Genomic DNA, 72,089 nt, shown 5'->3' on the forward strand with positions numbered 1-72,089 from the left:
TGAAAATATTCACTGGTCGATCTATTTTTGTTATGTCTCGCTTTGATACCATAATCTTCCTTTTTAGCTTGAATCTATTCATTTTAATCAGTCACTTCCCTAGTCAAGTTCCATAGACTGAATCATCCATAGTTATAGGTTTACATGCTAAAGTAGCAGATCTTGATTAAAATTTTAAGTAAACAGCTAAATAGTCAATTAATTGGAAACAAAGATTACAGCAACAAATCTGTCAGAATCAAATCATAGCAAAGATATATTAGAATCAAATCATAGCAAAGAAAGTAACCAGCTGCTGGTGCTTGAGGTAAATCCTCAGACTGATATGAGTAATCAAACCTATGCCAACAGTCAACAGCACTATGATTATCTTTTCCACAGATTTGACAAGTGATTTTACCAGTATTTTTGTTCGATGATGGTTGTTGTTGCTCGGCACCATAACTTCTTTTTGGATGATGTGGTTGTCGATCAATCATCATTGAAGAGTTGTTGACTGCTCGATTTTTGGTGTTGTAGTGACCAGCTGGAGTAAAACCTCGTCCTTTAGAATTGAATGATCCCCTTCCTCCTCGATTATTTCGACCGCGGCCTCGTTGACCAAAGAAGGCTTGTGCATGCTCTACGTATACTCGTTCCTCATCTCTTTGAATTTGGAGAATTTGCTCATGCCCTTGCAAAGCAAGCACAAATTGGTTGAAGGTGGGATATGGTGGTTTTGTCACCATAGCAAGGCGAAAAGTTTCATATTTTGGTCCTAGCCCACGTGCAAATTGGAAAACTTTATCAAGATCTGGAACCGGCTTTTTAATTGCTGCAAGATTGTCACAAATTGATTTGAAATCCTTCAAATATTCATCTATAGATCGTGATCCTTTCTTGATGGTCATCAACATGTTCTTCAGCAGTCCTTCCTTTTCAATTGTTGTAGGAAGTAGTTGCTCTTCAAGAGAAGTCCAGAGAGAGCAGGCGGATCCAATCTCTTCAATAGATCCTTGCATATCTTCTCTCATAGTGCTAAGAAGCCAAGAAGTGATCAACCCATCGTTGATACTCCAACTTGCATAAGTTGTATTGGAGATTTTTTTGCCGTCTTTCTCTATTTCTGCAAGAGGTTTCCACCCATCTTTCTCTAGATGGTGGAGTACACCCAAACTACGAGCAAGAGAAAGAATCTGAGATCTCCACATCAGGTAATTTGTGGTGCTTAGCTTAACAGAAATAAGGCTAGCACCTTGATGAAAGGATTGGATGCTGAGATTTGGTTCCTCCATTGATCAAGAGAGAAAAAAAGAAAGGGGTAGACTGTGTATGATGCTAAAATGAGGTTTCTCATCTCCAAATATGTCCAAATGTTGAGATATTCGTGTCCTGTTAACATGACATGCAAAAGACTAGGCTCCAGAACCAAAAGGAAGAAAATGAATGAAAACATTAGAAGTTAATGCAAATATACTCATGTAATGTGTTGAATGAATGTAAATAGGACAAAAAATATATGATGAATCACACACATCACTACTCTAGACTTAGCTCCTTGAATCGGGTATCCATGGTCTCCTTGAACTTGTGGTACTGTGACTCAAGGAGTGCCAATTGATCAGATAAGCTCATCAGTGGCTCATCCTTGAGAAAAAGAGCCTCGACCTCCACACATCCACCTCCTACGTCCTCTTCAACCTAATGACCATCCTCCTATTCCTTGGTGTGAAATCGAACACCATGGAATGGAAGGATGGTCATTAGGGTCATGTGTGCAGGTCACTTAACATGAAAAGTTCTATTGGGTCAAGAAGATTGGACATTAGGCATCAGAAGTCTTAGTGGATCAGAAGGACTAGACTAGACATTAGGTAAAAAAATCTTAAGTGGACCAAAAGGACCAAACACCAGATAGAAGGCTAGAAAAGCTTATCTACTAGAGCACTTGATGGGTCAGCTGGATGAGACATCAAGTAAGAAAAGTTCTAGTGGATCAATCGGACACTGAGCAAAAGAAGAAGTTTAAATAGGTCATCTAGACTAGATGTTTGACAGGTAAGTTAGGTAAGTCTCGAAGAGGCCTTTCATTTTGGAAGACAGTGAGGACGTGCCCGAGTTGGAAAAACCTTAGACGTTGATCCGACTAAAGAATAAACCAATGGAGGCTTCTAAGTCGAGATGAAACAATCCTAACTGTCAGATTAACTCATGTATAATTATATATTTCTAACCCTATTTTATAGGTCTATTATTGTTTCTTATTGTGCTAACTTTATTTTGCAGAAAAATAAAGTTTGGGTTGACCGAAGGGTTTAATCGATCGAATAGAGATGTTTAATTAACCGGTCCTAAAAGATAAGCACAACCTAGATTGTGATTAAGTTAATAATGGAAAGAAAGGTTCAGTTAGGAGGATCAATCGATCGAACAAGTATTAGGGGTTTTCGCAGGATATGAACGTAATTTTTTGAAAACCACGCAATGGAAGGGAAACAAATTTTCTTAAAAGTTTTGTAGATCCTGAAAAATAATATCATACATGTGCAAGACATAAATGTAGATAAAAAAGAGTTATTTAAAAGTCATACCTTTTTGACGATGTTAGATGAAAAGAAATCACCTAGCAAGCCTTACAAGACTTGCCTCTATTAGTATCTATGTCAAAATGTCTTCAAGATGACTTCACAAGCTATAAGTTGCCTCTCTATTTGGTACTAAACAAATCAGGACTGGGAGACGACACGAGAGAAGAGAGAAGCTGATGACTCTAAGGAGAAAAATCAACAGCTCTAGGAGTTCTTCCTTTCGAGGATGATCCAAGTGAGGATCGAAGAGAAGAGAGGGAAGAGCTTGTAGGCGGCACAAGAGGGGGAAGACCCTCTTGATGGGTTGCAGTAACAAAAGCAAAAGAAGAAAAATAAAAATTATTCTTTTCTTTGTTCCATGGAGAGGTATTTATATACCTCTTTATTAAGACTTAAGGGATAAGCTCAAGCCCATATCACATATGTAAACCAGACTTACCTACGAGAGGTGTGAACAAAAATCCAAGCTCATGTCGCATGAGTAGACCTAACTTGCTTGTATGAGGCGTGGCCCATAAGCACTTTGATAAGCCCAAAACTAGTGTCACAATTGAGCATCAAATTAGAATTTATAATCGAAAACCCTTAGCTTACAAACCAAATGAAGTATAGGGGCCACGAGTCGTATTTTTCCAAGGACTAATAAAGACTTGTATGAATCAAGTTAAGGTGTCGTTCTTTTTGGGTTTTTTATATGAAATGTGGTTTTGGTGTTTTTCAGCAGAAAAGAAAAGAGACATGAAATAAAAGAAACAAGAAACAATGTAGTAATTAAAGGAAGAAACTTAAGCAACAATCAAAAACAAGATCATGGAATCAAACTAAGGTTTAACAAGCAATTGCAACATTAAAACTTTCAAAAGTAAAAATTCAGAAATATGGACTCAATCTAAGACACAATGCAAGAAATAGAACTTAGAAGCTAAGGCATAAACTCATCAAACACTTTAAACTAATGACACATTACTTAACTTCATGATCCATGTAATCAAGAAACAAACAATGTGAGAAAATTAAGCTAAATGTAATGCATTCACATGAACCATGACAATCTACAATTACTGCTTAAGCCAACTAACATTAAACTGATACGCAACAGTAAACTCAAAACTGGACTGTTTGTGCCAAAATTTGAATTCAACAATTCAAGAACCAAATGCTAAATTGAATCAAATTTATGCTAACGTCTGAGTATAACAAAGTAAAAATCAAAGCTAAAGCAATCACTATATTAACAGGATCAAAGAAATTCAATTGAATCATGAAGACAGTTATCAGAAACAAATTCCAAAACAGAATAGAAAGTTCAACTAAGCTTCGGATCTTCCCTTTCAAAACCAAATCCAATCTAGCCGTCACACTAGATCTGATATAAGATCAGAAATCCAGAAAAATGACGCCAATTCTCAGCTCAAATTGATCTAAACTGCATCTAATCAGCCACAGGGAACGCCCTTGAAATGCATAACAGAGGCAATCTAAAATCTGATGATCAAGCTGTGATTCTTCAAATCTCTGGTGAGTTAAAGCTCAGGAAGCTTCAATAGCCTTCGACGAACGCCATCTGATGACCATAGTAGCTCCGATCGGCCTGGATTTGAAGATCACAGCCGGAATTTGATCGCGGATCAGCATGCTCTGAAGAAACCCTCTCCAGCGATTCCGATCGCTATTAACACCGAACTCAGCTTGTAGTTGTTCTCTGGAAGCTGGAGATGGACTTTGAAAGAAAGAAATCCGAAGACCCTACGCTAACCCTAAGAAAAACAGTGAAGAAAATGCAGCAGGGACGAAGATGAACAGTGGAAAATCGCGAACGCCTTGCTACAGTGAAGTTCCTCGTTATAACGTGAATTCGAAATCAGCCGGTTCTCAACTGTTTGGACCGGGTTAATTGATGGTTCAGCGTCGGTTCAGCCCTTATTAAGTCTTGGTTCAGCTCAATTCAAGCCGGTTTAAATCCATTTCGACTCCGATTCACATAGGTTCAGTCCAAATCAAACTTGGGTCTTGATTCATGAAGTTGGATCCATCAAATTGGTCAAACTTAGCTCAATTTAATTCGATCTCAATTTGGGTTCCATCTTGGTTCAACTCGAATCCTACAAAAATCAAATCCAATTAATGTAAAATTAACCATCAAATTGTAGAAATTATAATTGACCATCAAATTGTGCAACATATTACCAATATACTCAAATCAATTCATTAAACCATTTATTTTCCATGCAAAATCCCAAAATGAAGTAATAAAATGTATAACAAACTCAACTCATCACACTTCCCTTAATATCTTTTTCTTTGAGAATCTTATTCTCTAACTTATTTTTAAGTATTTAAGATATACTCATGGTGTGTGTGGCCTAATAGATTTTTGATTATGTTGGCTAATCATAATTAATCATTAATTATGAATAGATCATGAGTGACACCTAGTAGTATATCATAACCCCCAATTGATCGAAAAATCACGATTGATTTCATAACATTTTCTGAACCATTCAGTAGTTACATTTATTAGTGTCTCTGCTTCTTTTACCCATCTTATACCCACTTGATTTAGGACATGGTCTATGTGTTAGTCTCTACTAGGTTGACTACTTCACACCTAACACAAGTAGTAGTTCTTTATCCTGTATGTTCAAATTACTCAAAAACACATACCCAAGAAGCTAGACCATTCTCTTGACATGTTTATTTTGGCTAAAGACTTATGAGTAATAATCCTAACAAAAGGTCAAAAGATATACGTCTCCTTATAAAAAAAAGTAATGAATTCTTTGTGGGCTATTCAAACACCTTCGGACATATTGGCATATACCCATTCATCCCAGACTTACACCTCCTAGGAGATGTTTTGCTAAGATGTCAAACTATAAGTATCCATGATCAAGATGAATTACATACCTTAAGGCTAAGAAAACTTGCACTCGAGCTGCAATGAGATCTTTATTGACATATAAAAAATCACATGGAGTCTCATAGCATATCACATCGATGAACTAGTTATCCTTAACTAGCATCCACATACTAACTCTCAACATCTCTATATTTCCATCTAGCGAGGATCGACTGCTTGGATAAACCAAGGAGTATAATATGTGCTAGTCTCACATAATTGATGATGCCCACTCTTATCAATTTATTGACAAGGAAAGATTTCAATACGTACATAATTACACATGATGAGATACTCACTAATTATAATCCAATCATAATTTCTCTCATGCATGTTTTGTACTATGGACTTTATTAACTGAGTTATTTTATAAATAATATAATATTTAAAGTGATTACCTTTAGGACACCTCTGAAAGATAATATACTCCCACATGGCCTAAAGTCAATCGCCGTGGTATCTAATATCATAGGCCTCAACATGTCTCTCAAACTTATTTTATGGTAGAGGTTTTATCAAAGGATCTGTTAGATTTCTTTTAATGAAAATTTCTCAATTTATATTTCTTTCCTACTTATGATCTCTCTGATCAAGTGATAGTGATGAAGTACATGTTTAGATCATTGATGAGACCTGACTTCTTTGGCCTGTGCAATAGCCCCATTATTATCGTAGTAAATCGATAATGCTTCAACAATGCTTGGAACTACTTTAAGTTCAGTGATGAACTTCTTCATCCAAACTGCTTCCTTGGCCACCCCTGAAGTCATAATATAGTATGCGTAAGTGGTAGAATAGGCAACGGTTTCTTATTTGAAGCTTTTCCAACTTATTGAGCCTCAGGTTGACCAAGCTTGAGTTAACTCAAGTTGGATTTTGATGTCTGATCAATATGTTAGTTGAATGCCAAGTAGATTAAGGTTGACCAAATACTTGACAGTGGATCAATATGTTACTTGGTTGAGCAAAGAGTCCAAGTGGATCATGATTGACCGGACACTTGGCTGTCGAAAGTCCAACAGAGAGTTGTCAAAAGGAAAATCTAAATGGATCATGGTTAACAAACACTTGATGATTAGAGATGACAAAAATCTAAGTAGGTTATGAAGGATCGGACACTTGGCATGAGAAGTGAAATCCAAGTGGATCATGGATGATTAGACACTTTGCATGTGGTTATAAGTCCTAATAGATCATGAAGCACTGATGTTAGGTGAGAATGGTAAAGTCATAATAGGTTAAGGTTGAATGGATGCTAGGTAATGGAAAGTCCTAACAGGTCAAGGTCAACAGGATGCTAAACAAAGGAAGTTATAATAAATTGAGGTCAACCAAATATTAGACAAGATAAGAATACAACTTTGGTAAAGTTGAAATATGATTATTAATCAATTGATAAGGTGTATCAATCGATTGATGGACTTGAAACCCCAAAAATTAAGGTTTGAGGTGTTTCTATGGTTTGCTATAGTAATTTCAAGATTTGTTATAATAATTAGGGTTTGCTACAATATTGGTTGATTGATGAACAATAATAGTTGGTTGTTATTATAGCAAATAGAAAGTTGGTTAGAAACTTGATTGGTCAACTTGATTGATCGTAATAAATCGACTGATATCGATATTTAAGCGAACAGAAAGTTAAGAACGCGACTATAGGATTTGACTAATTAGGCAACAGTCAATTGATGGTAACAGATAGTCAACTGATGTCATTATTCAAGCAAATAGAATGCTCAAAACTTGATTGTGGGATTCGACTAATTAGATAATAGTCGACTGATGGTAATAGACAATCGACTAATGCTGAGGTGGATGAAGTCATTGAGCTGACCAATCAGAGCAACGTTTGAATCTATAGTTGATTAATCGACTAATGGATAAGTTTATTCGACTGCTAGGCAAAAATTAGCTTGAATAACAACCCTACAAAAGAAGGTTTTAAAGTATTTTAAGGCAGTTAGTTTTTGAGGGTTTGGAGATGAAGTGCTGCTAAATTTCCTACCATCAAGAGGGAATCCAAAGTAGCAAGAAAGCATCCAAAGTAAAGAATTCACTTTACTCTTCATTTGTATTCATAACTTTGTATTGCTTGTTTTTGTTGCAAAAAAGATTGTAAGAGGTTTTTTCACCTCTAGAAGGTATCCAATAAGGAGAAAGATAGTGGTGGTAGTCGTTAGGACTAGGCCTTGGACTTAGTCACCTTGGGAGGTGGTGAATCAAGTATATCGACCTTGTTTGCATTGTGTTATCAAGTATTCTTCACATTTTTGCTACGTAATCAACTCAATGTGATCGAAGCTATTCACCCCCTCTAGCTCACACGAGTCCTAACAACTCTCAATCAAGTGTTAAATTGACTTAACAAAAGGATTTAATGACAAAAATATTTTTATTTAGGCTCTGACTGACTATAAACTAAACCTAGATCGGATGTGGAGCAGTAGACTAGACATGAACTTTAATTGATTACCCAATTAGTCATTGGTTGTGTAATGACTATTTGTGCTTGATGAGTGACTAGAGATTTTTGTTAGTACAGATGGAATTAACACATCTCTATGATTGTATATATTGTCCACTTTAGGTCTAAACCCTCATGATTTTATTTTTGGGCTCTACCCAAAAGGCTTCATATCAATAAAGATATCTTCCATCTTAGAACTCATGATCTTTTCCATATATTTTCTATGGGACTTTGATTATATCCCAACAATCCTTCCCTCAAATAAAGGACCACTACGAGTCCCCCTACCATTATCCCCATGGTCTAGGTCCGGGTCTCTCCTACTTTCTTCATTTTTCCTGAGGGTCCCCACATGACTCTACATAGACTATGACTCTGATACCAATTGTTAATACCGATAAAATTAACATATTTCTATAATAGTATAATATTATCTACTTTGGGTTTAAACTCTCATAATTTTATTTTTAGACTCTACCTAAAATGTCTCGTACCAAGAGAGATATCTTCCATCTTATAAACTCATGATCTTTTTCATATATTTCCAATGTAGGACTTTGATTGTATCTCAACAATTTTTTCAATCAACTAAAGGGGGGAAATGGATTTGTTGGATCCTTTTCCCATATGATCCATGAAGGTTGTGACTCATAGGTTGCACAAAATAATTATGATTTTGTTGTAACTTGGTGCTCGAGATAAACAACATCTAAGGGCTTGCAATTTGATGAGAAGGATTTCTATTACAAGCTCTTGATAGTTCTTCTCTTTTTACTCACATTGTCAATTTTAATTTAGAGAAGAATCCATTTGTATGAAATTTTCTCTACCTCTAGTAAAGGAGATTTTAGTAGTGGATTTGTCAGAGTGAATCACCAAATAAATTATTAAAACATGAAATATATAACATGTTAGCATTGCTTAGGTTTTTTTTTATTGTTTATATTACAATAAACACCCCTTTTAAAGTCTGTTGCTTGGGTTAATTTTTGTAGGGTCCCCAAGGATGTCTGTATCTCCACAATGGCATGATATTGTCCACTTTGGTCCTAAGCCCTCATGGTTTTGTTCTTAGGCTCTCCCCAAAATGCCTCATTCCAATGGAGATATATTCTATCCTTTTAAACCCATGATCTTTCCATGTGTTTTAGATGTGGGACTATGTTTGCACCTTTGCAACCCAACAATCCCCCCCTCAAACAAAGGACCACAGGCCCCCCCTCAAACGGAAAGCCTCCGTTTGATGTCTGAATCCTCGACCCACCAGGACTTCCTGCCCCTCGGTCCACCCTGACCTACTAGGACTTTCTGCCCAGCCGCAACCAGGACTTCCTGCCCCTCGGTCCACCCGACCTACTAGGACTTCCTGCCCAGCCGCAACCAGGACTTCATGCCCCTCGGTCTACCTGACCTACTAGGACTTCCTGCCCATCCGCAACCAGGACTTCATGCCCTTCGGTCTACCCGACTTACTAGGACTTCCTGCCCGGTGTCTGGTCCTCTTGATTCAAATACGGGAGCCCCTACTTCCTTTGTTTTTTTAAGGTTCAACCCACATGGTTAGATCCGGATCATGGCTCATCCGACGATTAGTCCGGTGAAGAGCGGCCTCGCTCTGATACCAATTGTAGGGTCCCCAAGGATGTCTGTATCTCCATAATGGCATGATATTGTCCACTTTGGGCCTAAGCCCTCATGGTTTTGTTCTTGGGCTCTCCCCAAAAGGCCTCATTCCAATGGAGATATATTCTATCCTTTTAAACCCATGATCTTTCCATGTGTTTTAGATGTGGGACTATGTTTGCACCTTTGCAACCCAACAATTTTCACCTACCAGTCGATTGATAGACTTCACCAATCGACTATTATGTTGAATCTGACCATTTAAACCTACAAAACTGCTCTTTTTTACCTTAACAATTGACTGCCAATGTCAATCGAACTAGCGATTTTGTAGCATTCTGTTCACTGCTATATTACAAATCAATTGGTAGCAGTTCACTAGCCAACCTTCTTTTACACCTCAACCCCTGAATTTGGGGTTTAGGGTAAGTAATCGATTGCTACCTCTATTTTTGCCTTTTAAAGACTAAACTCTCGTCTCACTTGGTATCTGATTAACTTCAACTCACTAAGACTTCTTTTACTCAACATCTAGTTACCTTTGACCCGTTGAGACTTTCCATTTTCCAATATCCAATCATCTTGACCTATTAGAACATCATCATTACCTAGTATCGGGTTAACCTCAACCTATCAAGACTTCATCCATCTCACGCCAAGTGTCCGGTCAACATTGAACGACTTGGACTTCACTTGTCATGTCAAGTGTTTGGTCCTTCATGATCAACTTTGACTTCCCTCTTGCCAACTCCCTATTGGACTTTTGATTATCAAGTATCTGACTAATTGTGACCCACTTGAACTTTCCTCTTGCCAACTCTCTATTGCACTTTCAATCACCAAGTGTTTGGTCAATTGTGATACACTTAGATTTTTCTTTCATGTCAAGTGTCTAGTTAACGTGATGCATTTGAATTTTTCTTTCACATGATAAGTGTTCGGTCAACTGTGACCCACTTGGACTTTCGTCATCTCTAATCACTAAGTGTCCAGTCAATCTTAACCAACTTCAATTTTCCTCTTCTTGTCAAGTATCCAATCAACTTAATCTACTTGATTCTTTACTTAAACATACATCATTTTCTCAATTATGCTCATCAAATAAAGTACCCGATCAACCTTGACTTACTTGACGTCTTATTTGACCACTTAACATATTGATCAAATATCAAAATTTAGCTTGAATTAACTCAAGCTTGGTCAACCTTGGCCAAGGATCAATTGCACCGACATATATTGCAAAAAAAAAAAGTATTTGTTGACCATTGTCTACTAACCCTTCTAATTAATCTAAGCCTACACTACAATGATCTTACAAATCCTTCCTCGATCTACTTGTGTTGTATGCTTAGACATCATGTTATATGTGTATGACTGCATAATCTCTTTGATCTCACATAAATACTATCATTAGATTGGTTACAACACTTGATTGGCCTCTAGCAAGGAATCAAAACCCCTCAACATTTATAGAAGTGGTAGTTTCCACAAAAACCTTTCCACAACCTAGATATATATCATGAAATATGTTCCCTTATCAACTCGTATTGACCTCTATATGTGTATGGCTAATCCAAGTTGACTAATCAAATTAATTGTGTGATATATTATCCCTTTTACTAGTCATATGTCTTATGTTGATTACTCTCTCATATCTATATGATTAGCTACACACCCATTAGAAACTATATACACAACTCTTTAAAGTGTCCAACGCATAAGCATCAAAGTATGTTGATATATCCTCTTGTAAATGAGTAATAACCTCAAGTCTAAGAACTAATTGCACCTACTCACCCGGGAAGGCCGTCCGAAAAATTTCGGCAGCATCTCCCCAGTAACTATGACAATTCCCTAATACAAACAATGATACTCAGCCACAGGCGGCTGGAATAAGGACTACACGTCCATCAACTCACAACATATACAACAAATGCAATTATAAAAGGCCCACACGGCCACACAATCATACTACATGCACAGATAATCAAAATGCAACAACGTAAATATGAACGAAGCGGAAAACACAACTACGAAAACATATATCTCTCGTAACAAATCCGGAAACTCCGAATACAATCCAAAACCATGAATAAGTGTCTACAACCATATCGAATACTATAAAGTCCATAAAACTCTAAAAACAACTGACACATATACCCTCTGTCGTGAGATGTATCCAGCCGGCTAGCTCTCCAAGCTCCACGTATCAACCACCTAATGGCTACCTGGGGAGAAAACATAACAACCCCAGGGTCTGGGTAGTGAGCATTAGATGCTCAGTGGGTACAGGAAGAAGTGCATGTCAGGTACAACAGTAGGAATAATATAAGAATCAAACTGAAAGGAGCAGGAATAGACTGAGTAAGAAATAAACTACAAGCTAACAGGTATCAGCATGGATCAGGGTATATCAACAGAACAGAATAGGAATAATCCTACTATACAACAGGTATAGAATAATCAACAGGTATCATGAATCAAAGGTATATCATGGTATATCAAGAATAAGTCATACTGTGCAACAGATAAAGAAATCTACATGTATCATGTATGTAATGTCATACAAGTGCAACAGTCATAGCAAACAAGTGCAACAATCCACAAACACATGGATAAGGTAAGCTATGTAATAATCCTACCAACAAATGCATGTAATATGCATCAACCAACACAATCAAAATATCCGTCACTGTCCGCACTCGTCGTCCCAGTCACTCTCCCAGAGCTCAGTGAAATGGGGGCAAGACAGGACATACTGCCAGCTCCAACAACTGACCACTATAGATAAGTGGGGAGGGGCAGTGTGGCAGGAGGGCATGTAGCCAGTCCTGGTGCACCCAACTGTAGTGCAACATCTTACCTATATGGCACCACAACGCGATGCAGGTAAGATCCAACAACAACAACAACTACAACTATCATGGATGTAATGATAATCATCCCAACATGTAATAACTACTGTAAATCAGCATGTACAACAGGAATCCCTAAAGGAGACAGGTCAAAGTCACAACAGTTAGGATTTGTTCCAACAATAGATAGGAAATCCTAAGGTCAACCAGCATGTGTAAACCAACAAGGGTATAAGATAACAACTAGGTATCCAACATGTGAATAGGATAGAACAATATCCGATCATCATAAAGGTCAACAGCATGGTATCAAGCAACGAGTATCAACGATATCAACAGAATAAATATCATAAGGATCAACAGTATCAACGTGGTAAAGAACAACAGCAATAGATCATGCACTATAGAAAACCTGTATTGACCAAGTACAGGGTACCCACCTGGTCAGATGCTCGTCAACAACTAGAACCCCCAGAAAATATATACTCCGTATATAATAGGACCAATAAAGATCAAGGTCCTGCAAATAAACACACAATACAACAGTTTACTACAATGATATACATATTAAAGCTTTATCAGTAATTTAATTAATTCAAACTTAGAAACCTACCAAACCCCTAGATCTAAGCTTTGATTCTTACCGATTAGCCTTTCCCCTTCGGTTCGCCGCTGCTTGAACCTCCGCCGCCGTCCGCTTCCACCCGACTCCCAGCGACAACCAAGCTCCGATCGCTTCCTCCTTGGCACCGATGGCGAAGAGAGCGACCACGCGTGCGTCGGAGACGAAGCACAGAGACGGAGCAGAGGCGCGGCCACGCGGATGCGAGAAAGGGAGATCGCAATCGAGCTTGAGGAAGAAATCGCGATCTTTAAGCCTTTCTTAACGGGTCGGTTGGTTAGCGGGTTTGAATCCAAAACCTATTACCCTTTAACCCATTAGTTTATTTACAAATAAACCCTAAAGTTTAGGTATTCAGTGAAAGTTTTAATACTCTCACTGTAAGTTAAAGTCTGCTTCATAGTTTTTCAAGAGTCTGGAAGGGATCGAATAACTGCCTGAACTTGTTGTTCATCGGTCAACTCATGACCAGCAGTTTTAAGCTACCGAATCATGTTCGATATTTCCCTGAGATGTTGAACCATTGATACATTCGGGCGCTTCTTATAGCTGTCAAACTTGATTGTCAGCTGCCGAAGCTTGCTCAGACTAACTCCACTGTACTTATCCCTAAGGGCTACCCAGACTGCATGAGCCGAAGAATATGATTCATACTCAAATGTTAGGTCATCCATCATTGAACTAATCAAAATGCCTTTAGCAGTGGAGTCCTTTTTCTTCCATGCCTTATAGGCATCAAGATCTCACCTGTTTTGTGCAGTAGGACCATCTACAGGTTCAACCATGACCTGATTTACAGCCTCCAGAACTTCTTGTTCCTCTAGGACATACTGTATCCTGAGGTGCCAGATTTTGTAGTTGTCCCCATTAAAATTTTCACCCTTATTTAGTTCAGCTATGATGTTCTTTGTTGCCATAACCTATCATAAAATAAATAAATTATTCAGATATTCAGTGTATGTCTTTTATGTATGTAATTCTCTAGATTGACTCAATATAAATTTGATTTGGTTTACAAAATTAAGTGAGAATTACATTCTCACTCATCATTTGTATGTTCCAATCTAACTTACATTGATCTATTTTATTATATATATCTCATCTTAATGAACTTAATCATTAATCATGATATTTATCATTAAATGAACTTATCATTTAAAATTAATTATACTCATAATGAACCAATCAAGAGTACAAATAAATATCATGCATCATGTAGAGTAAACAACATAAAATGAACATATCATTAAAGTAAACATGTTTTACATTGTTAACAAATAATAAGAACTCTATTTTAAATGTTACCTATAACATTTATACTCATAACTGACTAGAAAACAACTCTAGTAAACTAGATAGGCAACTATCACTCACACTAGGACAAACACTAGCGCAGTAATAATCCAAACATAATATATCTTTTTAGGCTGAACTAAAACATCTTCAGCTGCAATGCTATCTAGATGATGCCAAGATACAGAATCCTATAACGAACCCAAATATCTCACAGAAGTGTCATCTACAGAGTCTTTTTTTAGATCTTCATCTGGATCCTCTTCACAATCTACATAGTGAAGCAACTCTGTGCACAACTGAGTATATGAAATGTGTCCCTCATAGCGCCCGCATACCTGATGTGTTACATCATGCAGGTTTTCAGACAATGAACGAATCAAAACTTAAATCGTGTGATTGTCCAAAATTGAAAAATCCTGCATCTCTAGATGCTAAAACAGTCTGTCCAATCTCCTCATGTGTCCACTAACTCCATAAGCTGGATCATATTCTATCTACTAGATAGCTTCCCTCAGCTTATTACGCATCACATCGTGATGAGTCATAGTAGTAATCGTTCGTACCATCTAAAAAAATTAAAATTAATGAAGCCAGTATAAAACTGATAAACCAGTACATATACCAAGTTAATTCAATTTATACAGGCATAGAATTAACACAATAAATAAAAAAAATAAATCTTCTTGATTCTCGGGGGCTTTTGTCAACTGATTCTTTGACCAGTCATTTGACACTTTGAATACTCAACATGACAATGTTACATAAGAACTAAAATACCACATCATTAGCTCCAAGTACCCCAGATACCTGAGCACCATGCATAATATTTAGTTTTCTCATCATCTTCAGTCATGTTGACTAAGTCTATTATTAAATTGTTTCTCGAGTATAAGTTGTTCAAACAACTTCTCACAATTATAAGTATGTGGTTGGTCAATGTCAACTCTAACCAAGTCCAATTTATACTTGGTTGTCTCTACTCAAGTGTTGTCACCGTATCAGAACACTTGACATTTCACTTGTTTGAGCCAATTGGGCACATGACTTCCAAAATTGAGTCTTTCTAATTGAAAGCCTAAAATTGGCCCAATTAGAATGATGACCCAATTAGATTAATTGATCTTCCTATGAAATCCAATTAATTCATGAACAGTCTAATGAATTTGATTTCAGTCCAATAACTGATCACTGCACAATTACAAAAAATTTAGAAGCCCAATGGACTTAATCGAGCATAATTGAATAGCCCAATTAATTGGATCAATATGTAAATGAAACAGATCAGTTTATATATAATGGTTGAGATTTGGTGGTTAACTTACAGATTTTGGCTATGCATACCTGGGTTCAAATTCCCGCAGCCACAAACCCAATCTTTTTTTTATTACTGTGCCCAAAATTTTAATTGGGCTGACCCAATAAATTAGTTCTGTCCCAAATTAAAAGTATTAATTTGAAAGCTAATTAATTTAACATAAGCTTTCATTAGACCTTGGCCCAAAATCTAATTAATTGGGCTTCAATGAAATCTAGCTCAATACCAATTAATTGGGCTTCATGCTTCAAAGAAACCTTTGTCCTGATTGTGCATACCTGGGTTCGAATCCCAGCAGCCACAAATCCAATCCCTTTTTTTATTACTGTGTCTAAAATTTTAATTGTGTTGACCCAATAGATCTGACCCAATTAATTAGTTTACCCCAAATTAAAAGCATTAATTTGAAAGCCAATTAATTTAACTTAGGCTTTCATTAGACCTTGGCCCCAAATCCAATTAATTGGACTTCAATGAAATCAAGTCCAATACCAATTAATTGGACTTCATGCTTCAAAGAAACATTTGCCCTGACTGTGCATACTAGAGTTTGAATCCTAGCAGCCACAAATCCAATATTTTTTTTACTGTGCCCAAAATTTTAATTAGGCTGACCCAATAGATCTGACTCAATTAATTGGTTCTATCCCAAATTAAAAGTATTAATTTGAAAGTCAATTAATTTAACTTGGACTTTCATTGGACCTTGGCTCAAAATCTAATTAATTGTGCTTCAATGAAATCTAGTCCAATACCAATTCATTAGGTTTCATACTTCAAAAAAATCTTTGCCTAGCTGTGCATACCTGGGTTTGAATTTCAGTAGCCATAAACCCAACCTCTTTTTATTACTGTGCCTAAATTTTTAATTAGGCTGACCCAGTTAATTGGTTCTGCCCTAAATTAAAAGTACTAATTTGAAAGTCAATTAATTTAACTTGGACTTTTATTGGACCTTGGCCCAAAATCTAATTGATTGGGCTTCAACGAAATCTAGCATAATACCAATTAATTGGGTTTCATGCTTCAAAGAAACCTTTGCCCTGGCTGTGCATACTTGGGTTCGAATCTCAGCAACCACAAATCGAAACCCTTTTTTATTACTGTGTCCAAAATTTTAATTGGCTAATCCATCTGACCCAATTAATTGGTTCTACCCCAAATTAAAAGTACTAATTTGAAAGTCAATTAATTTAACTTGGACTTTTATTGGACCTTGGCTCAAAATCCAATTAATTGGGCTTCATGATTCAAAGAAACCTTTACCCTGGCTGTGCATACCTAGGTTCAAATCCCAGCAGCCACAAACCCAATCTTTTTTTTATTACTGTGTCCAAAATTTTAATTGTGCTGACCCAATAGATCTGACCCAATTAATTGGTTCTGTCTCAAATTAAAAGTACTAATTTAAAAACCAATTAATTTAACTTGGACTTTCATTGGACTTGGTCCAAAATCTAATTAATTGGGCTTCAATGAAATCTAACCCAATACCAATTAATTGAGCTTCATGCTTCAAAGAAACCTTTGCCCTAGCTGTGCATACCTGGGTTCAAATCCCAACAGCCACAAACCTAACTCCTTTGTTTTATTAGTGTGCCTAAAATTTTAATTGAGCTGACCCAATATATCTGACCCAATTAATTGGTTCTGACCCAATTAATTGTTCTACCCTAAATTAAAAGCACTAATTTGAAATACAATTAATTTAACTTGAGCTTTCATTCAACCTTGGCCCAAAATCCAATTAATTGGGCTTCAATGAAATCTAGTCCAATACCAATTAATTGGGCTTCATGCTTCAAAGAAATTTTTATCCTGGTTGTGCATACCTGGGTTTGAATCCCAACAGCCACAAATTCAATCTTTTTTTGTTACTGTGTCTAAAATTTTAATTGGGTTGACCCAATAGATTTGCCCTAATTAATTGGTTCTACCCCAAATTAAAAGCACTAATTTGAAAGTCAATTAATTTAACTTGGATTTTCATTAGACCTTGGCTCAAAATCTAATTAATTGGGCTTCAATGAAATCAAGTCCAATACCGATTAATTGGGCTTCATGCTTCAAAGAAACTTTTGCCCTAGCTGTGCATACCTTGGTTCGAATCCTAGCAACCACAAACCCAACTCTTTTTTTATTATTGTGCCCAAAATTTTAGTTAGGCTGACCCATCTGACCCAATTAATTGGTTCTGCCTCAAATTAAAAGCACTAATTTGAAAGCCAATTAATTTAACTTGGACTTTCATTGGACCTTGGCTCAAAATTCAATTAATTGGGTTTCAATGAAATCTAGTCCAATACCAATTAATTGGGTTTCATGCTTCAAAGAAACTGTTTCCCTGGTTGTGCATACCTGTGTTCGAATCTCAGCAGCCACAAACCTAACCCCTTTTTCTTATTACTATGTCCAAAATTTTAATTGAGCTGACCCAATAGATCTAACCTAATTAATTAATTGGTTCTGCTTCAAATTAAAAGCATTAATTTGAAAGCTAATTAATTTAACTTGGGCTTTCATTGGACTTGGCCCCAAAATCTAATTAATTGGGCTTCAATGAAATCTAGCCCAATACTAATTAATTTGGTTTTATGCTTCAAAGAAACCTTTGCCCTGACTGTGCATACTTAGGTTCGAATCCCAGCAACCACAAATCTAACCCTTTTTTTTATTACTGTGTCTAAAATTTTAATTAGGCTTACTCAATAGATCTGACCTAATTAATTAGTTCTGTCCCAAATTAAAAATACTAATTTGAAAGCCAATTAATTTAACTTGGGTTTTCATTGGACCTTGTCTCAAAATCTAATTAATTGGGCTTCAATGAAATCTAGCCCAATACCAATTAATTGGGTTTCATGCTTCAAATAAACTTTTGCTCTGGCTGTGCATACCTAGGTTCGAATCCTAGCAACCACAAACCGAAATCCTTTTTTTTATTATTGTGCTCAAAATTTTAATTTGGCTAATCCATCTGACCCAATTAATTGGTTCTACCCAAATTAAAAGTATTAATTTGAAAGCCAATAAATTTAACTTGAGCTTTCATTGAACTTTGGCTCAAAATCCAATTAATTGGGCTTCAATGAAATCTAACCCAATACCAATTAATTGGGCTTCATGCTTCTAAGAAACCTTTACCCTGGCTGTGCATACCTGGGTTCAAATCCCAACAACTAAAAATCCAACCCCTTTTTTTATTACTGTGCCCAAAATTTTAATTGTGCTGACCCAATAAATCTGACACAATTAATTGGTTCTGCCCCAAATTAAAAGTACTAATTTGAAAGTCAATTAATTTAACTTGGACTTTCATTGGTCTTGGCCCAAAATCTAATTAATTGGGCTTCAATGAAATCTAGCCCAATACCAATTAATTGAGCTTAATGCTTCAAAGAAACCTTTGCGCTGGCTGTGCATACCTGGATTTGAATCCCAGCAGCCACAAACTCAACCCCTTTTGTTACTGTGCCTAAAATTTTAATTGGGCTGACCCAATAGATCTGACCCAATTAATTGGTTCTACCTCAAATTAAAAGCACTAATTTGAAAATCAATTAATTTAACTTGGGTTTTCATTGGACCTTGGCCCAAAATCTAATTAATTGAGCTTCAATGAAAGCTAACCCAATAGCAATTAACTGAGTTTCATGCTTCAAAGAAACCTTTGTCCTGACTGTGCATACCTGGGTTCAAATTGCAGCAGCCACAAATCCAACTCCTTTTTTTATTACTGTGCCCAAAATTTTAATTGGGCTGACCCAATTAATTGGTTATGCTCCAAATTAAATGCACTAATTTGAAAGTCAATTATTTAACTTGGGCTTTCATTAGACCTTGACTCAAAATCTAATTAATTGGGTTTCAATGAAATCTAGCCCAATACCAATTAATTGGGCTTCATGCTTCAAAGAAACCTTTGCCCTGGTTGTGCATACCTGAGTTCGAATCCCAGCAGCCACAAATCTAACCCCTTTTTTTATTATTGTGCTCAAAATTTTAATTGAGCTGACTTAATTATTTGGTTCTGTCCCAAATTAAAAGCACTAATTTGAAAGTCAATTAACTTCACTTAGGCTTTCATTGGATCTTGTCCCAAAATCTAATTAATTTGGCTTCAATAAAATCTAGCCCAATACCAATTAATTGGGCTTCATGCTTCAAAGAAACCTTTGCCCAATTAACAAAAATCATGATCTCTATGTTTGTTTGTTTTTTTATAAAAAAAATAGTGCCCAAAAAACACGTTTCCTACGCCGTCGAACTCCTCCTATTTGTTCTTTTCCTTTTCCCCAAAATCTGTGCCCTAAGCACGTCTTTGGCGATGGCGAACGAAGCGGCGTTTCTGCCCTAAGCACATTGCCGCCTGTGCCAGCCTCGCCAGCGCCAGCCTCATCGTCGCTAGGGACTGCGCTTGCCGTGCTGTCGAAGACGAAGCCAACGCTCACGAGCGTTCCTTCCCCCGACGCCAGCCGCCAGCCGCCGACCTTTTCAGCCTGCTTCGCCGTTGTCACGAGACATGTCGCTGGCCATAGACAGCGCCTGTGCACTGCCGCGGGCACACGTCTCCGACCAAGAACAGAGACGGGCAGAAATCGCTCCGTTCTTGCGTGATTTTTTAACAGGAAAGAATAAATTGGGCACGAAACAAACAGGTAAAATTGAATTTACCAATGTAACAATTCTAAAATTTTTTACCTGTTCTTGAGAGTTTACCCGGTTGAATCGCCTGTGTCTGAGGAACAATCACGATGGACGGAAAGCTCCTCGGATTCCACCAACCAAATCCTCCGATCTAGTGTTCTTCCTCTTCTCTAGCAACCTTCTGTTCTCTCTTCACGCGCCGACTTCTAGACTTGGATGCAACCACACAGCACAGGATTGCTCTCTCTTCCTCCCTCTCAGGGCTTTCCTCTCCCTTTAATAGGGAAAGGTTGCATCCTCCACTCCGTGGCGAGCGTGGTTGTAGTGGTGGGCGGTTACGGAAACTGCCAACATCATTACTTTATATATATATATATATATATATACCAGATATTCAACTTATACCGATTAATATCGGAGTGGATGGTCCGACCCTATATTTTGACAACTAAATAAATCTAAAAAATGAGGTGGTTCTTGACGTGGTGCATCAGCTTCACTAGTTGATAGAAAAGCAAATAAAGTATTCTAAGTTGGTCATCTTTTCAAATGCTTGCTCACTCCATGGCTTTTGTTGCCCATTCCTAGAGGTTTCTTGTAGCAAAGATGATGATTGCCTTTTTCTTTGAGTCACAAGTAAATATAACATGTTATTTAGTGAATCTATTCATATCACATTTTGTCACAATTGTGATATAAATACTCATCATTAATATGTTAACATAATCAAGCTCATAGTTACTATAGCAATGTCATAAGAGATCAATAAAAGCACTAATTAACCTCAAAAATATACTAATTTGTATATCAATATGACTCGTGGCTTAGCAAGATACATAAACAAAAAAGACATCGCCTAAACCCCATTATCCATTATTAATGGATGAGATTATTAATCCTTCAATATATATATATATATATATATATATATATATATATATATATATATATATATATATACCTAAGAGATTATCCCAAAAATAGACGAAGCACATCAACAATGAGTGAGATCACCCTTTCTAACAAGGATATAGCAACAATATTAAGATGCATTTGATAGACTAGTAACAAATAAGTACTCCTATGAAAAGGTAGGACTCCAACTTAATATGAGCATGACTATATACTCAAATGTGTACAAATAATATATAATAATGTCAATCATACATTCGATACTCTTTATAGTACTAATTCAACATCACGCGTGATTTAAGTTAGATCATTGCGAACACCATAAATGAAACCCCATAGTTGAGAAGTCTCTTTCCCCCTTAATTTTCCATAATACCTAGCTATGTAACATTAATTTTTTAAGAAAATGTGACCTAGCAACCGCTACGTCATACCCTACCTAAAATCTTCATTTCATAAGACATATCTTTCTAACTCAACTAATCGTTTAGAATAGTATGAATCCAACCAAAGTGTTATCATTTCAAGAGTTTTTGAGGTTTAACAAATGCTTTTAAGTCACTTGTTTGTATTTGATAAATTAGTCGAGTGTGCAACTTAACTCGGTCAAGTAAATGGACTAGTTAGATAGATCAGTTTGAAAACAAAATTATTATTTTTCAATAATATTATACGGGTGGTTAAACCACTTTTATAGAATTTTTATAAAGAAAACATGACTCCTCCCAAACTTAATTGACAATTTTCTAAGATTTAATGTGAACAAAGTTATTAATGACCAAAAAAATAATACTTCTTAATTCTTAATGCATTAATTAATTTTTCCAAAAGCAAAATATGAAAGTACGTTATGAATTTTTTATAGAAAAAAATATACAATAAAAAATATTTGTAGAAAAGATTTTTAAACTAGAGAGTCTAAGATTCTCAAAATGTCCTAATCCATTAGTATCTGTCATCACAATGTATTTTATTAAATCATCAAGTATTTACATTCATTTCATGCTGGTCTAGCAATAGCAATCGATGTGACAACTAACAATTCAACATTTAAAGATGTTTATAATTAATAATTAATGGTGACCATCCCTTTCATAATTAACTAGTCATATATTTCATGTGAATGTATGAAATATGTGATATTTCTTTTTCCGCATTGCTTCTTATGTGGTGGAGATAATCAGCACCACGTGACATGATCAAATCAAAAATCAAATTGAATTAGAAGTTAAAATCAAGACCAACTCGAGTTCGGTCAAGATGAGAGCGAGTAAAATGAAGCCAAGTTCAGGTCTGATCAATTCGAGTTCAAGTCAGGTCAAACCCATTCGAGTGGGGTCCACCTCCAATTTAAAACTCTGATTCGACATGGCAATTATAAAGCGCCAACTAGAGATGTGCCTTCTTAGTCAAGAAGAAAGAGGTGTTCTTTGAGAAAGTCACTATTTCACTCTTTGTTTAAAAGTAATCAATTTCAGCATCAAAGAAAGCAATTCATAACTCTATACTTTATTTACTTTTCTCCATTCTTTCACTTCACCTTTTCTCCGAGGTATGATTTGCCCACCTGAGGGGCTTTGCTTAGGTTCGTCTTAACCCCCTTTCTAATCTCTTTCTTGAGTCTTTTTAGATATTTGTTCGGAGGACCTTCTTGCTACTCGATGTTTCGAAAATCGATTTAAAAGAAATCGTCTATTGAAACTCAATCTAAGGAAGCCCGATTTGAAAGAAGCCTCGACTTGAAGAAAATCAATTTATTAAAAATTGACTCAATTTGTATTCAATCGATTGAAATTATTCGATCGTGATTATTTTATTGAATCATTTCATCCTTGATCTCGGACTAGATCAGCTTCTATCTTCAACTAGGCAAACCATCCCTTTTAACCATCAACAGCTATCTTCTATTTGTTTCCTTTAAACATTTCCATCTTTTACTTATTCAAACTATCACTTTTAAGTGTCAACATTTATGGTCTCCTTTAAACATTTTCTACGTAAATTCTCCTTTTAACCTCACTATAGAAATCTATTCAAAGTCGAGTTATTATAAAGAAGTCGAAATTCAAAGTAAATTATTATTTTTTTAAAAAATATTAATTTCTACCATGGAAATTTCTTGGAGGTTTCTATCAAAATCAATTTTTTTATTAAAAAAATAACATTAAAACTAGTGGAATGATGATTAATTTTCTTTTTGCCAAGATAATAAATATAATTGGTGAGTTTTTTTATTTGAAAAATGGAAAACATGAGTGCAATTGTAATAAGATTGTTTAACAATGAAACATTTTTTTAAATTACACAATACCAAAGTTTAACTTTCTTGAAATCAAATTAACAAATGTTGTTGGGCTTATTGGAAATTGAAAAGATAAGAAAATATACTTTTAAGTACGTATTTATTACCTTATTACCTTTTGATTTAAGTCATCTTGGAGATCTTAACTATTTTCAATAAAACTTTGTATTTTATGGGTAAATTCATTATGCTCTAGAGTTATCGTATGGATGAAAATCTTGAGGAATATGCATTTCTACTTCACTATTTTTTTTTAATGTGTTATCAAATTGAGAGTTAGAGCTATGATGTTGAATTCATCAATGACAATGTTGATAGTCACTGTAATAGAAAAATCAATTATAGTAGGGTGGTAAGAGGTAGAGTATTTTTTTCAAGTAACTAGAGTTCAAAATTCACGTAGCGTATGTATAATGTGTTTGAATAACTAGTAACACTGGACACCACATCATGAGTCACATTCGTTTCCTAGATTTACTCGGTGGGCGGAATGTGAGGACGGACCATCCACCCAAGGATTAGTTGATGTAAATGGGATATCTAGTATATAGAAAAATATATCTAGTAAATATTATAAAAAAAGTAATAGAAAAATCGATGCCCCCCGGGGCACTGTGAGATGACTAGCGGAAGGGAAGAATAAACTCATGCAACGAGGGTTCGATTAAACCATTTATGTTACTGGGTCACTCCTCAGGATCCATCTTCACTTCTTATATTTACCAAGTGGGCTAGTCTGTGGGGTCACACCATCCACCCTAGGATTAGTTAGGTGTAAGCTTAGATACTTAGCAAAAAAAAATAAAAAAATCAATAGATCACGGGACTATGGTGCAACGATAAGATGCTTCTTTAGTTAACCAGGCATCCACGAGTCGATTCCCTAGCTATGGCACACTACGAAGTGACGACAGTCTTGGAACGTTGGTTGCGAAGTGATGAGTCATTCGCGTTCCACGATTTACCTTGAGATTGGTGGAAAACTTCTATGGATCCGGATTATACACCTCCACGATTAGTTGGTGGATAATTGGATTACTGATAATAACCATTTTGATGCATTATTTTAGCTCGTATACTTGACGTTTAAATCCTCACGCATGCTTAAATGTTGATTCATATTGCATTTTACACGTAAGAGTTAATTTAGAGCTTCATTTCAATTTCTCTACATTTATGACATTATTTCTTAAAATATGAGTGTGATTTTGTAGGGAATTAAAAGAGGGTGTCAACTAGAGTGGAAAGAAGAGTCAAAGTTCACCACAGCAGGGAACATGGTCTGGTTGTGTCCCTTGATATAGCCTAACTGTGTCCCATTCTGGAGCGCGATCGAAGACCACCACAGTAGTCAACACGGCTTGGTGATGCTGCCTAGTACGACTGTGATGCGGGCTAACTCAATGGGGTCATATAAAAGCTTCAACTCAAATATGGGGTAATGGATCAATGATCGATCATGGAGTCATCTTCTTCCTCCTTTCCACCTCCATCCAACTCCATCCAAGCCAAAAAAAAAAAACATAGAGAGAGATTTGGTATGCTGATAATAGAGTCACATGTTATCAATTACCAAAAAAAATAGAAAAATCGATAGACTTTTCTATTTATATTTTTATATCCACCAAGAATTTAATTCATGTGTATAACGAAAGAATAAATAGGCCATCTCTTCAGATATTTCAAATAAAGAACCAACACGTTCAGAGACGAGCAAATTCAAAGTTCAAACTGACGTCGTTGACAGCGCCAGAAAATTAGACAAGAATTAAAAGAGTGACGCAACTCATGACCAAATAAAACTTACTTCCTCAAATTGACAACTTCTAGTAAATGCAGATCCTTTTTCTTTGCTTTTTATTTATCGTATAATTTCAAGTTTCCCTGCTATTTCCATGGCAGCAAAATGACGAACTTGGTGTTGCAATATTCATGATCATGGTCAGTCAGACGCAGTTAAGTCGGTACACCACGGCGGCCACAGATTATTAAGCCTTTCCATCTGCCACTTTCAGGATTCATCAAAGCCCCAAGAGCCATTTGCAGCCATGGCTTCCTGTTCCACGACTGCTTCTTCTTCTTCTTCTCCTTGTCCTCATCTCTTCTTCTCCTGTGCTCCTTTCCCTTCTCCTCGGCGACCGACACGATCTCTGCGAACAATTCTGTCTCAGGGAGCCAGAACGTGACCTCAGCTGATGGTAACTTCAGGTTGGGCTTCTTCACGCCCACAGCTACCTCCTCCTCCCTCAACTACTACTACATCGGCATCTGGTACAACAGAATCTCTGCGTTCACTACGGTTTGGGTGGCCAACGGAGATACCCCTATCGTAGATCCAACAGCATCAGAGCTCAGAATTTCTGACGATGGCAACCTCGTTCTCCTCGGCAATTCCTCGATCATTTGGTCTACTAATGCCTCCGTCCCCTCCAACTCCACCACAGTTGCAGTCATCCTCGACTCTGGCAACCTTCAGTTGAGGGACGAGTCCAATTCCTCTCTGGTCTTCTGGCAGAGCTTTGATCATCCTACAGACACATGGCTCCCTGAAGCCAGGCTCGGGGTCAACAAGCTCACCGGCAAATTCCAACGAATCACTGCTTCGAAGAGCAGAGTCGACCCTTCTCCTGGCATCTTCACGTTCCAGATGGATCCTAATGGAAGTTTGCAACTCCAGCTTCTGTGGAATTTGTCGAGGATGTATTGGACCACTGGCCTTTGGGATGGCAGCACCTTTAGCTTGGTTCCCGAGCTGGCTCCCCAACTGAATCGGCCATCTGCTTTCGGCTTCCAGTTCTTTAATACTACAGAGGAGAGCTACTTCGTCTACACGATCAGCAGTCCCGGCACTATGTCGAGATTTATAATAGATTATGAGTCCGGCCAAATCCAGCACTACACATGGAGGGAGGATATAGAAGCATGGATGTTCATTTGGGGGCAGCCTCTAGCCCACTGCGCGGCGTATGGGCTCTGCGGACCGTTCGGTAAGTGCAATGGCGCCGTCGACCAATCTTCCTGCGACTGTGTCAGAGGTTTCAGGATCGCGTCTCGGACTGATTGGGATTCGGGTGACAGGAGCGCAGGGTGCGAGAGGATCACTCCTCTACGGTGTGAGCGGAACAGCACGACCAATTCTGAGAATGATGGCTTTTTCGAGATGCAGAATGTGAGACTACCTGACGGAGCTGATACCTTGGCCATGGCCGGAAGCTTGGAAGCTTGTGAGTCGACTTGCCTGAACAGCTGCTCTTGCAATGCCTACTCCTACAACACGAGTGGGTGCTTTGTCTGGAGCGGAGAGTTGCTTAATGTTCAAGAACAATACAGCCAACCTGATGGAGGAACTCTCTACCTTCGCTTGGCTGCCGCTGAACTGCAGAGCTCTGATGGCGACAAGAAGAGAGAGATAACTTGGGCTATCGTCGGGGTTGCCATGGCAATTCTCGTTGCTTTTCTTGCCACGATCATTTGGGCCATGAATCGCAAGCGCCGAAGCAGAAAATTGATCCAGAATTTGAACAATGCGCACGGTTCTTTGGTCCCGTTCACGTATAGGGAGCTGCAGCACGCCACAAAGAATTTCTCAGAGAAGCTCGGGGAAGGCGGCTTTGGGTCCGTGTTCAAAGGGTCATTGCCAGGCTCGATCGCCATCGCCGTGAAGAAGCTCCAGGCCGAGGGCCTCAGAGAGGGGGAGAAACAGTTCAGAACAGAGGTGAGCACGATAGGGAGAATCCAACACATCAACCTGGTTCGCTTGCTTGGATTTTGCTCTAGAGGATCCAACAGGCTGCTCGTCTACGAGTTCATGCCGAATGGTTCCTTGGACTCTCACCTCTTCCGCGCCGCTACTTCCTCCGTTCTGAGCTGGGGGACGAGGTACCAAATCGCCATGGGCGTCGCCAGAGGATTGGCCTATCTGCACGAGCAATGCAGAGAATGCATCATCCATTGCGATATCAAGCCGGAGAACATTCTGCTGGACGCTTCGTTCAGCCCCAAACTGGCGGATTTCGGTCTCGCCAAGCTGGTGGGGCGGGACTTCAGCCGAGTCCTGACGACGTTCCGAGGCACCCGAGGCTACCTCGCCCCCGAGTGGATGACCGGCGTTCCGATCACCCCGAAAGCCGACGTGTACAGCTACGGGATGACGCTCTTCGAAATCATATCCGGCAGGAGAAACCGCGAGCAGATGGCGCCGGAAGACGGCGCCGACTACTTCCCCACGCTGGTGGCGAGGAAACTGATGGCCGGCGACGTGGCGAAGGTGCTGGACGGCAGGTTGGCGCTGGAAGGAGAAGGCGAGTTGGAAGAGCTGGAGAGGGCTTGTAAACTTGCCTGCTGGTGCATCCAGGACGAGGAGAGTCGCAGGCCTACGATGGGGCAAGCTGTTCAAGTTCTCGAGGGGATCATGCAACTCGAGGTGCCTCCCATGCCGAGATCTCTTCAGCTTGAGCTCGACGTCGGAAGCGACCATGAAATCAGTTACTTCCACGAGTATGATCAGAAATCCAAGATCGCGTCCAGCTCGTCTGACATATGACGACGTACGATCGAGGAATATCATGTTGTATTTTCTAAATATACGGCAGTATTTTACGCGCGTATGTTAATTTATAAAGAGTTGGTGATATGATGTCAATTACCTTTGTATATACGAACTTACGTAATGAATGCCGTCAGCGAATTGACTCTTCGTTTGACTTTTAATACAGCCATTTAAATTCATTGCCAAGTACTGTCTCTGTCATCAATGTGAATCGAGCCTCATATAAATATTCTTTTTTATTATTACAGTAATTGCATTTACCACGGCTGAATATATATAGATTTGACTGTTTCGTATTCTAAATTTTATATTATTCAAATTTATTAGTTAATTATGTGATTTATCCAAATCATCCCGTAGTTAGTTTTGAGATTGTCCTCGCTATCATATTTCAATGTTATCTTAACTTTTATATGTCGTGTTGTCGTCGAATTCAGATTTGCAATCTGAATCACTTTATTTTTTTATCTTATAAAATATAAAATCCCGACAATCGAAGTCATTTCTCGCTTGTACGATAACTCTAACTTTTTTTAATTAATTTCCCATCGAACACTATCGACTTCAACGATTCATCCTGACATTGTCGGTAGATCAAAATTCTGCATCACTGACTTCTCTATTCCCGCACCACCATCACCTCGATTTCTCTGTTCTTCGATAGCACCACTTTCACCTCGACTTTTTTATTCTCTGATAGCACCACCTTCACCTTGATTTCTCTGTTCATTGGTCTTACCATCTCCAGTGTCTTTTTTATTCCCTGTCAGCACCACCTTCGTCGGCTTCTTTTCACCGACTTCACCACCTTCAACGGTTTCATTGTTCACTGGCTTCACTTCAATGGCTATTCTCTTCTCTGGTAGCACCACCTTCACTTATTTCTCTTTTCATCGACAATATCATATTCACTTTCATCACGTTTATTTTGGGACAATGTCGAAACTTCAAGATTCCAACTTACCATCGGTCTTACCACGCTCAACGTCTTCTTTGTTCCCCAACTTCTTTATTCTCTGGCAAGACCATCTCCACCCGGCTTCACCTTGATTTCACTGTTCATCGATCTCACTATCTTCAGCAAATTCTTTGTTCCTCGTCAACACCATCTTCAACGGTTATTCTCTTTTTTAGTAGCACCACCTTCATTTATTTCTCTATTCAGCGACAGCACCACCTTCACTTTCACCATATTCACTTCAGGACAATATTGAAACTTTTAGATTTCAACTAATCATCTTGAAACGCATTTTCTTTAGAGTATATATTATTTATTTATTACATTATAATTATCTTATTATTATAGCATCAGTGATTAATTAATTTTAATTGAACTTAGTTTATGAAAATCATTTAATTGACTTTTTCAAAGCTTGATAGTTATTTTGATATGCAAAATTAAAAAGTTTAGATCAATTTTTATAAGAAAGATCAAATTATTAAATTTAGAAGAAAAAAATTACATTAGATTGGATGAATAAATTCGAATATTTTAGAGAATTTATTTCTGAAATTACTATAAAAAGAAAAGGAAAGGATCACTCAAAAATTTCACGAGAATTAGGATTCTAAAATAAAGATTTTTAAATTTTTTAATGTAGTTGTGTCCTTCACAAAAAAAAATGTAACATTATTATTTAAAATTCCAGATAGAAATATATATGTCCAGATAAATTCTAATATTGTTTCTCGTCAATTATTCAAAAAAAAATTTATAAGTAAAGAGATAGGAAAGTCAACTCTCAAACCTAACTCTCGAACCTAAAGACGAAATCCTAAATCATTTAACTACAAGTCAAAATAAATAAATAAATAAATCTTACCGATACACAATGGCGCACCGTGTGTCGCACAGGAGATCAAATTTAATTGCTCAGTGTGTCGGATAAGAAATTATATAGAGAAAAAAATACATAACCAATCGATTCAGCGGTAAACTAAGGTTCTCATACCAAAACTGATGATATAAACCCAATTGAGAATAAACGTCTCAGGAACTCACAGCAAGAAAAAAAAAAGCAGGATTGCTGCTGAAATCAAAAGAAACAAGGAGTCAACAACCCATAGTTTGAAAACTGGAACAGGTTGATGAGCCTATGAACACCGCAAGAAATGCTTCGATAAGTTTCAAATTCTATTTAAAATCAACAAAATGAGAGCCTCAGATTGAAAACCAAAACAAAGGTACATTTGTGACAGTCACCACCTATCTATTTAGTTAATTTGAATTTAAATCATCGTTACAAGAATTGTGCCCACTATATATAACTGATAATTAAATGACTAATTAAACTCATCTAAAACTTGAAATAGGTTACTGACCTGCATGACTGCTCTTCTCTGTTGGCATGCTTGTTTTCATCTTTTTAGCTTTAGCCCTAGTAATTGGACCTTCATTTTTTTTAGCTTTAGACCTAGTAATTGGACCTTCGTTGATGTCTAATGCGTCATCAAAAAGATCTAGAATGAAATGCTCTTTCCTTTTCATGGCCTTAGCTTGGTTGGCTACAACTTGGTCTCCATCTTCGACTCCATCACCCCTCGTCGATTTCTGACTAGTTGGAACTTGCAGCACTGTCATCTTTCCCTTGGCTTGCTGCTGGTTTTCAGCGTCATCTGCTTGCTGATCACCTTGTTCCAGTCGTATGATTGGCGGCTTCTGCTTGGGATTCAACTCCTTCCTGCAACTTAGCTCAGCTGCATCATGCAACTCTCTTTCTAGTTGCTGGAATTCCTGATTCTGACGTGGAATTGTGCCACTTTCAGCAACCTCAGCCCGTAGCCTTCCATTCTGTGACCCACCAGCTTCCTTTCCGACCGTGGCCGTCTGACCAGCAGTGCTTGGAGGTATGGTGATACTCTCTTCTGGTTGATACGCCCCACCTGTGACCCACGACGATAGTCTAAAACAATCGTCTGTATTGTGCGCAAACATTGTGCAGTGGTTACAATACCTCGGCTCATATTCAAAGATAACTCTCTGATCGAATTCCCCATCTGGAAGCCGGATTGTTACATTTCGAACAAGTTTCTTTGAGGCATCAACTTCCACAAGCACCCGGGGATGAGAGATTCTCTTCTTTGTTTGAGTCTTCTTAGCCGTATGAAGTGGTTTCCCTACTTTGGACACAATCATACTCAGACATGTTTCATTCCAACATTCTAGAGGCAAACCAGGCAGCTTTATCCACACCGGGACACGTTTAATCTCATGGTCATCGAATTTGAAAAATTCTGGCATGTTCTTCAGGAACAATGGTCTTCTAAACATGAAATATGGCCCCTTTATCAGCACACCTTCCCTATCCTTTACATTGTTAAATCTGAAAATTAGCCATCCACTGAAGTGAACCTCATAAGATCCAGATACATTCCAAGAATCCCAAAGCTTCTGAACAGCCGCCGCCTTGCCTGGGAATCTAGCTGGAAAATATCCGACGAGGCAAAACCCCCAAGCATGCTCCACTTTGTCCAGGTTGTGTGCTGGGATCTCAACGACATCAGGATTAGAGCAGACTTCATCGAAGCCAATTCCTCCTTGCTGTTTTCTGTTTTCTTTGAACCGATTGGGCGACGAGCCTAACCCAACCTTGCCGGTAGTTCTGTCCTGCATTGTATCAAACACCTGCTGTGCCTCCTTGCTTAGTGACCTTCTGTGCCAGCAGAAGCTTCAGCAGGTGTGGAAGACTCTGCAATCGTTTCCTCCTCACCAAGTGTTACCAGACACTTGGGTTCCTCCTGGGTTGCTGCAGGTTGTCGAGTTGATGTCTTTCTTCTTCCCCCTGATGCAGTAAACATACTACTCAGGCCTGAAATCAGATCCGAATTAACTTGGCACCCCCCATCAGATGAAGCTTACCTCACTTCCTTGCCGCGGCGTCGCCTAAAACCAGGAGCAGCAGCTCGGGTTCCAGCGCCGGCCAGTTCCGAACGCTTAGTTGAAGAATTCAAGCGCCGATCCGCTGCTTCGCATAACCTTCCAACCCTAGTCTCGATTCTCTAGCAAGCTCTTGTCCCTTGTAGGAGACAACGAGACCAGCACTACAGGATTCTCACTCAAAAGTGCTGAGGAAAGAACCGAAAAGGGAGGAAGAGATTAAGGGAGACGGCTAGGGTTTTCACTATATCACCTCTCGCTCTCTCTCTCTCTCTCTCTCTTAAGATATTTTTGTATTTTTTTAATTTGATCAAAATTATTTTAATTTAATTAAAATAATTTTTAAAATTATTATAATATTATAGTAGCTAGTGTAGTGTAATAAAATATATTTTTAATCAATTTAATAACGATTTTTTAATATAAAATATTCTATATATAATATTTTTTAATTACATTGAATTAAATATTTATTTTAATACTACAAAGTAGTTGTTATAATTACGTTAGAATAAAGATATTTTTAATATAAAAAAAATTGATGGGGCATTCTTTTAATTAAAAAAGTATTTTTATATAATTTTAATAATTTAATACGTCCTTTTAATTTTTTTTAAAGAAAGTGTAATTTTATGTACTTTTAAAAATTGCTTATAATAAATTTGACCTACTAGTAAATGTCACTCTATTAGATATTTTTAAAAATTGTGCATGTGTAAAATATAAGGGCAAAATTACTAAATCATATATCAAAATTTTTTTACAAAATTATTTAAAAAATTACTCTTTTTTCACAAAGTTATTTTTTTCTTTTAAATTTGTTGAAGAAAAATATTTATAATTTTTGATAAATAGAGATACTACTAAATTTATAAAAGCGAAATTATTTTTTTGATGTAAATCAAAATTAATATCGAATTTAACTTAAAATGTCTTCGTACCCTTCGTATACTCTAAAACCAAAACTAATCTCGAATTTAAACTCTCGAAGAGTTCTAAAAATACATATTATGTTACGAATAACAAACCGATGATGATAAACTCAGAAGAAAAATAAAACTCTCGGATGCTACAGTTAATTTTCAAATGTTTTATAGAAATCATGCTTCGAGTTTGGTTCTTCCTGAAGGTTGTGTTGTCCTAGCTTCATTCAAATTATTTTTTGAAAAATAATTAAATGTGTAATTTAAACATATTGATCGGGAGGGTTATTTAGTGGTTACGTAGACATCGGATATAATGGGGATAAGAAAAAAAGAGTAAAGATAAGTATATGTTAATTGACGACAGCTATTCCCTGAATCCTAAGTAAAATCCTGACCTCCTACTCTAGTCTCTACATGTTCCCTGCATTAAGCACCGACCTCATGACTCGGTCTCTACATGCTACCTGCATCAAGCGGCGATCTCATAGCTCAGTCTCTGCATAATCCTTGCATCAAGCGTCGACCTCATGACTCGGTCTCTACATGCTACCTGCATCAAGCGCCGACCTCATGACTCGATCTCTGCATGTTCCCTATATCAAGCGCCGACCTCATGACTCGGTCTCTACATGCTACCTGCATCAAGCACCGACCTCATGACTCGGCGGTCTCTACATGCTCCCTGTATCAAGCGCTAACCTCATGACTCGGTCTCAACATCCAGGATTAATCTTCGTCATGTAAGGCTTATTTGAAGGCATGGTCGTTCCGCCTAATTAAAGCGGAGATGACAGTACTAGTTCTTTCGAGGAAACACGAACGCACTCTCAAATATATATCAACAGACAGAATCTTTTTAGAACAGAACAAGTATGCCAGAATATTTTTCAAACGGTTGTTAATATTTCGGATATCAACCGCTATGAAAAGGTAATCCATGCTCATGGGTACAGGTACGCACACATAAATCCTAACTTCCCCAAGCCCTTTAAACTCCTTCATCGCGCCGAATCCTAACTTGAGCGTCAGAGTGGCTTGTCGGGAATCTCATTCCCGGTGTCATTCTAACCCTCTTTTTAGAGTATCTTGCAGGTTTTCTTCTCCTTCCGCAGCCCCATCACAGGAGCGTACACGTCAACAGACTTTGAACCAGTGTTGTAACCATCCATGATGTATTAACTGAAACACATATGGTGTTTGTAAGTAATGATACTGTTCCTGTTTGAGATCTGCACCAGGAAGCTTCGACTACCTTCTTCCGCACCAAGACTGTAGAGGGGAAGATGGAGAGAAGGGCTCAAAGACAACACCTGCACACAAGAGGAAAATGAGATGGAAGGCCAGGAGGGGCCTGGCGCGACCACTCCGATGCTTAAGTCAGTGGGAGAAGAAAGGAGGCGAAAACTGAGAGAAAGAGAGAAGGAAAATGTGTGATTGCATACCTCCCTATGGTGATCCACTGACCTTTTTATATAACTGGGTATTGTGGAGTCATATCAAGGATATGACTAAGGTTCCATCGCCGTTATGAATGTGTCAGAGAGCAGGGCATGACCCATGATAACGTCCCATCATTAATCAGCATTTAAAGGGGTAGACTTCGCTATTTACCGAAGACTTACTATGATGACATACAAGAATGTCAGAGGAACATTCATAATCGTACGATAGGGGAGTGGTCTTTTCTGAGATTGGAGTATATTAATGACATAGGATGCATGTCCGAGCCAAGTGAATTGGCCGTGCCGCGACACCCGTGTCTTGACAAGATACTAGTCCTGAGGACCCCTCCTGCTGACGGAGTAGGAGGGTCCGGCTTGGTCATTGGAAAGGGTTCGGCTCGATCACTGGAGAGGGTGCGGCTCGGTCACTGGAGAGGGTTCGGCTCAGTCACTAGAGAGGGTGCGGCTCGGTCACTGGAGAGGGTGCGGCTCGGTCACTGGAGAGGGTTCGGCTCTATCGGGGGGTCCATAGGACTTGGTTTGGTCCCTTTGTCCGACGTCGAGATATCGTGCTTGACCCCTTCCATCTGGTTCGATTAACCAGGTCGGACATATACATCCATAACAGATACCATTAAATTTGTGAAAGTAAAAAAAGTATCAAAATTTTTTTTGATTCGAAGTGAATGCTTTGGTTCGCACTAATCATACTATTAACTTGATAGTTGCAACGCATATATATATACACGCAACCTCCATGATAGAAGTTTTCGAGCGCTCGGATCAAGTTCGGACGTCGGAATTGAAACAATATAATTTTATAAATATTTTTTATTTTTTATTTGTGATTAAATTTTAATTTTAGGATTTAAGGATTGGGTTATAGTATTAAGTATTAAAAAAAAGTTAAAATGAAAAAGAATTTCAAATAACCCCACACTCCGTAACCATCTAAATTTTTTTATTTTAATTTTTTTTTATTTACTATTATAATCTAATCTTAAATTTTAAAATCAAAATATTAAATGAATTAATCATATGTAAACAAATAATAATAAAATGGTATTGTTTCTCGTCTGAACGTTCGAAAATGTTACGGATATCTAAACGCTACCATCGCAGACGCTGTGCACACAAACAAACACCCAACTCACCATCCAACTCTCCGTAAGCAACTGCCACGGTGGCAGTCCCAGTTAGTGTGTTATTTATTTATTTTTTCTTTTATCTTCCACTTCATCTAGTGCCACACCCGATTATCCATAAATTATATTTTCCTCTCGACGTTGTCCTTTGTCGTTGCTGCCGCCACGGGCAGAACCAAGTATCATTCTACCCGGACTTTAGCTCGGGGGTCCAATGGATTTAAAAAAGAACTGTCATTTAAATTTATTATAAAAAATAGAAAAATAGATAAAAGAGAAAGATAACCCAGGGGCTTTTGATCTGATTGGGATTAGCCCGGAGGCTACAGCATTCCTAACTCCGCATTGGCTGCCACCGTCCTTCATCGGAAGCATCCACCAAACTAGGTTTTCCTCTCGATATCGTCCTTCGTTGTTGGTTTGTTGTTGTGGCCATCCATTGGGAGCACCCGATGTTCCGGTGAGTATTCTGGAGGACCCAGACTTGACTCGAGTCTGATCCGGGTCTCACCCAGGGGTTCGGTCGGCTCCCGTCACGGCCTATCCCTAAAGGCCGAAAGAAGTCAAATTATCCATTCGGCTCGGCATAGTTCAGTTCTGCCCAGTTGGTATGGCGCAGTTCAGTACTGCCATCCGGCAGCTCAGCTCTGCCATCCGGCAGCTCAGCACTGCCATTCGGCAGCTCAACTCTGCCACTCGGCAGCTCAGCTCTGCCACTCAGCAGCTCAGCCCTGCCACCACCCATTCGACAGCTCAGCTCTGCCATCCGGCAGCTCAGCTCTGTCATTCGGCAGCTCAGCTCCCTGTCACTCGGCTCAACCCTCCACCCAGGCCACCCGCACTCAGTTTAATTCTGCCAATTCCACTCGGCACAGCCCAGCCTCCATTCGGCTCGATGGCTCAATTCTATCAGGTCATATCATATCAAGAAAGGTCTTATCAAGATCTTCTTAAGGACCATGCCTTGTCAGAAGGATGTGACTTTCCAGAAAGGGTCTTCTCCCTCTATGCAATAACTTTGTCAAGCATTTGTGAAAGGCATGACTTGTCAGAATGGTCTCTCTTCCCAAGGAATAATTTAATCAAGCATTAAATGCAGATGTGATTGGTCATCTTTTCAAGATCATGCTTTGTCAGACAAAATCGCGGCCTTCTCTTCTAGTGCTATAAAATGACCTCCTCAGGTATAATAAAGGGGGGGGGGGGGGGGGGGGGGGGGGGGGCTCGGATCTCTCTCTCTCTCTCTCACTCTTCTTATCATTTTTGGGCTGAGCTTTTCATTACAGTATTTTGCTTTTACTGTACTTCTTCTTCCTCCTGACTGGGCTGACTTGAGCGTCAGAGTGGCCGTCCGGGGACTCCCCGGCGCCAGGATGACCTCTGTTCTCTGGTGGTGTTGCAGGGCCTTTCGGTGGCTGATCTTCTCTCTTTCCTCGATGTGGAGGCCCTCTCCGGCGGTTGCACCCTCCTCTCCTCCCCGGCATGTTGACGGGTCCGGTCCTGACGCCCTTGAAGCTCACACCGCTCTCCTCCCCTCCTTCTGTTCCAATCCATGGCGAGCAAGGTCCGGTGACGTGTCCAGGAGCAGTTCTCAACCGGAACATAATTTGGCGCCGTCTGTGGGAACACACTTAGCCCGGATTTGAGATGCCGACGGACGAACCTCCTCAGCCTCACCTCATCACCATGACGCAGGAGGAGTTTGACAAAGCCGTGGCTGCCGCCGCTGCAGTCATAGCAGTTTCCAGGCAACCGCCGCAGGTACTAGCTGGCCCCTCACGACCTCATTCTTTCTCCGGCGAAGCTCCACCACCGCCAGCGCGCCAGCTATTTGGGCCTATGGAGGCCCATCCTTCACAGGCCCATCATCATCAGGCCCATCAGTCGCAAGTTCATTACACTCAGGCCCACCAGGCCCCGGCCCACCAAGATCCGGTTCTTCAAGCTTCAAGTTATCGAGCTCCAGCCCCTCAGGCCCATTAGGCTTACCAGGCCCCGGCCCACCAGGCTCAGGCCCAGGCCCGGTCCTACATCGACGCTACGCATCTCGGACCGATGTAGAGGGCAAAGACTTAGCCAGGCCATGGAACGCTACGCATCTCCGGTCTTACCGCATTTAGCGGTCAAGAACATTCAGGGTCATGGTATGCACTTTATTTTTCCTACACTTAATTAACAATGATACTTCCGCAGGTCCTCCCCGAGCCAAGGCTCTTCAGCCATTCCCAATACTCTCCCGACTTGGACAGAATCGCGGATTGAGCCAAACTTAGGTCTCGGACCTACTCCACCGACATAATTAGGTCTCGGACCTACTCCATCGACTTTGCATAGGTCTCAGACCTACTCCACCGACATAATTAGGTCTCGGACCTACTCCATCGACTCTGCATAGGTCTCGGACCTACTCCATCGACAAACGCCCTCTTCAGGGCTCAACCACCACCGACTCGGATATAGTCAGGATCAAGCTCAAATTCAACCTCTCAGCCTCTTTACAGGCCCCTCGACTTTATTTGTTCAGCAGCTCAGCCTTGCTCCTTCCATCCGGCAGCTCAGCCCTGCCACTCAGCAGCTCAGCCCTGCTCCTTCCATCCGGCAGCTCAGCCCTGCCACTCAGCAGCTCAGCCCTGCTCCTTCCATCCGGCAGCCACATCAAAGTCTGGTAAATTTCATAACACTTGCTATCTTTTCATGCTCAAACTCCCCCGCGCTTCGCACAGCCGGGGTCGAGCCGAATCGCGGAATCGGATCCGCTACAGCGTCTGTCACCGCCATCTACTACAATTCTCAAACTCCCCCGCGCTCCTGCAGCCGGGGACGAGCTCGCCTGGGCAACCGAGTCATATTACCGGTGTGGGGTCAACTCACGCGGTTCTCTTGTTAAGCGGTTTTCATCTAGGCTCTCAGCCATTCATCCCAGGCTTCTCAGCCCTTCATCTAGGCTTTCAGCCATTCGTCCGGGCTTCTCAGCCATCCAATCGGACTTCCTCTGCTCAGTCATTCGGCCAATCCGCTCAGTCAGTTGGCCAGTCCGCTCAGTCAGTTGGCCATTCCGCTCAGTCAGTTGGCCACTCCGCTCAGTCATCCGACCATTCTGCTCAGTCAGTTGGTCACTCCGCTCAGTCATTCGGCCATTCTGCTCAATCAGTTGGCCAGTCCGCTCAGTCATTCGGCCATTCTGCTCAGTCAGTTAGCCACTCACTCAGCTTCACTCAGCCTTTCTCGACAACTTTGTCGGCTTGGCCACATGGCCACTCGGCGATTTTGACAGTCCGCCCACTCTGTCACCCATCCTAGTACTGCTCTCGCCCAAGCACGCTTAACTTTGAAGTTCTGATGGGATCCGGTGTATTAGTGCTGGTATAATCCTAGTACTGTCACTCATCCCGACTGTTCAGTCACTCATTCAAGTCTCTAAGCCACGCATCCAGGCTACTCCATCTCTTATCTAAGTCACTCAGCCATCCATCTAAGTATTGCGATCATCTCATCCTGTGCCGGCCTCTCATTTCGGTGTCACACCTCAATACCTCAATATAACTAATGAGCATACTTCCTCCCGAGTCCTCCATATACTCTCTGGTCTCGGAACATCTTCATCGACAATTACCCTCTTTAGGGTTCAGTCTATCCTGACTCGGCATGCTGCGGTATTCTAATTTTGAATCCTCACTGCCTCTATAGCTCTGGACTGCTCCCCTTACTGGTCGGTCGACGCTTCCACACCGCTAAGCCTTCGACCGACTCTCCATGACCTTTGGTTGCTCTTGATCGACTCCTCTACAACCCTTCGACCAACTCTAAATTTGATGGGAGACCTCTATATAGTCTCTGATCGATTCTTCCCGACACGTAAAACTACAGTATGATGAGCCCGACACAAAGTTATTAACTTGAGTGTTTTGCATGCAACACTAATGCAATACATGCAAGCCACATGCCATGCAAGCCATGCAACACAAAAGCAAACCACATGCCTTCATACAAACCTTCATGCATGCAACGTACCTTCATACAGGAAACGTGCCTTCATGCAAGCCACGTACCTTCACACGACCCTTCATGCGACACAAGCACCGACTCACTCGAGTGCTACACGGCCAACACCGAGCAGTCAATGCTGAATGCTTTCCTACACTCGGCTCTCGATGCGCATCGGTGTCCATGTATTATCCCCACGGGATACGCCGCCACTGCTCGAATCTTCATCCACTTCGATAACACCCGAGTCCCCTCGTTGTCGCCGAGAAAGATGTCGCCGCCACCTAAAACTTTGATGCTCCGACACATGGAGACTGCCAAACTCTCCACACACTCCGGCACTGCGTCGACTCCTCCGGCACTGCCGAGCACTGCCACGTCGAGTGATGTGAGCAGTCGGCAAAAGCTCGCCGAATACACTTGCCGACTCCTTCGGCGACACAGCCTACTCCACTGCCGAGCGCTGCCACGTCGAATGACGTGAGCAGTCGGCAACAGTTTGTCGACTGCACTTGCCCACTGCCCTTGCCGACTCTGGACACCGCCCAGCGACTGCCGGCCTCTCTAGTCTGCGACGATTCACATACGAGCATTACCCAGCAACTGCCGATCTCCTGAGCCTTCTGCCGACTGTTGGACACCCGCTCCAACCACCATCTTCTAGGATGACGGTAGCGGACTCGGGAGGTTGGCGGCAGTCAGCATATAGGCGCAGGCGGCAGCAGCTGGCAAGATCTTGGTTGTTTTCTCGCAATCGACACAAAGCCGAGTGTTGGTCTTCTTCTCCGATGCCGGTCGGGGAGAACTGTGACAGCAGAACCATCCCGAAAGTCGAAGCGGAGGTAGGAGAGAATAGAGCCTAGCAAGGTCCTCAAGATCTATTTCTGCAGCAAAAACTCAGTCGGACTCGGAGACCTTTCCGTACCTCTCCTGCTTTGATCAAACTCCATAGCGTTCTGAGAGCCTTCGTCCTTGAGTGCAGGAAGACGGCGCCTTCGTCCAAGAGATCTCCCCTACTCCGCGCCCAACAGCAGCGCCTGGCCGACTTCGCTGATCTGCGGCTGACTTCTCTCGGGCACCGCACGATTGCCTGCGCGATTGACTTCTCTCGCGCACCCAACACGTTGAAAGCCGCGCGTTGCCGCTACCGGCGGCCGACTCCTATAAGGGGACGAATGCTCACTTGGGCTTCGGTTCCCACAGCCACCTCAATCCCTTCTTTGAGGATCCCTTCGGCTCCGGTCTCCTGCGGAGCAGCCCATTTGATTCCCCCGTCCTTGACCCTCGGGATTCAAGTACGGACAGAGTAATTACCAATTTTTATGGGATCTCGGTCCTTCCTTCTTAATAGCACTTAAGCTGGGTTTATGGTAAAGGATCGCTCCTAACGCTCTGTTTGGGAGGAGGTGAGGGAAAGGGAGGGAAAGGTAAGAAAGGGGAAAAAAAAATTTACCTCTGTTTGGGATGGGGTGAGGTAAGGGAGGGAAGGGGAAAGAAGGGGAAGTGTTCCCCTTTCATGCCCATGAATAGCCATAATTTCTTACACCCCAAATCGGGGTGTAAGGGAGGGGAAGCAAATATTACTCATGTTTATTCCAATTTTACCCATTAAACCGATCGGGGAAGAGGCCGCGATGGAGACGCCGCCGGAGATGTTGGCCGCGATGGAGACGCCGACAAAGAGGGCCAAGCCATGCGCGAGCGCCACCGCGACCAGGCCTGATGTCGGGGAAGAAGAGCCTCCTTCGTGCTGCGCAGGTACTACCTGAGTTTGCTCCACCATTACGAGCAGGTCTTCTACTTCCGGACGAGCGGCTTTGGTTCCACCTGCAGGTGCCCTTCTTGTTCACGCTGTGAGTTTCTGGTCATGCTGATCGAAATCTCGAGATGTCGTTGCAGGTTGCAGCCTCCTCGCGAACCAAAGCGCCTCCCAGATGTAGAGATGAACGCGGCGAAGTGCCCTCCGATGCCGCCGCCGTGCGGACGCCGAGCTCTTGCAAAAGGCCCTCGTATGAGCCGCGGAACAAGGGTGATCTTTTCCGAACCTTTCTTTTTCAGTGTGCGATCGCATCGACTATTCATGAACTCGTCTCCCGCCTTCAGGGTCTCACAGCTTCACGGGATCGATCAACGGCAAGTTCGAGTACGACTACACGGTGACGATGAAGATCGGCACCGAGACACGGGATCGATCAGAGGCGTGCTGCATCATGTCTAGCAGCGATGTCGGGATGGGAGCGATGCCGAGATGTCGGGGAAGAAGAGCGAGCGGAAGTGAGAAAGGATATTTTTGACTATTATATTTTTAACTTTCAAATCCTTTCCTCTTAACCTTCCTTTCTTCCCAAACAAGGTTACTTTTCTTCTCCTCCCTTTCCTTCCCTTCCCCTCCCTTCCCCTTCCTTTCCCTTCCATTAATGAACCGTCCCTCACCCGATCCAAACAGAGCGTAAGCGTTCGATCCTTCTATAAGGGCAGCGTCCACCTAGCTCGTACATCATGTATGGTCCACGAAGACAAGACTGCTAAGAAAGCAGTTTGTATTGACGCCAAGTAGAAGCAAAAACGCCGAAGCTAAGCTAACAACATGCATGTGGTTGTGATACAGTGAGACAAGAGGCTCTCTTTGGGAATCACGAGCTTCTCTTGATTCAAGAATGAGGTTGCTTATGTGGTTCATTTTGTTTGGGAAGAGGGAGGAGAGAGAATCAACACTTGAGAGGCACTCCCATTTGCGTGTCCGACTCCATGTCGACTTGCCGACCTCACCACTGCATGACAGTTGAAACTGACCTGTGCGCACTGCAAGCCGGCCGCAGACCTGCTCTCGCCATGCCTATGGTTGTGGACGCTGACACGTCCGCCGACTCCTAGGCTCGCAACACTTCTTATTTTCCTTCTGTGCACTGCCTTCCGCCAGGCCAGTGGTGTCGCGCGCCCCAGCCCGACACACCGCAGGACAAAGGCTCCCGACTTCTGCGCGCTGCCGACTGCTGCGCGTTACTGACTCTGCTGTGATCAGATAACGAACGCTCATACTTCATCAAATGGATCCTACATAAAACGAATCTTCTCAAGAGACTACGGAATTATCCCATCTGGTGAAATAAATAAATAGGCAAGGACATGGAGCCGTTTCAAATTAAGGGACTTAGTGATTGATTGATGGGATAGGATGGCAAAGGAGACCTCTACACACCATCAGTAAAAAGCACAATATGTCTTACGTCCCGATTCCATGTGTCTACCAAACTCAACTCCTTGCCGACTCCTACGCAAGCTACCTGCCAACTTTGGCAGTCACCGATTCCATGTGTCCACTAAGCCGACTCCACCGACTCTGGCGTGCCCCGCTTGCTGTCCTCGCGGTGTAACGCCAGCCGGCTCTCATGCACATGACAAGTTTGCCTCCCCTGCTGTACAAGGCCTCCTGACCTTGCCGAGTCCCGAATCTAAGTCCGTCGTGCTTCTGCCCAACTCCGACTGCTGCCGAATCAGCTGCCGAAGCCGAGTCGGTGGAGTCGAAGCCGAGTCGCCACCCATCATGGCCGACTCCCCACCAAGCCGAGTCGCCACCCATCATGGCCGACTCCCCACCAAGCCGAGTCGTCGCCTATCATGGTTGACTCTCTACCGGTCCGAGTCCGACTTCCCTTAGCCCGACTCCAACTCCTCCGTGGTCGGCTAGCTCCTTTACCGACTACTTGAGTCAATTATCTCTATCATGGTTGACTCTCTACCGGTCCGAGTCCGACTTCCCTTAGCCCGACTCCAACTCCTCCGCGGTCGGCTAGCTCCTTACCGACTACTTGAGTCAATTATCTCTACCGTGCCCTGCGTCTCTCGAAGTCCTGTCTCTCTCCCACTTGATCGGCTGAGTCTACGGACCCGACTCAGACTCGAGTCCGACTCAGTCTAGTCAGTCCGACTCACGCTCCCTTCGACTAGACTAGCGGGGAGGCTTATGTTCCGGTGAGTATTCTGGATGACCCAGACTTGACTCGAGTCTGATCCGGGTCTCACCCAGGGGTTCGGTCGGCTCCCGTCACGGCCTATCCCTAAAGGCCGAAAGAAGTCAAATTATCCATTCGGCTCGGCATAGTTCAGTTCTGCCCAGTCGGTATGGCGCAGTTCAGTACTGCCATCCGGCAGCTCAGCTCTGCCATCCGGCAGCTCAGCACTGCCATTCGGCAGCTCAGCTCTGCCACTCGGCAGCTCAGCTCTGCCACTCAGCAGCTCAGCCCTGCCACAACCCATTCGACAGCTCAGCTCTGCCATCCGGCAGCTCAGCTCTGTCATTCGGCAGCTCAGCTCCCTGTCACTCGGCTCAGCCCTCCACCCAGGCCACCCGCACTCAGCTTAATTCTGCCAATTCCACTCGGCACAGCCCAGCCTCCATTCGGCTCGATGGCTCAATTCTGTCAGGTCATATCATATCAAGAAAGGTCTTATCAAGATCTTCTTAAGGACCATGCCTTGTCAGAAGGATGTGACTTTCCAGAAAGGGTCTTCTCCCTCTATGCAATAACTTTGTCAAGCATTTATGAAAGGCATGACTTGTCAGAATGGTCTCTCTCCCCAAGGAATAATTTAATCAAGCATTAAATGCAGATGTGATTGGTCATCTTTTCAAGACCATGCTTTGTCAGACAAAATCGTGGCCTTCTCTCCTAGTGCTATAAAATGACCTCCTCAGGTATAATAAAACGGGGGGGGGGCTCGGATCTCTCTCTTCTCTCTCTCACTCTTCTTATCATTTTTGGGCTGAGCTTTTCATTACAGTATTTTGCTTTTACTGTACTTCTTTTCCTCCTGATTGGGCTGACTTGAGCGTCGAAGTGGCCGTCCGGGGACTCCCCGGCGCCAGGATGACCTCTGTTCTCTGGTGGTGTTGCAGGGTCTTTCGGTGGCTGATCTTCTCTCCTTCCTCGATGTGGAGGCCCTCTCCGGCGGTTGCACCCTCCTCTCCTCCCCGGCATGTTGACGGGTCCGGTCCTGACACCCTTGAAGCTCACACCGCTCTCCTCCCCTCCTTCTGTTCCAATCCACGGCGAGCAAGGTCCGGTGACGTGTCCAGGAGCCGTTCTCAACCGGAACACCCGACAAACTAGGTTTTCCTCTCGACATTGTCCTTCGTCGTTGCTGCCACCGTCCTTCATCGGGAGCACCCGACAAATTAGGCTTTTTTCTTAAGGTCGTCCTTTGTCGCTGTCCAACTCTTAATTACTCTCCATGAGACCCCGCAAATTAGGTTATGAAGTATAGCAACTCAGCAAAAAGTATTCTCCTGGTAGTTGCAGTATGTTTTTTTTGTTATTCTCATGCCAATTTCAACTTCTATATAAAGTAATTTCTCAAAAGATCCAGATTTAATTTTAATAGCCCACAGTTTGAACGTTTATAAAGTAGGTCTCTAAGTTATTTCAATCACTTAATCTATAGTCCCAGTGTATATGTAGCAGACCTTCTTTTAAGTTATTTCAACAGTTAATCTTCACCGCTCGGCCTCCTCCTTTCCCTCTTCCTCCGGGAATGTGATGGTGTTGGTTCTTTAGTGCATCTGCCTCTAGCATCCTGCGGATCAAAGCTCGTCAATCTGCGATCAACGTTATTGGCGTGACCCCTTCGACGACATGAGAGAACCAAAGTGCTTGAAGAAGACAAAGAAAGTTGTCTTTACGTGCGAAATGAAAATCTCCATCGGGAGCACCCAACAAACTAGGTTTTCCCTCGACATTGTCCTTCGTTGTTGTTACCATCGTCCTTCATCGAGAGCACCCAGCAAACTAGGAAGGCATTTGGTTTGGTATTTTTCTGTTTTCATTTTCTTATTTTCTAGAAATTATTGTTTGCTTTGTGTTTTTCAATTTGATTTTCTGGAAAATGAGAAGTCATTTTCTAAGTAAATAGAAAATGCATTTTCTGTGGAGAATGGAAAATGCGGCTGACAAATATAAACGTGAAAACACTGCTACATTAACACCGCACGCCCTAACTTTGATCGCGTAACTCCAAATTTCTCCCCAACGTCGTAACTCATAACTCCTTTTCGATTTTTCCTTCCTCGCACAAGCAAATAGATGTCGCAGCGCTCCTCGTGGGTATATATATATATACTCGTCTCGGGTTGGTTGTTCTTGAACTTGAAGGAAGGAGATGGGAGTGGCGATGAAGAAGACAAGCTGAGGTCGTCAAAGGATCGCAATGAAGGTGATCGAGGATGCGTCGGCGCGGCAAGTGTGGTTCTCCAAGCGTCGCGTCGGCGTGTTCAATAAGGCGAACGAGCTCTCCGTCCTCTGCGGTGACGAGCTCGCCGTCCTCGCCTTCACCCCCAACGGAAAGCCCTTCTCCTTCGGCCACCTCTTCGTTGACTCCGTGCTCACCCGCTACCTCTCTGCCTCGCCTGCTCCCCCTTGGCACCACCCCTCGTCAGGGCCCTTGTTTAGGTGCTTGGTCGGCAGGAGTCGCCGCTCGCGGAGCGGCTCGAGGCGGAGAGGAGGAGGAAGGCAGCGATTTTCTGGCCGTGGGGCTCGGTGGCCGACCTGCTAAATGTCGACGTCGAGGCACTCGGGTTGCCGAAGCTCGACCAGCTGCAGAGCACGCTGGAGAGGGTGCGAGCGGAGGTGGCGGGCAAGGAGGAGCAACTGGTTGTCGAGGCTTTGCAACCATCGAGTGTGGCGATCAACATAGCTGTCTTTCTCGCCGCCACGATGGCGGCTCCAAATTTGTTGAATTTTGTCTGTGTACCTCAAGGCTATGACTTCTAGTGTTGTATCACTTAATCTCGATCAGCTGTGTTTTGTAATAATTTGATAGTTTCTACATTCCAAAGTCACTTATAGTTTTTTTTAATAATTCAAAGTGTTCGAATTTCACTTAACTAATACTAAAGATAGATGGCTGTCGGTTCATCATCAAATAAATTAGGAGCATTGAGATGAATTAGCATGATGAGATGGAAGTTAATGGCACCGGGCAAGAGTTGGTCGTAGACAATGATAATCCACTTTCTCAGAGACACAAAGAAGCATTAGAAACAATACTCTTCTGATGCATAATTTCAGTTGCATGTTGTGCGGTGCATAAATTTATACATCAACATCAGTTGCAAGTTATCTTTACATGCGAAATGAAAATCATAACTCCACTTATTTTCACGGAACCTTATATAGCTAAGAAGGTGGAAGGTCCACGTAAGCTGCCGCGTGAACCCTAAGTGGGCTACATAAACATCCACATGAGCAAATTGCCGCCTGTTGGCCAATTACACAGTAACACGAGCGGGGCGCTGCATAAGAGTGATAATCATTGAACCGTACTTCTGAAGTTGCTTGGTCATTAGTTCAATGTCGCTTTCAAGATAAGTAGTCTCGCTAGGTTGATTTTATGTCAAAGATTGTCGAAGGTTGAGATCAAAAGAGCTCGCTCGGTTAGGACTCCTCGTCATTCGAGAACTATTATGCTCAAGTGGATAAGGACATCAATGCTCAATGGAACCTCCCCCCCGATAGTTGGGAGGTGTGTAGGGAATCCTATGCGACAAACAATAAAATTCACAGTGGAAATAGGATCCCAAAGAGCGATCCATACGAAAGAAAACTCGTACAAAGTTTGATTTATTTATCTAATAGATCTATACCTTTGAATCGTGCCCTTCGCTTATCTCGCTTGTCCTCAGTTCACGGATCTCTTGCACGTTCAAGCGTCTGCACCTCTATGTGTATCCACACGAACACGATCTCAAGCTTTGGAGAAGAATCGCCTTTGTGGTGCTAGCCACACAAGAAAATTCAACCAAAACAAGGAGGACGAAGAAAAGAGGTGTTTGGCCAAGAGGGAGAAGAGAGCTCAAAAACGCCTTGTTCTTCTTGAAAAGTGTAAGAAGAAAACCTTTTATATTCATCTCATGAATATGAAGAGTTTTTGCCTCTTTAGCTTACCCACATTAAAGCCAATGAAAACTCAAATAGAGCACATGTTTCTCATGTTGGTTCTTCCTCTTCTCCGCATCCAATGAAGAGAAAAACCCTTGACCTTCCTCTATTATTAATTTATTAAATATTTTAATAAATTAATATCTCATTCAAATTTAGTTGAGTCTAATTTAAATGAGTTTAACTCAAATTAGACTCAATCTCATAATCCAATTGGATTCACTTGAGTCTAACTCAATTAATCCAATTCGATGGATCATATTTTAGTTAAACTAAAATCAATCAATCTTCGAAGCATCGTATCCTTTGTGTGTGATCCAATAGATTCTCATAATGTTGATAATGTATCTAAAATATTTTAGACACATAAGTAATAAGTGACATCTAGCAAAGCATCATTGTTACCTAAGTAACGAGAAAATCGAGATCCAACCTAACCTTTTCGTCACTACTATAATGTATGATGATGTCCTTCTATCCTCGATATCTAGATTGATCAATAAGGTATAGACCATGTCATCCTCGATATCAATTTTTGTGTTTCTTGATCCCGAGTAGACTCACTGAAGTAAATGAACTCAATATCTCATATTGACTCTTTTGAGTATGACCATGCATTTAGTAGTCCTATTCGATCAACGACCCGATAGATATCACTCTAGTCCTATGGGAGGGATAGATTCTATATACATCACTCACATCCCTCCGCATAATTCGTTGCATGTCCAGTGATCGCCTTTATAGTCTATCCTGTTACCGGTGATGTTTGATGATACTAAAATACACAACTCTTTATGTAGGGAAACGTAGTGACTTCAGGTCTAAGAACTATTTATACCAATAGTCACATGAGAAAGTTTATGACACTCATATAATGATCCATGAATTTTTCTCATGATATGTCAATTCAGTATATATTTTCTAATATATACCTATGTGTCAAGATGATATCACATATCCATAACTTATGAAATTAAGTCATCATCAGTTGATCTACATTCTAGTCTCATATATTAATATTGTCCTTAAATATTAATACTTGATTAGGAATAGTTAAGAGTAGTGTTCTCCATATCATCTCACTATCAATTTAACTAATTGATATGATGTAGATTAGAACCTACTACTCAATGACATTATTATATTTAGTCATTTGCCACAAATATGAAGTATATATACTAATCAAACTTTGTCTTTATTAAAAATAGAATATGATACAAAAATCTCTAGTCAATCATCACATAATTGGTTTTAGGACTACTACTAACAAGGTGAGCAAGATAGTAGATTTTTGAAGAGGCAATTAATACAAACAAATAGAACTGTCAATTTTAGATTAGATCCATTAGATTGATCTGCCCACGCCAAACAATTTAAGTGGATTGAGTTGGTATTTTATCAATTTATTTTAAGATAGATCTAGGTGGATTGGCTCGTCTGAGTCCACAACTCTTGTAGGTTGGTCCATGGTAAACTTGAGTTGATCCACGGATTGAAAAGTTTTTTTTCCTTCTAAAATTTAAATATTAGATGGGTTCGTAGATTTAACCTAATCTATAATCAAATTTAAAATTTTTAATATTATATATATATTTTTTATTTTTTTATAGACTCATGTGTGTTTAATCTATCTAATCTGTAATCAAATTTAAAAATTTTAATTATATATATTTTTATTTTTTATAAATTTATGAATTAATCCGCCTAATTTATAATTCGTTGATTGAAAATTTTTTAATCCGTTTAAGATGTCATATAAATGAATTAATCTATCCCGCTATGGATTAACATGTTTAACCGCGCTACAAACAAACAGCGTGAATAAGCAAGGCAAGAGAGTTTCGGGAAGCTGAGCTGTCTGTGGGCGACCACATTCCAATCGCGTCGAGTCAGAGAAAACATATTCAACAATAAAGAAAGAAAGATATAAGGGAATCAAATCCAGATGGAGATTCCCCGTCATGGACTCCCATCCCGATCAACTCGTTAATTTCTGACCACACACACGATGCGCCATGCTTCATCGGATTCAGACAAATTATTATTTCAACATGTTGTGTAACTGAAAAAAAGTACATTTTTTATTAAAAAAATTTAAATAAATATTAGTGAAATTTTTTTATTAAAAAAAAAGGACGCTTGCGGTTTCTTTTAATTTTTTTTCTCAATTAATTAACTACAAAGGAAGTAAAAGGACTCCATGCCACGTGCTTCGTGACTGATCACCTAACTCAACCCGGCGCAGCCAAACGTACGGTCTAAATAAAGTAAAATTAATCGAGCACGTTTTAACGTTTTTTGAGAATTCGAGCTGGCATGACTGGTGGGACCGCCTTCGTCTCCGCTCGCCCTCGCCTCGCTTCGCGTTTTCTTATTAAGCGCGGGGTGGACTCCAACCACGCGCCACGAGTCGCTTGGCTGACCGCCTCCCCTCTCCGTCGACGGGCTTCGCTGCCCTCCTCTTCTCCATCTCTTCGTTGCTCGTTTCGATCGGATTTCTGGGTTGAAGAATCGAAAAGTTGTGAAGGAATGGCGGGATTGTTGTTGGGGCTGTGAGATCGAACGGGATGGTGATGGCTAAATTTTGGTCCGACGAGGATCGGAAAATGGCGATCGCGGTGCTCGGCTGGCAGGCTTTCGACTACATCAGCTCTCGCCTGTTGTGCTCCTACGACGGCCATCTCACAGCGGCCGGCGTCGGCGACGGCGATCTCCAAACCAAACTGCAGACCCTCGTCGAAGGACCGCCTTCGTCCGGCGGCGGCTGGGCCTACGCCATATTCTGGCAGATCTCGCGGTCCTCTTCTGGGGATCTCGTACTCGGCTGGGGCGACGGTCACTGCCGCGAGCTGGGCGATGTGGAGGAGGGCGGCAGCGATCGCCTCGATGGCGCGAATCAGAGGATGCGGAAGCGGGTGCTCGAGCGGCTCCACGTCCTCTCTGGCGGCTCCGACGACGAGAACTACGCGATCAGACTCGATCGCATCACCGGCGCGGAGATGTACTTCCTGGTGTCGATGTATTTCTCGTTTCCAAAAGGCGTGGACGCGCCTGGGCGAGCGCTTGCCTCGGGGAAGCACATCTGGATCTCGGAGGCGGAGCTCGCATCGCCGGTGGCTGGCAGTGTGCGTGCGTTTCTGGCGAGGTCGGCGGGGTTCCGAACGACCGTCTTCGTGCCGGTCGGTGACTCCATGCTTGAGTTGGCCTCGCTGGATGCCGTGCCGGAGAGCTTCGAGATGCTGCGCTCGATTAGATCCGCTTTTGATCTGGAGAACCGCAGCTGCGGCCATGTCGCGGTCTCTGGGAACGATTTGAAGCCCAGCCGCGCAAGGGTCAATGGCTGTGCTACCGCGCCGACCAAGTCGCAAAAGAGGCCGTCGGAGATGACTAAGAAGCCAGGCGATCAGCCAATAAGGAACCCGATCTTAAAGGTAGACACCCCGAGCAAGCAAGCGCAAGCGGAGGCTACAGCGGCCGCACACGAGCGGCGGCCACGGAAGAGGGGGTGGAAGCCGTCGAACGGCCGGGACGAGGCGCTGAACCACGTCGAGGCGGAGCGGCAGCGGAGGGAGAAGCTAAACCAGAAATTCTACGCCCTGCGCGCGGTGGTACCCAACATCTCCAAAATGGACAAGGCCTCGCTGCTGGGCGACGCCATCGCCTACATCACCGAGCTCCAGCAGAAGGTGAAGGAGATGGAAGCGGAGCGCGAAGCGTGCGGCGGCGCAGCCCCTTGGGAGCACCGAAAGCCTGAGATCGAGGTGGAGACGAGGGAGAGGGAGGTGATCGTCCGGGTGAGCTGCCCGTTGGAGGGGCACCCGTTGTCCAAAGTCATCGGAGCGCTGAGGAGGTCGGAGATGAGTGTGGTGGACAGCAAGGTGGATGCAGACACTGGCGGCGTATTGCACACCTTCGTAGTCCGATCGCCAGATGAGAATGTGAAGTCGAGGTTACTTTCTGCTTTAGCATTGGAGTCTAAGTAGTCAATTATTAGTAGCGAAATTGAATTATAATTAGTATTAGTATACATGTGCCTATTTGGTTGTTAATTAATTATAGGATATAATTATTTAGCAAATCGATTATTTAGCTTTTAGTTGCGATTAGTTAGTTTTATTAGAGTGATCTGTACGTTTTTTTATGCAACTGGGGTCAAGATGAATTAAGTTGATCGAGCTTGATTGATTAAGCTCGAGAAGACTCGATTGGGTTTAGATGTTTGATTAATATATTAATTGGTTGAAGAAGAATTAAATAGGTTAAAATTGATTAGAGATTTGATTAGAAGTGGAAAAGTCCAATAGAAAATTGGTACCAGATGGGAAGTCGAAGTGAAAGATGAGATGGTTGAATTGGAGATGATGGAAGTTCAAGTGTATTATAAAGGTTCGATTGATATGAATATAGAAGTAAAATAGGAATTCAATCTTGAAAATATTAATATAGAGTTAGCAATTATTGGTAAATCTTAAAATTTTAATTTGGGAAGAAATAAGGTGTTTATGTTAGTACCGATGGAATCAAAATATCTTCACAATAGTATGATATTGTCCACTTTGGATCTAAACTCTCATGGCTTTGTTTTTGAGCTTTCCCCAAAAAGCCTCCTACCAATGGAGATACTTTCCATCCTTTTAACCTCATGATCTTTGCCCCTCGGTCCACCCGACCTACTAGGACTTCCCACTTAGTCGTAGTTAGGACTTTTTGCTCCTCAGTCCACCTGACCTACTAGGACTTCCACTTAATCGTAATTAGGATTTTTTGTCCCTCGGTCCATCCGACCTACTAGCACTTCCCACCTAGTCGTAGTTAGGATTTTTTTTGCCCCTCGGTCCATCCGATCTACTAGGACTTCCTACCTAATCGTAACTAGCTAGGACTTTTTGCCTCTCGGTCCATCCGACCTACTAGGACTTCCCACCTAATCGTAACTAGGACTTTTTGCCCCTCGGTCCACCCGACCTACTAGGACTTCCCACTTAGTCGTAGTTAGGATTTTTTTTTGCCCCTTGGTCCACCCGACCTACTAGGACTTCCTATCTAATCGTAACTAGGACTTTTTGCCCCTCGGTCCACCCGATCTACTAGGACTTCTCACCTGGTATCTGGTCCTCTTGATTCAGACACGGGAGCACCTACTTCCTTTGTTTAAGGTTTAAACCACATGGTTAGATCTGAATCATGGCTCATCCGACGGTTAGTCCGGTAAAAAGCGATCTCGCTCTGATACCACTTGTTAGTACCGATAGAATCAAAATATCTCCACAATGGTATGATATTGTCCACTTTGGGCCTAAACCCTCATGACTTTGTTCTTGAGCTTTCTCAAAAGGTCTCATACCAATGGAGATATTTTTCATCATTTTAATTTCATGATCTTTTCCAAATATTTTAGATGTTGAACTATGTTTGTACCATTGCAACTCAACAGTTTGCTCCTAGCAATAGCAATTGATTGGTAGGTCATGGTTAGTGAATAAAAAATTTTTAAATTAATTGACCAATTCGATTGGAAATAAATAATTAATTGGTATGGCTCAACAATCAATTGATAAAGTAAAAAAAAATTATGTAGATGTCAATTGACGAACTATAGAGAAACAATTAATTGGTAAAAATAAATAATTAATTAGTATGTGAAAATCAGTTTGAATGCAACATTATAAAAAGGGATTTTGAGATTATTTGAAAGTGTCGATTTTTGAAGATTTGATTACGAAGTATTGATGCATTTTCAAATCAATAAAGAGGTATTATAAAATAATGAACAATGATCAAAAGTGAGATTTTTATAAATTTATTTGTATTTACTTTTATGTATTTGTTTTCTTATTAAATTAGTTGTGAAAGAGTTGTAAGAGATTTTTTTATCTTAAAAAGATATCTGGGAAAGAAAAAAATAATGAGAATAGTCATTAGGATTAGTCATTTTAGGAAGCAGTGAATCAAATAAAATTTAGTAGTTGTGCATGTAATATGGATTTTTTATTAAGTTTTCATTGTGCATGCAAACGATAAATACGAAATTAAAACAAAGTGATTGAAGTTATTCACTCTTTTCTAACTGTCTCAATCATTTATTTAAATCATCAGGCTCAAAAAAATATTTGGGGTTTTAATTTTTTTTTTAAATGTAATATTAATTAAAATTTTACATTAAATTTTAATAATAATTTTTTTTTGATAAAATGGTTAAATTATTTAATTTTTTTGAGATATTATCTAATGTAAATAAAATGTTATTAATTTTAATTTATTTTTGTTGAAAAAATTATATTAATAAATATTGTCAAACTATTATATAATTAAACTATTTATGTGTTTAGGGAATAATTTATTTTGAGTGTTATCTATTTTTAATCTTAAATTTATTATTATTTTTTTAAAAAATAATTCTGAAAATAAATCATCAATATTTGTTAAAAAGTTTTTAATATTTAACTATTTTAAAGAAAATTATCTCTAAATAATTTTAAATTTTCTATATCATATAAAAAATTAAAATCATTTTCATATATTTTAAATTGATTAAATTTATTTTGAAATGGAAAAAAGATAATCAATAATATAATGAAAATAAATAATTTTAAATGATTTTTTAAAATCTCATCTCATTGTTTTCATTCTTATCAAATTTTTTATTTATTTTAATTATATATTTTTCATAAAATTTTTATTTTATATTTGTTCCATTTGTAATCTCTTTAATAGAAATTATAATAGGGTGAATTTATTTTTTCTAATAGTTGAAAAAATAAAAATTTTCAACGGATAACAATACTCATATCTTTATATTGTGAATATTTATTAACCGTATTAATTATAAATAATATATCATATCAAATAATAATATCAATTAAAATTTAAAATTTTCATTCTCATATATTATTAAAAATCATTTTACTTTTTTACATTAGTTTTTGTAAATTGATATTTTATTACTTTAACATTTTCATAATAACATTTTCAACGTATTGGTGACAATGATTTACGAGTTAAACTAAAAACATGATTTTATAAAAAAAAATTATTTTTTATAAATGAAAAAATTATGAATATATATGTTATGTCAGGTCAAAAAATATTATAATACTAGAATAATAATTATTTAAAAGTACTAATTAAGATTATGATAACTATATAATATATAAAAAATTATAGAATTCATATCTAATAATATTTTTTATACGCCTTATTATTTATCTTTTATATTAGATTCATCTCAAATTATTTTATTATACTAGTAAATATATTAAAAAAGACTTTTTGCTAATCTATCAACCACTTTTAAAAGTATAATTGATGTATCATCAATTTTTTTTATTTTGATAGTTTTTTAATTTTTTGAAATGTAATATTACTTAAAATTTATAATAATTTTTTAATTGATAAAGTTGTTAAATTATTTAAATTTTTTTGAGATATTATCTAATGTAAATAAAATTTTATTAATTTTACTTTTTTGAAGAAATTATATTAATAAATATTGTCAACTATTATATAAGCTATTTATGTGATCAGGAAATAATTTATTTTGAGTGTTATTTTTAATTTTGAATTTATTATTATTTTGAGTGCTATATAATATAACATTTTTAATTTTTTAAAATGTGCTTCATGAGGTACTCCCTCTCCGCCGCCGCAAAAACTCTGGGATTCTCGGGTGGCAGCTCTCAAATCCGCCACGGCGCCACCAGCGACGTCACCGAGGTTGTGAATCCTCCGGTAGCTGCGTTTCGGCCCCCGCACGAGTTCCTGTTCTCGGCGGGCGTTACCTGGTCGAAAAGGGGATGCTGTCGATCGTACCGTAGGCGCGGGACCGCAACGGCAAATCCGGTCTTCGGCAGTGGAGAAGCAAGCGAGGCAGTCGGAGGCGGAGAGGTAACCGAAACACTGGAGAGAGGAGTTGCTGCCAGAGATGGAGGAGCAGAGAGATCGGCGAGGGTGTCGTTGAAAGTTGCGGCGAAGGCGGAGCGTTGGTGACGAGGTATGAGCTGCAGCCGTTTCGAAGGAAATTGGTCTGGGGTCACCGACGGTAACACGACTCCATAGTGGAAGCATCACGAACCCAAGAGCGGATCTCACGATGCGGATCGGGTCACCGTACTGGTAGAGAAGATTGGCCTTCATTCCATGAACACGATGACGAAGTTGTGGATTAATAATGCTTTATTACTGTCATTAATTTGTAATAAATATGAAGTCTTATTCGGTCAACAACGATGTAACATCACGTGGAAAACTCTCTTATCCCTCTTTACTTGAAAAATATGAATTTAAATATTTTTTTTAAAAAAAGAGAAATAGTTTTTTTTTGGCGTGGTTTTTAATCTGGACGTCATTAATTCGGCATGGACTATGATATCGAATTTAATAGTCCAGTCGATCCAACCGACTGAATTAATCCACATAATATATATACATATATAATTAATTTATTACAAATTAACTCAGCACTCATAGTTGAAATTTATGTTTTTATCTAACTTTTTTTCAATCGAATTGGTCAATAAATTTTGTGTAATTAAGATTCTTAAAACATGAAAAAGATAGAGAGATGACACAATACCCTACAAGTGGTCAGTTTATGCCTTGAAAATCTAGGTATTCAACTTCATTTGATTAATAAACTTTTCACTCGATTAATCTTAAAGGTAGATTTTATTTACTGGGTAAATTCGAAACACGATTTATACATACTCAGGCCAACCTCTAGAATACTCATATTTAAGATTCGAACTTTGAATATTGAGTATTTTATTTATTAGGTTCATTTGATATCTTATGAAATGCTTAGTTGTCTAGATTTCCTCTATCTTTCCTTTTGTATATTTAGGTGCAATAAAACAAAATAAAATCATAAGAGTTGCACCAAATTTGATTAATCTGCTTTACTTTTATGTTCAATATTCTTCCTCAAGATCACTGCTTCAACCTATTTTATATGATAGTAGAAGAAATTTATTCTAGTTATAATGATTCATCCTATAACCGGAAGCCAAAACAAAAAATCATCCATGCAAGCCATATTTCTCTTGGTATAAGGCAGTTTATTGAATGCAAGAGTTATCTTAACATTACCTTTCTAAGGAAAATACAGTTCTTAGCTCACATAAAGCATATATTAATCTTCAATCTTAAATATACAAATCAAAATGTGAAACTATATGCAGATCGTAAAATATGCTTTACTTCACAGAATATTTATTACTACTTGTGGAACATCAACGAGCAGAAACTTGAGAAACTGAAACAGTTGCATGCGAGGTAGAAGAAGATGAGACAATGGAGCAGGATGTATCTCCATGAACTCTGCTTGTGGCATCAATGAAGGTTGGTCTTGGCCGGCTCAAGAGCACTACTATCACCTTGGGACAGCAACATAACAACAATCTCAGACATGGTCGGCCTCGCAGCAGCAGCAGACTGTGTGCAGAGAAGAGCTATTTTAATGATCCTTTTCACTTCCTCTAGAAGAAACTCACTAGGATCTAAGCGTCTTTGTCCACCAGCTCGATCAACTGATCGCGTTCGTATAGTTTCCAAACCTGTCTCGGAAAAGATATATAGGCAAAGACATATACCGGCCAGTTATTGTAAGTTGTAAGACTAGTTCGGTTGTGTTTCTGTGTTATTTGTTATCGTAAAAGTTCATACTTGAGATCACATAAAGGTTATTGTGATTACCCATTCAAGGAGATACTGAGTGTCAGGCTCAAGTTTCACATCATTGCTTTTCCGGCCACTTATTATTTCAAGAACAACTACTCCGAAGCTGTATGTATCGACCTTTACAGAAAGTTGCCCATGAATTGCATACTCAGGTGCTGTATATCCCCTACACGATACGACAGTATTGAGAATTTGAAACAAATAGTTACAAATATCGTGGTCGATACATTATCAAGGAAACAAGCATGTCAGCACTACTCTGTAAAGAAAGACTTACAAAGTGCCAGCAAACTTAGTGCTGAGGTGACTCTTGTCGTCTGGCAGAAGGCGTGCTAGGCCAAAATCTGCAATTCTTGGCTGCAAGTCATCATCAAGCAAAATGTTGCTACACTTTATATCACGATGTATGATACAAACGTGGAATTCCTGATGCAGGTAAGAAAGACCACAAGCCATGCCGACGATTATGGAGAATCTCTGTTTCCAGTTGAGGAATCCATGCCTGTCACCTGTAGAATGATTTTCAAACTTAACACCAATTTCTCCAAGGCTAGATGCACTGCCAACATTCAGGTATTTGATTACATATTGATAAACTAAGACTCACTACAAAAAAAAAGCCACTTAGCGACGGAATTATTCCGTCGCTAATCCGTCTCTAATCGAGATTAGCGACGGATTAGAGACGGAAAAACGCCGACGCGAAAAATTTGGTCGCTGACGTCACTTTAGCGACGGAAATTTAAATTCCGTCGCTAATTAATTAGCGACGGACTTTATAATTCCGTCTCAAAAAGAATAGCGACGGAATTTAATTTCCGTCTCTAAATTTAGAGACGGAAATTTAAATTCCGGTCGTTTTAGAGACGGAAATTAAATTTAGAGACGGAAATTTAAAAAGTCCGTCGCTAAATAGCGACGGATTTTTAAAAATCCGTCTCTAGTTAGCGACGGACATTTAAATCTCCGTCTCTATTTAGAGACGGAAATTTAAAAGTCCGTCGCTAAATAGCGACGGATTTTTAAAAATCCGTCTCTAAATAGAGACGGAGATTTAAAATTCCGTCTCTATTTAGAGACGGAATTTTAAATGTCCGTCTCTATTGTCCACACCCATTAGCTGTATCATTAGCTCTATTTAGAGACGGAGACTTATAAATGTCCGTCGCTAGATTTTAATGATTTTTTAAAATTCTTTACCTGTATCATATTTAGAGTCCTGTTTACAATCTGAATAATAACATATCATAATTAAAATTTAAAATAAACACTGCATCACATATCTAAACTCTGCATCACATATCAAAATACTGTTTACAATTTGAGCAATACGACACTGGTTCACATATCAAAATTCCGATATCGTACTACAAATTTCATCAATACATAATACTTAATACTGTATCATATGTCTAAATACAATGCTACCAAAATATTATATATCTAAGCATCGCCAGCCTTGACCTTGCCGCAGTCCTTGCAACTCCAAATCCCAACTGCTTTTCTTTTCACCACAAACTGTAAAACCAATATCACATATCTTCAATATAGATTGTATCAATATAGAGAATCATAAAATGTAGAGACAATTGCTTCATTCAACAACATTCTGCAGCATACTGGAAATGCATTCAACAATAAAAAGATTGGGTTTGTAGAGGTGCAATGACGAAAAAGATGCATACTGGAAATGCAATTCATAAAATGAGAAGAATACATTCTGCAATGAAAAAGAAGACCTAGTAAATAACAAGGAATTTCAAGTTGTTGGAGGTTTACATTCTGCAGCATTGGAAGCCCACGTTGTTGGAGGTTTACCAACAAAGAAGAATACATTCTGCTTGAGTGATTAAAATTTTTAATCAGAATGCAAGTGGAACAGAAACGAAAATCAATGAATTTCTGAGTCATACAATAACAATGATTCCCATCGCATGAACAAATACCAAAGGCCAAGCACATAAAGGGCATTAAGTATAAAACATGCATCCTGGGTGATAATAGGATGATTGGCACCAATATTAGCACAATTAATTGTGCTAAGCAAGTGATTCCAAAGAAGTGAGATGGTTTGACAACTTCACAGTTCACGGATTTTACATCACTTTAATTTGTGCAGAACTAAGAATTGTGGGAAATGCAAGATGAGAAGAGCTGAGGACAGCAACTTGATGGTGTTGCATGCTCGCTGATAATGTTTATTTCTACCTGCATCTCTGCAGTTTTCTTATGGTACAGATAAAAAGCTGAAGTACAATGCCAAAAACCATTGAAAAGACCACTTTGCCAACAGGCAGCTCCAGTACTTTTTGCTCCAGATTCAGGAACAAACAATGTACATCAAATTTGAATTTCGAAGGAAATATGGAAGAATCCCAGTACTTTTTGGATAAAACATAAATATATCAACGATCATGGAAATGAGGGTATAGTTAATTACATCCTATTTCAAGTAGCAGTGAGATCAACAATCATGGCAATGATTCTCAAAAGATGAAAATTAATTTTCTTCTCTTAGAACTAGAAAATGATGCAGATATGGAAGAATAACCGGAGGAAAACAAGGAAACCTAGATTAAATTAAGTTTATCAAAGATGAAGATTTTCTTCTCTAGAAACTAAAATGGTTGGAATATGGACTAACCTGAGCAATTTTGGTTCCTCTTTTCCGGATGCATCAGATTCAAGTAGATAAGTTCTGCTTTCTGCTTGTCCTTAGAACAGGAAACGAGAAGATAAGTACGAGGGATCAATCTACTCAACGATGGCGAGATCAAAGTTGAGATCAATGGATGAGCACAGGAGAAGATAAGTACCTGCAAATGCAAAGCCGCCAAAAGAAGCCGATGAAGTAGTCAATCAGGAAATGCCTCCAGATACTCGCGCGAGCTAGGGTTCGGAGCTAGGAAGGGAGGCTTCGCCGGAGCTAGGGTTCGGAGATAGGGAGGGAACCTTCGCCGGAGGACAATGCCGCTGGGGTTCGGCGGAGGAGAGGAATTCGCCGGAGAAGATCTGTCGCGCGGGAGCTCAGTTGGACGGACAACGCGCGGAGCTCTTGGCGTCGGAGAACGGAGAGAGAGGGCGTCGGGAGGAGAGTTCGCCGGAGGAGGAGAGGGCGCCGGGAGGAAGAAGTTCGCCGGAGAGGAAGAGGACGAGGGGGAGAAAATCGCGCGAGAGAGACGAGGGGGAGAAAATCGCGCGGAGGAGAGGAGAAGATTTCGCGTAGGAGGGAAAAAAAAGGCGGCGGCGGAACCCTAATAGCGACAATAGCGACGGAAAATTTCTTCCGTCTCTATTTAGCGACGGAATTTTAATTCCGTCGCTAATTTAGAGACGGAATTAAAATTCCGTCGCTAATTTTTAATTTATGATAATTTATAAAATTTAGAAAATCGAAAATTTAGCGACGGAATAATAATTCCGTCTCTATTTTGTCTCTATTTAGAGACGGAAATTTATATTCCGTCGCTAGAGAGACGGAATTAGAGACGGAATTAATATTCCGTCTCTAAATTCTCGATTAGCGACGGAATATAATTCCGTCGCTAATTCCGTCTCTATTCAGTGGTTTTTTTGTGGTGTCAGAAGAGATTTTTGATGCATGCTAAAGAGACCGAATATAGGGTTTAAGTTATGAAACTCACATTTATGATTTGGCATGAGAAGCAGGATAATGAAAGAAGTTGGGCTAATGAGTTAGCATAACTTAAACATATTGTCAAATATCAAAAAAGAAAAAATTGTTAGTGCAATCAACCTTAGGTCAAGGTTGACCAAACTCGGTTTAACTCAAGTTTAGATTTTGATGTTTGATCAATATATTGGTTAGGTGTCTGAATACTTGATGGTGGGAAGTTCTATGGGTTGATCGACACTTGGCACGAGACGAAAAGTACGGTGGAAAGTCCAAGTGAATTATGGAGGACCAGACACTTGGCACGAGACGAAAAGTCCAAGTAGGTTATGGAGAACCAGTGAAATAGAAAGTCTAAGTAGGCAGGTTTGACATTTGATGATTCAGAAGTCTAATATGAAAGTTAGCAAGAGAAAAGTCCAACTGGGTCAAGGTTGACCAGACACTTGGTGAGATGAAATCCTAGCAGGTCAAGGTTAATCGGAGCTAGGCAACTACGAAATCCTGGTAGGTTGATGTCAACTGGATAATAGGCAATAGAAAGTTTTGGTGGTCAAGGTTAAGCAATGAGAAAGTTCTAGTGGTCAAGGTTGATCGAATGTCAAGCAACGATGAAATCCTGGCAGGTCAAGGTTAACCAGATGCTAGGGAATGGAACGTCTTGACAGGTCAAGGATGATTGAATGTCATGCAAAGGAAGTCCGGAAATGACAAGCAAATTTTTGAAGGTCATAACTTTTGACTCGGATGCCAGAACAAGACGATCTTTATGCGAAACGAAGCTTGTTCAGAGATGTATCTTATTACTCAAATTGATTCGATTGATTATGTATATTAATCAATTGATTTGGATCAGAAATGAATAGAAGTAAATCGATTTGACTGATTAGGATAATCAGTCGACTAGTTCTATTTCAGAAGCATACAGAAGTGAATCGATTCGACTGATTGGCAAATTAATTCAATTAATATTTGAAAAATTGATAAAATTAGATAGATTTTAGAAAGTTCAAAAGTCATTATTTGGTCACTGACCAAATCAATTGATTGGTAGAGGATATCAGTCGACTAATAAGTGGAAATCAACCCTAACAACAACTGTATAAGTAGGATTTCACTTGAAATAGAAGGAGTCAATTCTTAAGGGTTGAGGATGAAGTATTGCTGCATTTCCAGACCAACAAGAAGTTATTCCAAACAACAAGAAAGCATCCAAAGCAAGATCTTATTTGTAAAGGTATTTTTGCTTTAATTTGTATTTGTATTCTTGTTGTATTGTCGTGTTCTTGTAAGAACAATCTTATGAGAGCTCCAGAAGGTATCTGAAAAGGAGGAGTTTATAGTGGAGATAGATAGCTCAGAGTAGACCCTTGGATTAGTTATCTTAAGGAGACGGATACCAAGTAAAATTTCAGACTTGTGTATGTGGAGTCACATTTGAATCAAGATTTCTGCTGCGCATTCAAACGATGAGCATAAGATCAAGATGAGAAGTGATCGGAGCTATCACCCTCTTCTAGCTCGCATAGGTCCTGACAATTGGTATCAGACTCATGGTCTATGTGGAGCCATGTGAGGACTCTCAGGAAAAATGAAAGAGATAGGGAAGGCCTGGACCATGGAAATAATAGTAGGGGGCTCCTAGTAAAATCCATGATAATCTCTCGAGACAGGTAAGTTCTAGTAGGTCAGTTAGACCAGATACTAGACAGTCTTAATAGACCAAGAGAACCAAACATCGTGGCAAGGAGGCCTGGTGGGTCAAGAGATCAGACATCAAGCTGACCTTGATTGGTGTATGGTGGTCCTTCATTTGAGAGGAGAATTGTTAGGATTACAATCAAAGTCCCATGTTGGAAATACATGAAAAACATCATGAGTTTATAAGATAGAAGATATCTCTATTGGTATGAGACCTTTTGGGTTGAGCTTGAGTCCAAAAATAAAATCATGAGGACTTAGCCTGAAAGTGGACAATATCATCGTGACCCACTTGGATTTCTCATCATGTCAATTCTCTATTGGACTTTCGATCACCAAATGTCCAGTCAATCGTGATCCACTTAGATTTTTCTTACTAACTCTCTGTTGGACTTCGGATCACCAAGTGTCTGATCAACTATGATTCACTTAGACTTTCCTCTTTGTGCCAAGTGTCCGATCATTATGACCCACTTGGACTTTTTGTCTCATGCCAAATGTTTGGTCTTTCATAACCCACTTGAACTTTTCATCTTATGCAAAGTGTCCGGTCAACTTTGACCTATTTGGATTTTTCGTCTTTGTATCAAGTGTCTGATCCTCCATGATTTACTTGGACTTTTTATCTCATATTAAGTATTCGGTCCTCCATAACCTACTTAGACTTTTCGTTTCATGCCAAGTGCCCGGTCAATTTTGACCTACTTAAACTTTTCATCTTTATGTCAAGTGTCCGATCTTCCATGACCTACTTAAATTTTTTATCTCATGTCAAATGTCTTATTAACTTTGACATATAACTGGCCTATTAATCACATATCAAAATTCAAACTCGAATCAATTTGAGCTTATCAAACTCATCAACTTTGATGTAAGATCAATTGCATCAACAAGAGCAAGATCCATCAAACACTTTTTAACAATAACTTGCCCTTATAGATCCATCAAACGCTTTGAACAATAACTTGCCCTTATAAATAATTAAGTTCAACATAATGACATATTTATATTAGAGTAATATAGAATTATTAACCACTTTTTAACAAAAAGTACCGAATGACTTCTATACAGTGAAAAATAACAATTGACAATATACGTGAAGCCCTGTGATTCCAAAGAAGATATTCATATTGAAATATTTCTTATTCCATTGATAAACATTCATCAAACATTTTTAGATAAAAACATTTGACAATCTATATGCAACAAAAAAATGTTAATTAAACTCTATGCAGACACTTAAAAACTCGATAAAGATATTCACGCCATAGAATATTTTTAGGTAAAAGCATTTAATAACCTGCCCATCTAGGCATAAGTCCGATCGATTTAGTTGTGTTAGGGTTCAAATCTTTTTTTGTTACAAAAAATTAAAATTAAACAAAATAAAAAATATTTTTTATGATTTATTATAAAATTTTAAAATAATTTTTTTATTTGTAGAATTTTTTATTTTTAAATTTTTTATATTTTTATATTGAGCCAAGCTGAGGACATAGCCATGCTTGGCCTGACTCAATACAACCCAAGTTGTCACATATAATTTTAAAAATTTTTAAAATAAAATTGAGTTAAGTCAAATTAAATTATTTTATCTCCAAAATATGTAACATCAGATAAATATATTAAATAATATAATATAAACAAAGTTTAGATTTATTATTTTTAAATAAAATATATGCATTTATAAAAAAACATCTATTAAATAATTTTATAAATGTTTTAAATTATTTACAACATCATGTTATTTTTTATTCATTTCAATATTCAATAAAAATCATCCTATGTTAGTATAGTCGTCAATTTAAGTTGGATCCACCGGGTTGACCTATTCTACCAAGCAATTTAGATGAGTTAATTTGAAATTTTATCAACCCATTTTAAGATAGATTCAGATGGATTGACCCGCTTATGTCCGCTAGCTCATGGTGGACTTGAGTTGATTGAGAAAGTTTATTTATTTATTTTAAATTTTAAAATTAAAATAGAAAACTTAATTAATTAGTGGGTTTGATCTGTTTAAATTAAAATTTAAACTTAAAAATTACAAGTTTAAAAATATTAACTTGATCAATTTAAATTACAATCTAAATTTAAAATTTTTAATATTTTTTTTTTTTTATTTTTAAATAGATCCATGAGTTGGTCTGCTTAATCCGCAATCCGCCTTAAATTGGATTGGGTTGAAGATTTTCAACCCGTCAAGTTGGTGGGCTGATTCGTCCCATCCTATTATATGATAAATTTTTAGTAGATTGATCTAATTAATCTGTTTTTTTTTTCTATTTAAAGGCCCATTATTAATTTATAGATGGAATTCCGGAGGAATAATTTCTTAAGAATAAATCTTTCCTATTTAGTTATCATAATTTATCTCCTTTTAAAGCGATTTGTGGAGCGACATTGATAGACACTTGGATGAATGTTATCGTCTTTTGCCACATTTTATGATTGGAAAATTTCATTCCAACCCTCATATTTAGAATTAATCCCGAACTTGCCTAGAAACTGGAACTGACTCCGATCTATCACGCGATTCAGAGGCTGGTTGAAGAGGTTATCGCACAGACGTCACCGGCTGAACTGGCTTTGGTTGTCCCCCAATCCTTTCTTCTGCGTCTCGGTAACTCCCACAACGCCAATCTCTCCCTTTTTCTCCATCTCGTTGCTTCCCTCATATTTTGCTTCCCGACGGTCTCCTTTCTGAAGGTAAAAATATCTCCTTTCGTGTTTTCTCGATTTATTCGAAGCATCTCGTATGGGTTGGATCTGTTTTTTCGATTCATTTTCTTTGAGGATTTTTCATTGACGACGGTTGAAGATTGCTTTTTGGGATTTAGAGTAGTTGGGGAATTAGGTTTTTCTTTCTTTCTTTTTTTGTTTCAAAAACGAAGTAAACGTGATTTGGAGATCCGTACATAGCATTAATTACGAGGTTATGTATTTCAGGAAAAAAAATTCATCTTTTATCTTTTATTTCTTCTTCAGATTTTGGATCATGTCAATTTAATTTCGAGGAATCAACTTGAATCCTTTTATGTAAAGAAACCAAATTGAATGGAAGAGAAACGGTTGCTCACTTCTTATTTGGTTTTCCGTCGTCTGTGCAGGATTAACAATCAAAATCTCATTTTGATTTTGATCTTATCACAAAGTGTTTCTTCATGTTGTTTTTCATTCTTTGTTTAGCTTCATTTGAATAGGTTTAACAATTAAACCTCATTTTCATCTTGACCTTATTGTATAGTCTTTCTCACTGTGTTACCGGTTTCATTTGGGTAGATTCTATCAACTGCCTTCAACTCAAATAATATTTTTCAGAATTTCAAGTGAACATTTGGTTTTGGAATGGCGGATAATGAGAAGGTAGGAGAGGGTACTTCCCGTGGAGCTGACTGGGAAGTTGTATCCCTGACAGCATCTGCTTATGCTGCTGCACCTGGTCCCCAGGAGGTTGACCCTTCTGATGAAAGTAAAGTAATGGAGAGCGAGAGCATAAGTAAACCTGAGGCATCTGCTGCTGCATTATTCGTGTCTGGTCACTTTGTTTTTCCACCCAGTGAACATGAGAATCTCCCAATACAAACGGATACAAATGAGATCTCTGGTGGCCCAGAGGAAAATATTGGAAGCCCTGAAATGGTTGATGCTGATGATGCCATAGATCAGTTGCAAACTGAATCAAAAGATGACCTATATGGAGTTGAGTTTTTTGATGAGGGGAGTAAAGTTTCTGTGCATGAAATGGGATTGGAAGAGGTTAAGGGATCCCAAAGGTCTACATTGGTCGGATTGGAGCAGTTTATACTTGCTGATCCTGATTCTGTTGCTAGTCATTCTGAAATGCACAGAAGTGTCACCAAAATTGAGACTAGTGAATCTTTAGATGTGAATACAGATTCTTTTGAAGAGCACAAAATAGATGATGAAGATGAATCTGGTCGACCTGAGCTTCCTTCCCAAGCATGGTGGAAGGCACATGTAGCATCTGTGTATCGCCAGGCAAAGGAAGCTAATACATTCTGGTCTGTTGTAGTGGCTGCTGCTGTTGTTGGCATTATAGTTCTTGGGAGACGATGGCAACAGGATAAATGGAAGTTTACCATCACTGATGAGGTATGCTTGGTTCCATTGTGAAAATGTGCTATGAAGAAAACTAACTACTTTATTGCCATAAATACCAGCAAGGTTTTAAAATGTGTATATAGGTGGTATGTAGTTGGCTCACAACATAGTGCATATGATTCACAATTTGATAATTCATCAAACAATTTACAATAGGAACCTCGATTCAACAATCTTGCTGTAATATGACGATCAAATATTAATCAACAACTTAAAATATATGATATACAAGTCACATGCACAAATTAGTATCAAAAGTGTTTATCACTTATCAAACAAGTTTCAAGTTAACATTACTAAACTACCAGACAAGGTAACTTAGACCTTTTGGTGAACAAGTTCAAATGAACCGAATAAATTTTTTTCTCGAACTACATATGCAAATTGTATATGGCGTATGTGGTTGCTTTCTAGATCCACCTAGGTGATTGTATATATGACCTAGTTGTTTGCTTTTTAAAACCATGCATACTGCCTGTCCCTTTCTTAGTTATAGAGGATTCTGAAATAAAATTACATTAAGTTGCTCGTATAAATTCTTCTAATGTATATTCATGCTCATTACAATTAGGTTCTTTTTGATGAAACAAAGTGAATAAAGAAAGACAAAAATATATTTATATAAGCTCTAGAGAGAGTTGGTAATAATAAGTTATGATATGTTCAGGAAGTATAGATTTATTTTTAATATTTGATCAAATATGGTTAAGAAAGTTTTATACCCTATTTACAAGAGAAGAAAATTAAGAAAAAAAGGTGAAAAGTCAGAGAGAAAGTAGGGAAGTTAGTAGTGAGCATCATGTCTACTTAAGAAAAGTGAAGGGACAATATAGAAGTACAGAGATTAAATAAGTCCATTTTCTTCCAACTCAATTATCCCAATACTAGAAAGAAAAGTGAGGGAACATTAAAATCTTCCCTATCTTCCTATTTTGGTCATGTTGTCACCTTTATCTTGCAATTACAGCCCTCCTATGATTGCCCCTTCTGCCTCTTCATTATCTATTGACCACATGAATACTTCTGAGTCATTGTGTTGCCATCTTCCTCGATGCTCAAGCATGGTGGTGTTGGCATCCTTTCCACTTGTCAACGGCTTTGGTAAGGCAATGGCTTTCACCCACTGCTCTTAGCTTGAGAAGGTTGAAGTGAGGCTATTGCCAATGTCATATCAATTTACAGCAGAAACACCTTATCCCCTAATTGCATTTAGTAAGCACCTTATCCCTCATCTATACTTTTTACCCTTTAGCAAACACCCTCATTTTTATTCTCTCTCACAGATCTTGCAACCACTACTATTAATGATCTCCACCCTTGGCAACCCATCATAATCTCCACTACCCTCTCTAATCCATTCTCCTAGATAGTGTTGTCCTGTATCCTCTCTCTCTCTCAGTGTTGGTAACCCCATAAATTTCTTTATCTGGCATTCCTTCCTCCTTTATCCTTTTCACTTGTGGTTGAGTGAATTTGCTGTAGTCCTTCATCCTTGTTGTGCTGCTCCAATAACCACGTAATTATCCTTGTTGATCTGCTTGTGCATTGCCCTTGCTTGCTGCTAGGGGACTATAATTCCAGAACAATAGTCAATTATTGTCAAGGTTTAAAATCTTGCTTCAAGATGGTCTCATTCCTTGGTTAGAGCAAGATGTGCCAATGGCTGTAGTCCTAGTGTTGGTCCTTGTATTGAGCCTTGAAGGAAGAAAAGGGCGGGGAGGAGTACGTGATTGGTTGGAACCCTTGAGACCTTTCCCGCACCTATTGAAAGGTTTGTTGCACCTCATCGTTGTGGAGGAAACTTTTGATGGGTCTTGTTTTTGTAGAGGAAGGCTCATGGCCCACCTTGTGGAAGGCTCATGGCCCACCTTGGGAAGGTTTTGTTGTGCCTTGTCTTAGTAGAGGAAAGCCGGTTTAACTCGTCCTATGTGTCAATCCTTTGGCAGAGCCACAATGATATTGACACGTTAAAAATGATAAGTTTTTCTTGTGGCAATCAACATGGATGATTGTTTTAAACCATCACCATTGTGCACTATCATTTGGCTGCTAATGGATTAATATTTTGAACCATGACCATGTGCACTCCATTTCCTACAAAGTTCGTTGGACATGCTCTAGTGGTATTGAGACTACATACTCCCCACCATTCTTAGCAATAACCCGCAACACGTGGTGACCTGGTTTGAAATAGTCGCAAGAAGAGAAAAACTGTGATCTATGGACTGACCCATTTAATTATTTTATCATTTAAATCCAATTTATTATCCTTTGCATCTTAAAAAAAATTGTACTCATTCCCTTCTGTGTCCTTATATTGCACATCATTGTGTATTATTCTTCTTATTGTTGTCATAGTTATTATCATGACAATGATCATCATCATCTAAGTAGGTGCTTTTAAAATTGTCATACTCTATTGATAGTCTTGCACTGGCAGAATTTTGAAAAATATGATGAATAGTGCTGCCACCATCGATCTAAGCAACATTATTATTTGAGTGAGATTGGATCGTCTTGAAATTAAATCTTCCAATACTTATGATGGCCTTACATGTATGTTTGGGCTGCTTTTACATAGATTATTGCTCAATTTTGTAAGTTTGATACTCTATTGTTGAAGAGAGGAAGAACTATGAGAACATTGAGGAAGACCTCAAAAATAAGCAAGAACCTCTATCCCTATTGAATGTAATGAATTTGATCATGATTAGAATCATGATGACATGTTTATATGGGTCTTAACATTGTGAATTGACATATATCGAAACAATTGCAATAGATACATGCAATCATTAGGCAAATAATTATAATTAGTAAATTGTATGTCAACAACTGAAGAGTCAATAAATCCAATATAGGATAATATTTTTTTATTATTAAAAATCTTCCTAAACACCAACTGAAAATTTTCATCATGGGTCTTGTAGTATATTTTGAAGACTTCATGATGCTTACTCCTCAAGCTTGCTGATAAAATTAAACTTCAGTTCATTTTTCAATTTTGAGGATCTTATATCTTACCAAGAGTCTTTTGAACCTCCACTTGTGTTTGTTAATTTGTTTTAAGAAATGAGATACTAAATGTTGTGTTTATGCTTTCAAGCACGATCAAATGATTAAATCAAAAGGGTCTTAGAGAACCTCAATGAACTTATTCACGATATATCTCACTAATTTAAAGCTGAAACTGAAAGAAACACGTAGCATGAGTCTATGGAAAATACAAAATTATACTTGGAGGTAGTGGCAGGTCTAGGTAGAGCTCAAGGGGGACAGTTGCACCCACTGAGTTCATGAAAACTAAAGGATATAATTATTTCACTATTAATCTTTTATCAATAAATTTGGTGAGTATGTTCCAAGATGAGCACTATATTTCATAGTTATGTAAGTTGAATCAATTAAATTCAAAAATATGAACAGGAAAGTAAGACTAAAGTGTAAAGAATATAAAGTGTGATCCAACGGATTAGAGTTAGTTATAACTACTGATATAGTCTTGTGCATGGCTCAATGGAGGGATAAATTTCATCTAGGACATATAGAGGCTAGATTGTTTCTGGCTTTAATGCATTATTTTGGATGACATATGTATTAGAAATGTTTTCTAATACACAATGCTATCCTTGAGGTGAGCATGGCAAACCAGTACTCAATGGTATCATTGTCCAGTTGGAAAAAACATGGTAAAGATATGATAATACAAAATACCTTACAGGGTCATGATTATTCATGTCCTAGAATGATTATTAAGTTGTTTATGGATCAATATAGATTGCTCCGTGAAAGTCTTTTTTTCTTTTAAATGTTACTTCATCATTAAGCAAGCGTGAGCTTGCTGCAGCCTAAGGAGTTAGTAGGATTACTACTAGTATAATGGATGCTAATACCTATTCATTTCCCAATCTCTCTCGTGTAAATAAGCTCACTCATATATGTGAAAGTGCTAGACTTGGCTGTTGCTCCCAATCCTGTCTTGTATTTCACTGAACTTGAAGCCGTCTGCAGTCATTACTGCCTTGACTTACATCCTTATTGGTACAATACTTCTCTAGCTCACCAGAATGACACTGGGGACTAACTCACTTCTAATTCTAGCATGTGAATGTAACCTATATTGCAATCAGGAGGCATTATATTTTGACAAAAATATCTCCTAAGGGGTTCACTTCTGATCTTGTCGGTGCAGGTTGAACTCGTCAGTTATATTGTTGATGCAATTATGTGACTGTCTATTTTCATGTTTACATGTTAGTATGTTACATTCTATTCTCATGTTTGCATGATAGGCTTCACAATACCAGTACAATGTTTTAAGAAATTCAGCTAGTTTTTTTTATTATTATTCCCTTAAGTTCTTTGTCAGATGAGGGACATCAGTTGCTTGAGATTCTGTGTGTTACCGAATTTGAATCAATGAATCTATTTCTGTAGCTTCTTTTTCTTTGTCACAAACTAAAATTTTAATCACCTTTAACAGAAAATGAGCAGGATGCTGAGACCTGTTGGCCGGTTTAAGAATGTTCTGCTTGGTGGCCACCAGCCTAACAAAGGGACACGCTAAGATTCTCGTATCACTCAGGGAGGAGATGACGACGACAACAAGGACGAGAAAGAAGAAATAAGTTCATGTAGTTCATGAGGTGTACTTCTGGGAATAGGCACTTCAAGTGCCTCTGACTTACAAACTCAACAGTTTACCCCTATTCCTGTTAATTTTTATTGGGAATCTGTTTAATATGCTTTGGCTATATGTATGTGGATCTTCAGGATCATAACTTCATGCAATTATTTTCTGTGAGAACTATTGTACTCGCTGGAAATCTGTGTTCAGTATTTAAGAATATTATTCATGCTTGAGTTTGCAAATCATTTCTTAGTTTCAAAATCATATGCACAGAGAAAAACCGCACCACTTCATGTATTTTATGACATTGTTTTAGATAATTAATAAGGTATATTAGGTAATTAATATTCCGTCTTGGCAATCTTTGAGATAATGAAAGGGGCAAGGGTTCGAATCTTAGCGAAATCAAGCAATATCCTCTTTTGTCGTGATCCACTGTAGTTTTTCGATTTATTTTCTTCATAGATGATTGTGGGGCTAATCGTGTAAAATTGTTGGGGTGATAGATTTTTTTTTTTTTTTTTTGCAGAAGAGATAATGAAAGGGGACCTCCTAACCTCTTTAGATCGTTTAAGGTGTTTTGTAACAGGGTTATCTGATTGTATTCTTTAGTAAAAAAATTCAATAAAACTCAATAATGATATCCTATCAATTAAATAAATCTTGAGACTTTTTTTATTGCTCTATGAGTTCATATTCTATTTGAATAATGTGGTTCAGTTCTAAAAAAAAAATAGATATTAAATATATTAGGTGGGTTGTGTTCTTATAAAACAAAAATACATTTTTTTAAAAATAAAATTTTGAATTAAACAACAAACTAGTTGATTGCACTAAGTTGTATTATTGTTACATTACACATCATAAACATGATCATTAGTAGAATTCAATTTTCTTATAGATAAATATATTACTTGTCTTGACATAGGATTAATTTTTCAGCTGTTCAAAATAGAAATTAT

At 39.4% G+C, this 72,089-nt stretch overlaps 3 protein-coding genes, 2 long non-coding RNA genes and 3 pseudogenes across 8 annotated transcripts; 4 read left to right on the plus strand and 4 right to left on the minus strand.

Moving 5' to 3' along the window:
- Nucleotides 1-11,479: 11,479 nt before the first annotated feature.
- On the minus strand, nucleotides 11,480-12,896 carry LOC141811584 (uncharacterized). The gene is made up of 2 exons (XR_012600180.1): nucleotides 12,852-12,896; nucleotides 11,480-11,784 (listed from the first exon to the last, which is right to left on the minus strand). It is a non-coding gene; the product is annotated as an uncharacterized LOC141811584 (long non-coding RNA).
- Nucleotides 12,897-25,553: 12,657 nt separating this feature from the next.
- Nucleotides 25,554-28,126, plus strand: LOC141832567 (G-type lectin S-receptor-like serine/threonine-protein kinase At2g19130; annotated as a pseudogene).
- Nucleotides 28,127-30,305: 2,179 nt separating this feature from the next.
- Nucleotides 30,306-32,126, minus strand: LOC141832578 (uncharacterized). Its single transcript, XM_074720064.1, has 2 exons — nucleotides 31,914-32,126; nucleotides 30,306-31,836 (listed from the first exon to the last, which is right to left on the minus strand). The coding sequence occupies exon 2, from the start codon at nucleotides 31,665-31,667 to the stop codon at nucleotides 30,369-30,371; it is 1,299 nt and encodes a 432-aa protein (XP_074576165.1). The 5' UTR covers nucleotides 31,668-31,836; nucleotides 31,914-32,126; the 3' UTR covers nucleotides 30,306-30,368.
- A 13,470-nt stretch (nucleotides 32,127-45,596) lies between these two features.
- On the plus strand, nucleotides 45,597-46,195 carry LOC141823121 (agamous-like MADS-box protein AGL29; annotated as a pseudogene).
- A 3,399-nt stretch (nucleotides 46,196-49,594) lies between these two features.
- On the plus strand, nucleotides 49,595-51,382 carry LOC141838916 (transcription factor MTB1-like). Its single transcript, XM_074726543.1, has one exon. The coding sequence runs from the start codon at nucleotides 49,930-49,932 to the stop codon at nucleotides 51,343-51,345; it is 1,416 nt and encodes a 471-aa protein (XP_074582644.1). The 5' UTR covers nucleotides 49,595-49,929; the 3' UTR covers nucleotides 51,346-51,382.
- A 5,207-nt stretch (nucleotides 51,383-56,589) lies between these two features.
- Nucleotides 56,590-72,089, minus strand: part of LOC141823132 (cysteine-rich receptor-like protein kinase 2) — a 22,825-nt pseudogene continuing 7,325 nt past the window's right edge.
- On the minus strand, nucleotides 58,489-60,089 carry LOC141818746 (uncharacterized). The gene is made up of 3 exons (XR_012600998.1): nucleotides 59,854-60,089; nucleotides 59,682-59,751; nucleotides 58,489-58,555 (listed from the first exon to the last, which is right to left on the minus strand). It is a non-coding gene; the product is annotated as an uncharacterized LOC141818746 (long non-coding RNA).
- LOC141833520 (ATG8-interacting protein 1-like) lies at nucleotides 64,891-71,372 on the plus strand. 4 transcript variants are annotated; one of them, XM_074722529.1, is made up of 3 exons: nucleotides 64,891-64,995; nucleotides 65,655-66,488; nucleotides 70,981-71,372. In XM_074722529.1, the coding sequence occupies exons 2-3, from the start codon at nucleotides 65,721-65,723 to the stop codon at nucleotides 71,062-71,064; spliced, it is 852 nt and encodes a 283-aa protein (XP_074578630.1). In that variant the 5' UTR covers nucleotides 64,891-64,995; nucleotides 65,655-65,720; the 3' UTR covers nucleotides 71,065-71,372. The 4 variants fall into 4 exon arrangements, with proteins under 4 accessions (XP_074578630.1, XP_074577443.1, XP_074577939.1 ...); XM_074721342.1 differs by having other exon boundaries at nucleotides 64,903-65,081; XM_074721838.1 differs by having other exon boundaries at nucleotides 64,903-65,081; nucleotides 65,694-66,488.

This window comes from Curcuma longa, chromosome 1, assembly GCF_044706935.1.
Source record: "Curcuma longa cultivar G26 ecotype Majalengka, Jawa Barat chromosome 1, ITB_CL_G26_1.1, whole genome shotgun sequence".
NCBI lineage: Eukaryota > Viridiplantae > Streptophyta > Magnoliopsida > Zingiberales > Zingiberaceae > Curcuma > Curcuma longa.

Excerpts from the sequence above, each read along its gene's own strand:
- LOC141838916 (XM_074726543.1), top strand. The coding sequence starts at position 49,930 with ATGGTGATGGCTAAATTTTGGTCCGACGAGGATCGGAAAATGGCGATC.
- LOC141832578 (XM_074720064.1), bottom strand. The coding sequence starts at position 31,667 with ATGCAGGACAGAACTACCGGCAAGGTTGGGTTAGGCTCGTCGCCCAAT.
- LOC141833520 (XM_074722529.1), top strand. The coding sequence starts at position 65,721 with ATGGCGGATAATGAGAAGGTAGGAGAGGGTACTTCCCGTGGAGCTGAC. Across the intron at positions 66,489-70,980 it reads AGTTTACCATCACTGATGAG|AAAATGAGCAGGATGCTGAG; the intron begins GTATGCTTGGTT and ends CACCTTTAACAG.